The following is a 72,089-nucleotide window of genomic DNA, read 5'->3' on the forward strand; positions in this document are numbered from 1 at the left end:
CTAATCCGAAAACTGGAGTGCTGAGCAGAGGAATCATGTGTGGACACTAGCCAGATGTATGGTGAAATTATCAAAAAGTAGTTGCACATAACTACCAAATGTTGCTAAACATTTGGTAAACACCAACCCGGCAACAAACCCTTCCATCCACAGTGGTGCCCTGCTTGCAAGATAAGCTAAGGCAATGGTGGCACGAGGCTCGTGGAAACAAGCAAACAGTGTCTCGTTGATTTAAGGCCTACTCTGTGAAATGGGACCTATACCTGAAACTCCTTAACCAAGGACCTGAAACTGGACAGCCCAGGGACCTAGAAGAAAATCAAATATTACTGTTCTACAAAAAGAACATAGCATTAAAGACTGAACCCCCAGTAAACTAGACTGGTGGGGGGAGGGGGATGTTTGCCCGGAAACCGGGAAAGGGAATAACACCCGAAATGTATATAAGAAATACTCAAGTTAATAAAAAAAAAAAAAAGAGTCCTAATGACATTCTACTATGCTCCTAGATCCGGCCTTGCTCAGCCGTTATCAAAATAGCTTCCTTCTGCATCAGACAATACACAGAGAATGGGAGACCTTTCCCTTCCCGAAGGGTCCAGGGAACCCTAAAGAGGAGCAGGAAGAGTTAATAGCCAGAGGGGATGGAGGACACCAAGGAAACAAGGCCTTCTAAACACAACAGAACCAAAGCACTTAAGAAGCCACAGAGGCACGTGCACAAGGTCTACACAGATCTGTAACACATGGGTCGTAGAAATGAAAGGACGTGGACACGTGCTCCCGTCCTTACAGAAGCTATCTCCAATTGATGACTACTTGAAAATGGAAAAATTCATTTTCCCCAAGGGAGTCTCCCTGAGGAAGTGAACTACTCTTCAGGGTAGGTCACATGGCCAGGAAACAAACTCAGTGGATCTTCCAAGGTCCCTTCTCTCATGAAGTCAGGTGGGGTGCTTTTCTTTTTTATTTTTCTTACTGAAAAAATTTTTTTTTTCTAATTTGACTCTAAAGTGTATGAATTTAAGTATTTAAAATGAGTACATAAGCAACCTAAGGAGAGCAGAAATGGCAGAATTCTAGCAGGGTAAATGTAAACCCTCCCCATCCACACAGCTACCAGTTTGATAAAAGGATGTGCCCAGTAGACTCCTATACTGGGAAATGGATAAGGGAGCACTGTGCCATCACCAAAATCTGCTGCTTAGATCTTCAAATACACCACATGCAGGAGCTATGGGCTCAATTCTGGCGCTTCTGGGAGTGACAAATGACCAAACCATACCTGACTACAAAGGGGAAGCATACTTCATCCTCTGAGTCTTTTGAAGTAGATTGTCAGATCAAACATGTTAGTTAGAAATATGTGAAAGCAACCGTCACCCACATCCACAGAACTGCACCCAAGTGGATCACACAATGAACTATGCTGACTTCAGTTCTCCCTAAACACTCTTAACACAAAACCCTCAAGTGTGTTAGCAAGAATTAGTAATAACGAGGATCTCTCATTATTCTATTCTTGCCCACTCTTTCAGCTTGTAGTAAATTGTTGCTTACCTCAATTACTTAACACTTTTAAAAACAAACAAACAAACAAACAAACAAACAAATGGACATGAAATTCCTAAAGTTAGTAATACCAAAGGAACTACATAACTTACTATTCTAATGGTTGATTTATAAATGTATGTCTCAGATATTTGTTTAGATGAGATATTTTCCTCCTTGTAAATAATGCGTAGAAGGCAGGAGAGCTTCTGAGTGCACTGAGGCCAAGCACTTCGGCATCAATGAACACATTAGTTTACCTTAAACTCCATTTCCAAACAGCATATTGTTTGGTTCCTGGTAAACTAAGCTTTCAAAGTATATAATTTTAGTTGATTTGTATAGTTTAATCCTGATAGGCATTTAAGAAAAATATGTATGATTGGCAAGGTGAGTTTTGATGAAAGGACACAGTAATGACAATAACATATGCAGAGGGATAATCCAGGTGATCTTTCTCATAATGATGAGCATAAGTCCCCCTTGATTTCAAATTACACATGGAAATAAATTACTACAAAGTTCTTTGTCAAAATGTTATATGAATTCTGACAAAAGTTTTTATTTAATTGTTTTGAAAAGTGAACTCGAGCTTCAGTGTTCATACTCTAATTTTCTAAAAGGAGACGAAGTCTAGAATGAAAACCTTCCATGGTGACCTTCAACTGTAGGCTACGTGGTCTTTGTCATGAATTCATTGCACAGTTCTCTCACTGAAGCCAGCTTCACATCAGAGGAAAAGAAATTAAGGAAGAATGATTTCTTGCCTGGTCCTGAATGCAGCTTAGCATAATAATGTTGAAATTTTTTAAAAAAGATTTTATTGTATGTATGTATGTATGTATGTATGTATGTATGTATGTATGTATGTATGTATGTATGTGAGTATACTGTCACTTCTTCAGACACACCAGAAGAGGGCATCAGATCTCATTACAGGTGGTGGTGAACCATCATGTGGTTGCTGGGAATTGAACTCAGGACCTTGGCAAAAGCAATCAGTGCTCTTAACTACTGAGCCATCTCTCCATCCCAAGTTGAAATTTCTTTTTTTTCCCCCCCAGAGCTGAGGACCAAACCTAGGGCCTTGCGCTTGCTAGGCAAACGCTCTACCACTGAGCTAAATCCCCAACCCCCCAAGTTGAAATTTCTTAAACCTAAATTTTATGAAGTAGATATCAAATGACTAATGAGATTATGTGATAAAATTGTACAACCCCAAAATCTGGATGAAAACTGGTCCATAAACTTTTTCTTAGTTTTTGGCAGAGAATAAGTTTCCCTTTAATAACTTTTAAAGGTTACTAGTAGTTTGTATTAATTACAGAAGTTTATATAGATTTTGGCAGAAAATAGTTTCCTTTTAATAACTTTTAAAGGTTACTAGTAGTTTGTATTAATTACAAAAGTTTATATATTGGACTAAACTGTGTTCTGCTTTAAGCATCAGTTTGCTGATTACTCAGAATTCTTCATACTGCCAAGTTTGATCCCCATCATTGAAGGAAAAAAAATCGCACATTTTGCAAGGGATATAGGGACAGTTGACCAATGGTAACTTCCAGTTGGAAGCTTGTTGTATTCTTGTTGTGTTTTTTTTTTTTTTTCTTTTCTTTTTTTCGGAGCTGGGGACCGAATCTTGTTGTGTTTTATAGAAAGAGAGAGAACCTGAATTCCAGAAGAGGGCAGGGGTGTCAATCCTGATTATCAAAAGCTCGATAACACTTACTTCAGAGAGGATCACACCTCTCCTCTTGTACTTGAACCACCAAAGCATTCAAACCCCAATAAGAAGGAAACACGTCTCTGCGGATTTGAGACTCCGCTGCAAAGAATTAGAAAATTCAGGGCAATTAAATCTGCCCTGAGGAGAGAGAGGAACCGAGCACACCAAGGATCACTTGCTTGAGACTGGAATCCCCTCATTCATCATTTCTGGGACTCAGGATCTTCCTATCCACACTACTGGGTACCAGAGCCCATGAGTCTCCACCAAAGAGCGAAGCCATAGCACGTCGGAGCCCTCTCAGTGGAAGCGGGGCGGAACTGGCTAGGAGCTAGAATACTTCCCAGGCGAAGGGGGATGCCTTCTCTTCCCACCAAATCCTGACGCCCCTCAAATTCAGAACCTGACCTCCAAGATCCAAAAGATAGGAGGGTGGATGCCCTACCTGTCTTGAATGTGGCACGATTGCGTCAACTCTTCCCGGAAGCTAAATAAATGTTTTTTTCACCCTCGACACGGAACCCACGGTCGTCCGAAGAACTTAGCTCAGTCAAGTCTAACTTGGAAGAGTAATTAGTGACTCACAGAAACACGGGAACTTTATGGGCGGCCGCACCACTGAAGGAAAATCAAAAGTCCCAACAGCCTTAACTGTCAGTTTTCTTGGCCCGAGGAGCCTCTCTCTCTGGAGACTGTTAACTGCCCTAGGGAAGGGCGGGATCTTGTAGAATCTATTATCAGGCCACTGACTTCCACCAACCCCAAAGCTCAGATAGCCTCTTGGGCTGTAGAAAAAGAAAAGCTTTATCTCGATGTACCCAATGCACTTTAAACTTGCGTTGATTTATGCCTTTCTTTGCTTGGTGAAACCAGAAAAATTTATGAAACTGCTTCCAGGTCCATTGAAACGCGGACCTTAGGGTAGCCTAAATCTGTTTTCCTGGGCCATGGTCACGCAAAATGACTCCAGAATAAACGATCTCTTATTAAGTTTAAGATGAAAGGTGTGGTTTTTGACAAACGACAGAGTGCAAGTTTATCACGAATAAAGCTCCGGGTTTGTTCCCAGTCACCACAGTAAGTAGGAGTAGCCATAGGCACAGAGCTGTAATCTCAGAAGTTGAAGTCCTGTCTGGGCTCCATAGTGTAATAAAAATTGAGTATGAGCCTGTTCTATCACAGCCAGATCGCATGTGTTTAGGACAAGGAATTAAAATCTTTTTATTTTCCTCACCTTTTAAGACTTGTATGCAAGTGTTTTAACCCTAAATCACATAAAACCTTTGTCTACACAAAGGGACCGTGCTGTGCTAGAGGAGTCTGGTTGCTGGAGCAGTGCCCCTTTTCTGCTTCAAGCAATGACCCCCCTTTCACCACCTTCCTCCTCTTCCTAGCTACCATTTTTTTTTTCGAGACTAGCCAATTAAGATTGTTTGGTCTAACCCCAGCCAATGAGGAGACATAGTTATCACCTGAGTTAGAATAAAACCCAAACAAATAAATAAATAAACCCCTGTGCTTCAGTTGCTCTTCTGAGGGTAGCCTTTGACGAAATAGATCTAATAAAAAATTAAATAAAAAAAGAGTGAAGTCTGCCTTTTCTGGGCACCTTGGTTGGAGTGCTGCTCTCTTCCTTTTAGAACCTCAAAGTTATTTCTGTCAACAGTGAGTACTGGACTAGCCAAAGCCTCGACAAGCAGAACAAAGACCAGTAGCTCAGAGGCTATCAGTCCTCAGTGCAGGCTGAAGATTAAATTCTGAGCGCTCACCCCACTATTAATGGTGAAACCCTCCAAACTCCAGTACCCATGGCTGTTAATTTGACAGTGAACTCAACTGAGGAACTGCCTTATTCGATTGGCCTCTGCCCTTGACTGTGAAGCATTTTCTTTTTTTTTTCTTTCTTTCTTTTTTTTTTTTTTATTAACTTGAGTATTTCTTATATACATTTCGAGTGTTATTCCCTTTCCTGGTTTCCGGGCAAACATCCCCCTCCCCCCTCCCCTTCCTTATGGGTGTTCCCCTCCCAACCCTCCCCCCATTGCCGCCCTCCCCCCAACAGTCTAGTTCACTGGGGGTTCAGTCTTAGCAGGACCCAGGGCTTCCCCTTCCACTGGTGCTCTTACTAGGATATTCATTGCTACCTATGAGGTCAGAGTCCAGGGTCAGTCCATGTATAGTCTTTAGGTAGTGGCTGAGTCCCTGGAAGCTCTGGTTGCTTGGCATTGTTGTTCATAAGGGGTCTCGAGCTCCTTCAAGCTCTTCCAGTTCTTTCTCTGATTCGTGAAGCATTTTCTTGATTGCTGTTAATGGAGGAGGTTCCAGCCTTGTGCAAAGCACTGCCCTTGTGGAGTTGGCCCTTGTATAAGGATGTAGCCGGCCAGAAGTAGGAAGAAAAGTGACGAAAGCGACATTCCTTCATGGTCAGTTCCAGTTCCTATGTCCCCTTCCTAAATGCTGGGATTACAGGATTATAGGTCTGAGATACCATGTCTATTTTTATGCTGTACTGGGGATGGTACCTTTGCATCCCCTGAAAAATTCTCCTCTTTTTCTCCTTCTCTTTCTTCTTCATCTTCTTTTTGGCTGAAAGGGCATAGGAAAAAAAAATAATCTCTTTCTACCAGGTTTGTTTTGTGGGTCTGGGGCTGGTGGGTCTGGACCTATGAAAGAACAAGGGGGGACCAGGAACTGTCTCACAAGCCTGTGAGCTGTGGGTGGGTGCATCAGGAAGCACTGGGAAGAATTTGCCTCTGGTAGTGTGTCACAGTCCCCAGGCAACCAGAGCAGAGAACAGAGCACTCTTCCCATGCACGTTGGCCAGCAGAAGTCAAGTTATACGAGGCAGATGTTGTAAAAGCTTCCTAAGCTTGTGAGGCTTCAAATGAGAAAAGTAGCAGCCTGGAGCTGGTACCTTGGACTTAAGTGCACAGTGGCAGCCTGGTACACATGATTCAAGGCAACACCAATGTTCCCATATTGGTTATGAACCTTGGCCCTCGAAGTTCTCGGCAGAGAGAAGTCTGGACACCCACTCCCAACTGGTGTGGCTGCTCAGAAAGCTCTGAACTCTTTGTTCCCCTTCCCCCATTCCTCTCAGTTTAAGCTCAGCCTGCTTGGCTCCACAGGGAAGGGGAAGAAGTCCAGGGAGACATGGGGAGAGAGTTGCTTCTTCTTTTGCCTACTGGCAACAGAGTGTGGGGACCAAGAACACATACGATAGTTTACATATCTAGTCCAGGCCCACGCTTGATTCTTGAAGGAGAGCCTGAGAGAGGAGCAAAGTAGTCAAAGCAGGAAATCAAAGAGATTATAAAACAGACAGAGGAATAAGGGCTGAGGTGGGATCCCTCAAAACAAATACAAGCTGCTGCCTAGGGCTTGGGCCAACTGGTTTTTGTTGTCGTTGTCTTGTTTTCGTTTATTTTGATTTTTTTTTCAGTTCCTAGTGTGGAGTTTTTACTGTGGTGGTCAGGAAAGCAAACATATAGTTTAGCAACCTGGATTTGGCTTGAGCTAGACAGACATGCCCTTCTCGGGACAAGAGTGAAGGCTTAGCACCTACAGAGCTCACTGCTGCTCGGGACCCAGGCTCAGTTCATTTCCTGGGTGCTAGAATGGTCCTGTGACCAGATACTGTCTCCTCACACCCTGTGGTTAGGGTTTATCCCCCGTGGGTTTTTTTTCCTGTTTTTTAAAGTGACTGGGACACTTTCTTTTTCCTCACATAAGATTTAACCTCAGTATGAATTTTCCATGTCTTCCAATTTTAAGGTTTCTCTCGATTGTGATTTCTTTCATATATTGGGCAAGAACTGGCATGAGTGGAGGCTTTGCCATGGTGGTTGCATATATAAAGTTTCTCCTTCCCATATTACTTATATACATAAAGATTCTCTGCATTGTGAGTCTGGGCATGTCTTCCATAAAAAACAGGACAACAAAATCCTCTCCAACACACACACACACACACACACACACACACACACACACACACACACACACGGGGGAGGGGGTCACTTGTAACATAGTATTTGTGCTCAAGGAATTTACAAGAGAGTTAGATTTTTAGTTTGTGAAATGAGGATACTCAACCCATATGAGGTTCTAAAGAAAATTTCCTGAAAGCTGGAATAATTTATTTAGCTCATTGTTTTAAATATTTCCTCCTACTCCACATTTCCTTAGCAACACTGCTTTCCCTTCGAGTAGAAATTACCTTTGATTTGCCTGGAAGTTTTTCTCCACATTTTTGTTCTAATACAGAGATAGAGAAAAATCACTGAATTAGGAAACACTATAAAAAATTAAGATTTAAATTAAAATCACAACAGTTCCAAATTTATTCATAAACTATCCTAGATATATATTCCAAATCTTTGAATGGCATTGATAAGCAAGAAACCCTTGCTTTGTAACTAAGTTTAGGAATGTGGCAACCTCACATGCAGAAACCAGCTTCTTGTGTCATAGCTTTATAGAGATTTTCGGAGGACGATTTAGTTGAGCCCAGTCCTCTACAGTTAAATTCACCAACACATCCTCAGTGGTTACTGTCTCCTCAAGCATCATTTTAGGAAGCAGAACACCGACAAATATTTAGGAACATAGACTCAGTTCTTAGGAAGAGTCAATGAAGACCTAACTCTTTTTTTTTCTTTTCTTTTCTTTTTTTTTTTTTTCGGAGCTGGGGACCGAACCCAGGGCCTTGTGCTTGCTAGGCAAGCGCTCTACCACTGAGCTAAATCCCCAATCCCCAAGACCTAACTCTGAATCGAATGACTTAGTTACTGAGTTGTTCCTCTCTGTCCACATTCATGCAACTCTCCCAATACTGGATTTGAACACTTTTATGAAATGGTACAGAAGAAAAACACCCGTTTCAATGGTAAATTGATATATACTGCTTTGTCGTACAGTCTGTGGGTGTGTACACACCTCAAAGTCTAACTACCAACTAGTGTTGTGGTGTACCCCTGCAGTTCCACAGCCAGTGCAGGCTACACAGTGAGACTTTGCTGCGGTAATTATTAAAAACTGGAATCTTTTTGTCCTTTGCTACTGCTGGCACCGTAGGGCCACACGGCATCTGCGGGGTATTTTCATCTCAGCGGCCGTCAGTTCTAGTGCACCCTGCCATACTACCTCCAGTTATTCTCTAGCCCCCGCGGTCTCTCACCCCCATTGCTGGCTGGCCAGCTGGGAACTCCCTGGTCCCAGCAACCCGGTAAAATCGGGACTCCAGTAGAAGTCGAACAACGGCTCCCCCCATCCCCCACCTCTCCCCACCCCCCACCGCGACTCTGTGACCGGCTCCAGTCTCAGCGACAGCTACCCTATCTTAACTCTCTGCTGCTGCTCTGTCCACACACCCAGCATCCGTCCCCTAATAATTATGGTATAAACTCCCAGCAACCTGTTATAATCCTGACACAAGAAGCTGCAATTTAGCAGTCAGATTTATGTGTTAAAATTTCAATCAACGATACACCCACAAAATAAACTCACAACCAACTGATAAAGATATAAACCGCTCACCAAGATAGGATAAATTGACCTATAGAAATCCATCCCTTAAGAAATACTCATAACTACCTATGGACATTTAAGGTCACATGGATCTGGGTCGTCCTTCCCTGCTTCGGTCTTGGTTCTCTTTTCCTCTCTTTTCTCTCTCTCCCCTTACCAAAACTCTGTGCCCGCCCCACTTTCTCACTGTCCATCACAGGCCTTGGCTTAACTTGTGCCGGCCCTCACTTGCATATAGACATGAACCTACAGACTCTATTAAAAAGTCTCCTTACCTCGTATATACACCATTATGTAGTTTAATGAAGAGTCTCTATCCTGAGAAAAATACCCATTCATTCGTTCTGCCTCCTTGCTACTGTCTGGAGATTAGTATTGGGAAGAACTTCATCTGTCTGCCTCTCAGGGGCAGATTTGTAACAACAGCTTATATACGTATAAACAGTATACATTTAATTCACTCCTCTTTCCCCCTTGAAAGCTTGTAGTTTTCTTCCTATTGAGCAGGTACATTCTGAGTAGATGTAGACAACTGAAATCTCCCTGTAGGGCCGGAGAGATGGCTCAACCATTAACTGCGTATTTGGCTTGTAGAGGACCTTCGGGTTCAAACCACAGCACCCAGGTTAGGTGCCTCATAATGGTGACTCCAGTTCTTGTGTATTTAATCTTTTCTGGCCTCTATGGACACCTGCACTCACTTACAGAAACTCACACACTTGCATGCATACACAACACATAACTAAAAGTTTCTAAAGTTTCTCTCAATAATTTATTAAGTCTCTAGTGGGCCTACTACTGGATGCACTAGGTGATTTTATTACTTTTAATATAATATAAAATTATAATAGTAGTAAGTATAGTATATAGTTGTCTTAGTTAGGGTTTTATTGCCGTGAAGAGACATCATGACCAAGGCAACTTGTATAAAAGTAAACATTAATTGGAACTGGCTTACAGTTTCAGAGGTTCAGTCCATTATCATCATTATCATCATGGAGGGAAGCATGGCATCATGTAAGCAGACTTGTTTGAGAGCCAAGAGTTCTACGTCTTGACTGGAGGCAAGCAGGAGAGACTCCTTTTTGCAGGCAGCCAAGCAGAGGTCCCTTCCACACTGGGCAGAGCTTGAGCATAGAACCTCAATGCCCATCCCCACAGCGATGCACGTCCTCCATCAAGGCCACACCCACTCTAACAAGGCCACACCTCTTTTTTTTTCCAAATTATTTTTTTTATTTATTTTTTTTTATTAACTTGAGTATTTCTTATATACATTTCGAGTGTTATTCCCTTTCCCGGTTTCCGGGCAAACATCCCCCTCCCCCCTCCCCTTCCTTATGGGTGTTCCCCTCCCAACCCTCCCCCCATTGCCGCCCTCCCCCCCATAGTCTAGTTCACCGGGGGTTCAGTCTTAGCAGGACCCAGGGCTTCCCCTTCCACTGGTGCTCTTACTAGGATATTCATTGCTACCTATGAGGTCAGAGTCCAGGGTCAGTCCATGTATAGTCTTTGGGTAGTGGCTTAGTCCCTGGAAGCTCTGGTTGCTTAAGGCCACACCTCTTAATAGTAGCACTTCCTATGGGCCACGAATATTTAAACCACTACCATAGTATTATAATAATAGTGTAAGTGATCGTATACGGCAATACCTATTCTCTAACAGACTCTAGTTCATGTCTCCACTATTACTGGAGAAATAAATAGACTGAAGCCAGAGAAATAGGCTGCATTGTGTGTCAGGATACAATAGCAAGCCCACCTCCCCCCTTACCCCACCAAGACCTTTCTCTAATCCCGGTGTTTAAAATCTGTACTAAGACACAGTAGAACAAACTCCAGCTCTGCTAAGAAGGAAGAACAACCGGAAGGAATAAAGGAAGGACAAGTGAAAGTTGACGACACTGTGCACCGCATGTGGGACAGTGGCAAACGGTTATCTCTCTAAACCCAGAGATTCATTTATCTTTGCCGAGCATTAGTTACTGCCCGTGAAAATGAGAACTTCACACCGGAAACCTTTGGGAAACCACAATCCAAAGTCTTGTTGAGGCATGCGTAGAATAAATTCTCACAGGAAAGAGTTAGCCTTAGAGAAGTGTTCGGATAAATTAAACATGTCAGGGCCAGGAGGATAGCTCAATTGGTTAAGGCAGCCATCATCAAATCTGAGGACCCAAACTCAATCCCCAGAATGAACATAGGGGAAGGAGAAAGCTGACTCTTGCCAGCTGTCTCCTGACTTCTACGTGTACCTGTGATCCAAGCGTGTAATCTAAATGGTGAGACAGCCAAGGCACGTGGATTTCCATGAGTACCCAGCCTAGCTATAGTGTTAAGTTGGGACTCTAGCTCACTCGGTAGAGTGTGTGTCTGACATGCCCAGCAGGTTGGGCTAGATCCCTCGCACTACATGACACCTGGTATGGTGGTGCACGTTTCCAAGTCTAACACCCTGTTAATGGAGACAGAAAGACCAGAAGTTCATGGTCATCCTTAGCTACCCACTGAAACCAGCCTGTGATACGTGAGACTCTTGTCTGAGGAAATAAGTACCTGGGATTGGAGAGATGGCTCTGAGGTAAGAATACATGCTCTTCTTCCAGAGGACCTGGGTTTGGTTCCTTGAACCTACCTAGCAGCCCACAACCATCCATAAAATTCTAGTTCCAGAGGACCCAGGGACCTCTTTTTTTACCTCCAAGTTCCCAGCATGCATGTGGCACATTGACATACATGCAGGCAAAACATTTAAGAACATAAAAATCTTTTTTTTAAATTTTAATTTTTCTTAGATATTTTATGTATTTACATTTCATCTTTATTAAATTGGGTATTTCTTATTTACATTTCAAATGTTATTCCCCTTCCCAGTTTCCAGGTCAACATCCCCCTAGCCCCTCCTCCTCCCCTTCTATATGTGTATTTACATTTCAAATGTTATCCCTTTCCTCCCCCTCCCTTAACCCCTTCCCTCTCCCCTTGCTTCTATGAGGATGCTCCCTCTCCCACCCACTCCCATCTCCACAACCAAAAACATAAAAATCTTAAAATCTATTTTTTTGAGGCATGTAAATTATAATAAACAGGATTTGAACATGAAACACATTATGCAACAGAAAAAGATATTATTTCGCATAGCATGAAAGACTGAAAAGTATTTGAAGGGCAGTTAAGAGCGTGAGCTTCTTCTCTAGAGGACTGGAGTTCAGGCCCCAGCAGTTACATCAGTGCCTCACACCCCTGTAACCAGCTCCAGACCAGCGCCTCTGCGAGCACCTGCCCTCATGTAATATTCTACGGAAAATTAAAAAGAGTAAAAAGTAAATTTTAAAAAATGTTGAGCGTCTCCAGGGTGCACCGGTGTGGATTTCTACCCTGTAGCACAAGAAGTCCAAGTAGAAACCATTCCCCAAGAAAAACACACCAAGCACACTGGAGACCCAGTTCGCTTGCTCCTTTGGAAGCCGCAAGGAGTTTTGTGAGGTGAAAATGTACCATGTTTACACCTCTCCATACACTTCACTTTGGGACTTCCAGACACTCATCACCAATTACAACCAGGCTCAGTGAGCATAGTCACTGGAGGATGCCTCCGAGGCAGCCAGGGGTTAGCAAGTTGAGGACCCAGGCAATTGGATCCCAATCTACAGACTTGTAAGGCAGGAGGATCTCGAGTGCGAGGCTACAAGGTGAGACTCAACAACACTGTACCTGTATCCCACTTACAAACTGAGTCCACCCTCATGGCCACATCTGCAGTCGTGCGCACTCCCACGCTACGTAAAGGGCTGCTACTGCCCTGGGTAAAAGTGCTTGCTTGCTGCGTATGCTTGATGGACTGAGTTCAATCCCCAGAACCCACAAAAAAGGAGAGAAATGACTCCACAAAAGTGGTCTTCTGACCTCCATGTACACTGTAGTGTGTGTACACACGTACCCAGTAATAATGAATAAAATTAAAAAATTTTATTTGACACCTAGGCCAGTCATCCCAACATCTGGGAGGTTGAGATGGGAGGATTTACAGGAATCAGGGGTCAGCCTTGGCCAGACAGTGAGCCAGTTTTTAAAATAGAAGCCTGGCTGAATAAACTTCTTTTTGTGGTGTTTTCATTTGTTTGTGAGGCAGTATGTGCTTTGTGTGTGTGTGTGTGTGTGTGTGTGTGTGTGTGTGTTTCATTTTGTTAGACAGGGTCTCACCGTGTAGCCCTAGCATGCCTGGAAATGGAAATCATTTAGACTAGACTGGTCTCTAACTCACAGAAATCCAACTGCTTCTGCCTGCCAAATGCTGGGATTAAAGGCATGAGCTGCTGGATGCAGTGTCTTTGGCTTTAACTCACTATATAGCCATGGATGGTATGGCCTTTGACTCCTAATCCTCTGGTGTTAAAATTACGGGGACCAGGCTTGGCAGTTAAGAGCATTTGCTGTCCTTCACATGACCTGGGTTCAATTCCCAGCATCTACATGTTGACTCACAACCATCTATAATTCCAGTCTTAGGGGATCAAATGTCATCTAGTTCTTGTGGACACCAGGCATGAGACACAGACATACATGCAGGCAAATTTTATTATAGGACCACCTACACATAAAAAAATAAAATTTAATTTAACACCTTTCTCTACAAATGTACATCTAGACAGGATATACTACTATGTCTGGCTCCAGAAAACTTTTGCTATGCACCCTGGTATTTTAAGACTGGTTCTTACATAACCTGAATCAGGCAGGAGGCAAGATGAGGATAACTTTGAATGAAATCTCCTGCTGTTTGCTCCACTAGAACATTAGGATGACAGGCCTGTCCATCACCAACCCTGTTTCATGCTCGTGAGTAAGAACCAAGATCCTGGAGTAAACTGGGTCAACGCTCTCCCAAGTGAACTACATTCTCCACACTGCTGAAACCCATCCTTATTGTAATGAGCATAGTAAAACGATGCCTTTTAGACATGCAAAAATAGGATATTCACCTCCAAGGCTGCACCTGATAAGCAGAACCTAGTGACATTACTCACTCCAGATAACCAGACACGGTCCTAGAACTCCATGGCACCCACTCGACAGTACACAAGCAGAGACCAAGAACAGTGCTCTGCACATCTGGAGAGACTCCACCTTCATCTGCCCTTTCAGCTGGAGAGTCTCCCCCAGGATCCTGACCTTCAAATCAGAGACTTCTGCTAGAGACTGGACCTAACCTTCAGCTAAGCTACTTCACTCGGGGGAGACAGGCTTAGGACTGTAGTTAGAAATGTAGGGTGTGAACATTGTGTGATGACCCTCAGCATAATAAAATAGAACTTTTGTTACACACATATATACCCTGGCTGCCCTGGTATTGACGCTGTAACCCAGGCTAACCTCAAACTCTGGCAATTCCTGCCTCAGCCAATTCAAAACGTGTTTGCACTGTACAGTGTCCCCCACTTTGAAAGTACCTGGAGGAGGCGTTGTGTGTTTTGCCTGCACGTCAGTATGTGTATCATGTGTGATTGACAGCCAGCCTTCTGGGATTAGAGGCTCCTCGAACTCACTCAAGGATGATTCTCGTTGATTGTGAGTCACTGACTGGGTGCAGGGAGCCAAACCTCCTCTGCCACAGCAGCACTGGACTCGTGCATGCCTGTGTGTCTGGGTGAGCCTGTGTGATTCCTGGAGCAGGAGTCCAACTAGAGTCCTCTGGAAGCAGCCGGTGCTCTTAAATGCTGAGCCATTTCTCCAGTCCCCAAAAGCAAGTGCTTTTCTCCACACTTAACGCCGCTTTCAAACAAGATCAGGTCCTCCCTCCATCAGCATTTTATTTTTAAAAGCAAAGGTGAGGAACAAAACAAAACAAAAAACAACAAACTGCAGCAGGAGAATAGAGTTGAAATGGTCCCGAAACGGTTGCCAAGACTTCGAAGTAAGCATATGAGAAAGAAGACCGTTAGTGATGAACAGATGCATGCTGGGAAGTAATCCGTGGCTCATTACCATACTCACTCTGAGTATGACTTGTTTTCACTTTTTGTTTGCTTTTAATTGTTTTTGTTTGTTTGTTACTTATTCACTTTACATCCGGCTCACTGCCCCATTTCAGGTTACCTCCTCCCATAATCCTTTCCCTACTCTCCTTCTTCTCCTCTGAGCCAGTAGGGGTGCCCCTAGGTATCCCCTCACCCTGGCACTTAAGTCTCTGCAAGGCTAGGCACATCGTCTCCCACTGAGGCCAGAAAAGGCAGCCCAGTTAGGGGAACGTGATCTACAAGCAGGCAACAGAGTCGGGGACAGCGCCTGCTCCAGTTGTTGAGGGACCCTCATGAAGACCGAGACGCACATCTGCTACATATGGGCTGGGGATAGGGGTGGGAGTGGCCCAGGTCCAGCCTGCATATATTCTTTGGTTGGTTCAGACTCTGAAAGCCCCAAGGATCCAGGTTAGTTGACTCTGTTGGTCTTCCTGTGGACTTCCTATCCCATTCGAGCCCACAACCTTTCCTCCTGTTTTTCCATAAGGGCTCCCAAGCTCCATCCACTGTTTAGCTGTGGGTCTGAGTCAGCTGCTGGGTGGAGCTCTCAAGAGCACAGTCATGCTAGACTCTGGTCTGCAAGCATAACAGAGTATCATTAATAGTGCCAGGGATTGGTGCTTGTTCATGGATGTGTCTCAAGTTGGGGCAGTTACTGGTTGGCCATTCCCTCAGTCTCTGGTCCATGCCCTGTGCAGACAGGATAAATTTTGGGTTCAAAGTTTTGTGGGTGCGTTGCTGTCTTTATTGCTCTACTGGGGTTCCTGCCTGGCTATAAGAGGTGGCCTCCTCAGGTTCCATTGTGTCTGCTCAAAGTGTCTGCTTCAGGGCCTTAAAAATTCAAACTCTAGGGGAAGGAGGAATGCCCACTGATCCAGATGCCAGCTAATGTCTAATAAAGGTCAGTGGCTCAAAAGAAGGTATACAACGTCCCTTCCCCTGGAAATCCAAATAGTTGTTTATTCACAGCTCCAAAAAGTTTAGTGACGTGAAAAAAATCTCCATTTGAGCAGCACTGGCCCAAGCGTCCGGGTCATGGCTGAGGGACTGTTTTCAAATAATTTAGAAATTTGGGGCAATTGAATATGTCTAGAGGGAAGTGAGAAATTGGATACCCTACAGCCCACATCACCTCTAGAGCATAAACCTGATGCTCTACAGTGTGAAATCTCCCCCCAATCTATCCCACCATCGCTAGGCTCATGGATGGGGGTTGGGGGGGGTGAGTTCTGTCTGTAGTCATACACATCCCTCACTCAACAAAGCAGTATTTCAGCCCCATCCTAGTATTACCTTTTATTATTAGTTTGATATTTGGTTTATGGTCAAACACATCCTGGAACTAGAGGTAGTGTGCTTGTCCAGATTAAACTATTATATATATATATATATATATATATATATATATATATATATATACATACATACATACACACACACATATATACATACACACACACATATATACATACATACATACATACATACATACATACATACATACATACATACATGTTGGTTTCTGGAGACAGAGTTTCTCTGTGTATCCCTGGCTGTCCTGGAACTCATTTTGTAGACCAGGCTGGCCCTGAACTCATAGATCTACCTGCCTCTTTCTCCCTAGTGCTGGGATTAAAAGGTGTGTACCACACTGGCCAACCCACTTTCTGTGTGGGTCTCTTGTTACTATTTCTACTATTGTGATGAAACAATGTTAGCAACAAGCAAGTTGGGAAAAAAGGGTTTATTTGGCTTACAGTTCTATATTGTTATTCATAAACTACCCCAGGATGGCTCTCCTGGGACAAGTATGTCCATGGCTTTCCTTTCTCACCATTCTGAGGTCACTGGTTGACACAGCCATGTTACTTTCCTTTGAACACATGGAACACGCACATGTATATTTATATATTTAATTTTTATTTACTATTTTTGCTAGATTATGAATGTGTTACTATCACATATGCATGTATAGTGTGTGTATGCTTGGCGTCTGAGGAGTTCAGAAGAGGGCATTGGGTTTTCTAGAACTGGGATTACAGAGAGTTATGAACCACAACATGGGTGCTAGGAATCAAATTAATGTTCCTTGGAAGAGAAACAAGTGCTCTTAATTGCTGAGCCATCTCTCTAGCTCTTAATTTATTTTTTTCTATTTTAAAATTTTATGTATTTGAGTGTTTTGCCTGCATGTATGTCCATTTACCATGTAGAAGCCTGGTGCCTGCAGAAGCAAGAAGAGGCATTGGATACCCCAGTCCTGGAGTTACAGACAGGAGTAAGACATGATGTGGGCACTGGGAATTGAACCCAGTTCCTCTACAAGAGTAACCAATTCTCTTAATGGCTTGAGCTATCTCTTCAGACCCAGACCTTGTATTTTCAATCTTGTAAAATTTGTATTTTCTAGAATATATGACAGTTTCAAACTAAACTCTTATGACAGGGATTCGAGTCAACTACAGCTATCCAAAGCTTCTTCTCCAGCAGGAAAAGAGACTGCTGTGGTGCCTCTTAGTCCAGGAATATAACATAAAAGAAATCATAGAAGATTTATGTATCTTCAGCCTTCTGCCTACCACAAACATTTCTGAGACCACAACCAGGGGCCTGGGTAGGGGCACTGGGTATAAAGATAGCATATGAGAAGAAGCCACTGCTAGAATAGACTGGAAGCCATTTCCTGTGCATGCAGCATATAACACAGAGAGCTTACCCAATAAGAGCTTATGTGCATGTATGAGAGACAAGCAAATAACCTATAACTGGTCATGGTCCTCATGGCCTAATGGTTTTGAGTGTAGATCTTTCTCTGGTTCTCCTACCAACTTCTATTCTCCAGATTCCCCTTCTTCTTTTAGGTGTGTTTATGTGTATGCATGCAGGATGTTGGGAGGAGGAGTGACACGTGTGGCATGATGAATTAGTGATATCTAGAGGACAACTTGGTGGAGTCAGTTCTCTCCAACCACCTTTATGTGGGTTCCAGGGACTGAACTCAGCTCACCAGGCTTAAATGGCAAGTGTCTTCACTGACTGAGTCATCTCACTGTTCCCCCTTTGTATTTATTTAAAAACCGTTTCTTTTGCTGTTACTGATTCTGTGTTCCTCATGCAGTTCTTTGTCCTGACACAGGAACCTGAATATTTTAGTAAGTGCTCCCCAGACTCAGATCTGTGGCTGCAATACTGTGCCTCATATGCGCCAAGGAAATGCCAATGTTCCCATTTTGGTCAGTAGTCTGTGTCCCATTTGTGTCAGGACAGGAAAAGTGTCTGGATACATTTTACTTTCACATCCAGGCCAATTTTTGCAACTCCTCAACAGAGTCTACCTACTTCATTTTTCCCCTGTTGGGGGTGATGACCTTGAAACCCTCCATTATTGATGTTATTATTAGAGTTAAGTATGACTGGGTTCCTGGAAAATCCCCAGCCAGCTGCAGAAGACTAATACAAATCTGGTGGTCAGGATGCCCAGTGATATGACAAACCTGTGACCTTTCTGAGAAACCAACATCCTGCTGACTAATGATATGACAAACCTGTGACCTTTCGGAGAGCCCAACATCCTGTTGACATCAGCTGACCACAAGAGCTCTGTGTCCTTGGCCTTTATAAATGTTTCCCACTTCCCCCCTCCTTCTGTTACCCCTGCTATGGTATAAATTCAGCCTTGGGAAAAAAATAAATTTGTCGCCTTGATCAGACTCTTGTCTTGGCGTCCTTCGAGTCTCTTGTCCCCCACTCTCTTCCAGCTACCCTCTGCACCCTCGTTGACTGTCCTGCAGGGCAGAACATTCCCCCTCACTTTGAGTCACAGTCTTTTTGGAATAATGAAGAGGAGAGTCAGTCATCAAAGAAGGGTAGGAGGAGTTAAACTGCTTCTTCTCATTGGCAATGGCCACAGGGGTGTGTGGAACAAAAATATAAGAAAGCATTAATGAGAGGCTGGAAAGATGACTCGGTGGTTAGAAATACATTCTACTCTTCCAGAAGATCCAAGTTCAATTTCCAGCACCCATGTCGGGCAACTCACAGCACCTTGTAACTCTAGCCTCAGGGGATCCAATGCATTCTTCCTGATGATACAGGCACCCAGGCACCCAGGCACACACACACGGGGTGGGGGAGGGGGAAGAACCACACAAAAATCCTTAAAAATGTAGTATGGCCCAGAACAAAAACAGAGCACACCATGCCTAGGTGGGATCAACAAAGAGCTGGATTTGGGAAGCAGAACATGTCCATCAGCTCAGGAAAACTCTTCTTTTGGAGAACACCTGAGAAGAGACTGCTTCTGAATGGTATTCTCAAAAAGCCCCATGTGTGCAGTCTCCCTCCTCCTCTTCCGTACCCATCACACACAGCAGAAGCCCAGAACTCAGCAGGCATTTTTAAGCCATGTGTGCATAAGTAAGGAAACACCTATGGATTCTGGGGTCAGGGTCCCTCACCTCATTGCTACATTCCCGTTCTCAAGTCATACTCCCGTCTTTAATAGCTTTGCATAGGAATGAGACAAGTTGAGGGGTTCGAACCATTAGATAAACTCAGCATTTGCCTTTGTTTTGACCCTGATTAGTTGTCTGAGGTTGTGCTTAGGCAAGGAGTGGAAGCCAGATATGCTTCCCAGGCCTTCCCTTCTCACTGCTCCAGAGAAAGGGCGTGTTAGAGCCTTGAGGGGGACTCACAGAGAAAGATATAGACAGGCAGCAGCAATGACTTTCATGGGAGGAAGCCTCACTGAGGTGACCATAAACGGAGCCTCCTCCTCTACAAGGCTCCTTCACAGTTGAAACTTTTCAGGGAAAATCTTGCAGTGCCACCCAGGCCAGTGACTTAGATAGTCAGAGTTGTCTTCTTCTGAATCTAGAGTGTGTATTAGCCTCAGGAAAACAGTCCTTCAACAGGAAATTGAGTAATGCATGAGATGTTAGAACGACAAGAACCGTCCACTCAACAAGCTGTCTGGACCCTGGTAGCTTCCTGGGCAGCCTGCAGACCCTCATACTCCTGATCAAAGAATGGGACATTGGGAGGAGTCTTTCTGCCTTCTTCAATTACCTTAGATCCCACCACCACCAGGTTTGAGCCCCCAGGGCCACACAGGTCTGGGCCCTTTACCACTTCCATACATCAACTATCCCACTGCTGGCCCTCTAGGAGAAAAAAACCATCCTTGCCCAACAGTCTTCCTGACTTCAGAAAGGCTGCTTCCCTTTGTGAGCTGAATGTTTTAGATTTCACAACCAAAAATGTGCAAAGGGTTTTGTCATTTGTTTAGGTCACATAAATGAAGTATGGTCTCTTTAAACAACAAAATAAAACAAAAATGGCAAACATGTGGGAGCAGGAGAAACGATTCCTAAGAGTGATTATTGTTAACACAGAGGACCGAGTTCAGTTTCCTGTACCCACACAAGGTAGCTCAGGACCTCTTATAACTTTAGTTCTTTTCGCCTGTGAGGACAGAGGCACACATACACAAACGAAAAGCAAAATAAATCTTTTTAAACATTTATAAATTCAGGGAGGAAGATTCAAAGAATCAGAGTCTCTTTCCCTCCCAAAACACATGAATGAAGGGCAGGAATGGAGCCTCCCTCCCCAGAGGCCTCTCGGAATTGTGGTGAGGTGGGGTGGGGGGATCTCTCTTGCTGCCTCTCAGTCATCACCGCTGACCAGATTCTCAATGTAGGCATCCAGCTCGTCATCTGCGCTGATGTTTATGTCCTCCTGAGCCTTTTGCAAGAGTGCCCGAATATTGGTCCGCAGCTTCTGGAGTTTCTCCTCTGTTTCCTGGAGTTTTTTCTGGGAGATGCGCAGGCTTTCCTCAGAGGCCTTGGCTTGTGAGTCGGCACAGCTTTCGTAGGAGTGGCAGAGGTTCTGGAGTCCGACTTCATATTGCTTGAAGCACTCTTTCAGAGGGAGAGAGAGTAATTCTTCTGAATTCATAGCACCTAGCTCCTTCTTGGATATGGGGAAACTCAGGGGCATGAAATAACGCAAGCAATTCCAGAGAATTTGGACCAGGAGGTCAATGGTCTTGTGGTTGGCCGTTGGGGCAGTAGTGTCAGGTTCTGTGCAGAAGCATTCAGAGATGGAGGCCCTCTGCAGTGCCAAAGCCTGCTGGACCACAGTGTTCTCTTCCCTACTTATATCCTCTTGCTGTTCGTCAGTACTCTGATACTCTGGAGATGGCTTCATTAGCCATACATTTTCACTGCCTTTTTCCACCCAGCAGTCTCTTGGTGTGCTATCCTTGGGCACATCCTCAAACTTGACCTTCCACCATACCACATTATCACCCACCTCCACAGCTGTGACGTGGCCCTTGTAGCACTCTCCTTTCACACGTACCTCCACGTACAGCCCTTTATCTTTCTGAGCCGTCTTGAGGTCAGCTGAACTCTCCTCCTCGGCACTGTCTGAGAGCTCATTCGCTTGAATCTTTTCTTTTTTCTGGGCAAACCTGCCCCGTTTGCACATCTTCCTCCTGTCCTTATCAGAGACCTCAAGACTCCGCTTACGACTGCACTTTACCAGTGAGGGATTAACAGGTGGATCCGGCATCTCAGCCACTGGAGCGTTCATGGCTTTGGGGGTTCCAACCTTCCAAAGGTTGTTGGAGTTGGGGACTACAGATGGGGACAGGGATTGTAACAGGGGGGTGGGCTCGGGTAGAGTTTTGGCCACTGGGCTCACTGGGCTTTGGGGTGTCTCAGGTGGCTGGAGCAGCATGACTTCTGTTTGGTCTGCCAGAACAGGAGATTTTGGGTTGGTGCAGAAGATAGAAGACCTTTGGAGCTGTCTGAATGGCCTAGGAGCATGCCTGGACTGGAGTCTTCTTCGGGCACTCTTTTTCACAGCACGTGAAGATGGTTGAGGACCCTGAAATCTATGAGCAGGATATTTGGAGGAAGGTCTGGTGGTCACTTCCCAGGGTAATTTTTTCAGGTCACTTTGGGAATGGATAGGCTTGATTTTCTTAAGGGCCTTAAGCTTCCTCTGATGTTGGCGAATTTTCTCTGTCAGCTGCTTCTGCCTTTCTTCTTGTGTCTTTGGGACCTTTTTTAATGTCCCCAGAGGAATCTTCTGCGTCTGTTCAAAAGCCTCGCACTGGTCCTGTTCAGGATCAGGGTTCATGGAACAAACCCAGTTGTCTGGGTAGCCTTCTTCTACAGCACTTAACTGGAAGGGGAGGGTTCTCCACTTTAGACACAAATCACACTGTATGGTGGTTGGGACTTGCATAGCTCTCTTGCGTTTGAAATGCAGCTCCTCAGATGGAGGTCTGTTCCAGTTAGCTGAAAGGTAGCCAAACTCATCCCAGAACTTAATAATTCCGTACTGGGTAATGGCGATGTCCTTCCAGTACTGTGCCAGGTGCTCGCCCATTGCCCGCAGCAGCAGACGGTACTCCTTGGCGTCAGCAAAGTCCTGCTTGCTGTGCGTAGGTTCTAGGACCAAGTAGGGCACATCGATGACTCCAACAACCCCACCGCATGCCATCCCCTTTTCCAGCTGTGGGCCCACTTTCTCATACATCTTGATCAGGCGGCTACAGTTGTAGATGAACATGCCGTCGTGGTCACGGCGTTCAATGTTGACCCCGAAAACGAAATTCAGTTCCTTGGGCTCTTTGAGTGCTCGCTCTTTGGCGTCTCGGATCCTTTTCTTGACGTCAGCTTCTCTTCGGAGGGTGATGGCTGTATTCTGGACCTGGCGCAACATCGCCCTCGAGTCCCGGGTGATGTCTCCGCCTATGTGCACTTCTAAAGTATGAGATTTGCTCTCTGCTTCCCGGGCCTTCTCTTCGGCAAGCCGTGCTACCTGGTCTGCCTTCTTCACCTCTTGTTCCGCCCTGGTCTTAAAACGGCTTGATGTGAATGTGTACTTCCTGGGCTTGTACAAGCAGCAGGAGAGCTTTTTGGTCTGCACCTTGTGCCCTTGAATAAAAATCCTCATCCGAGGATCAATGTAAAGCACAGCCGCGTAGGCGCAGAAGGAGTGCCGCTCTGGCTTCGTGCCTTCCTGGGAGATCTCTGCCATCCGGATATCTTTTGGATTTGAGGTTATGTCTAGTTCGGGTTCCCCATTGTCCATGAGTTTGAGGTTGAAAATGATCACCAGGGTTCCACTGGTCCCAGAAATCTTGGTGAACTGGTTCATCACTTCTTCCTCAGTGTGGAAAGGAGAATACTTGTAGATGAGTTCTGTCTCGATGGCAAACTTCTCCACATTGTCTGTGACAGGTTCTCGTGTATGAGCACTCCAAGTAGGCAAAGGGACTATCACTTCGTCAATGCCTTCTTCCTCATGAAAGGTCCGAGACAGGAAGAGGCAGCTCATGGTGTCTTCCTTCTTCGTGAAGAGGATAAAATCCTTTCCAATACGCATTGAGCCTGATTTTAGCCCATTCCCGTACCGCCCAATCTGTGTGGACTCTGGTGTTCGTTTGGCTGATTTCCCAAATTGGATTACACTGATGGCATCATTTGGATCCATTCCTGCTCCATTATCCAGAAAACAAAGCATGAACCCTCCTTGAAGGTCCTCTCGCCTTTCAGCATAAATATCTATCCGGGTGGCATCAGCATCTCTCGAGTTATCAACCAGTTCAGCAAGAGCACCAAACAAAAATTCATGGGTAGTTGAGTTTGTGTGTAGATATTCAAAGGTTAGTTGAGCCCGGTTGAGGCTGCTGTAATTGGTGAATGCCATAACTCCAGTTTTGCCTACTAACGGAGAAATAAATGTATCGGGGCAGATTTTCTTGGGTTCTGCTCAGTAAATGGTAGTTCCCACTTCTTAGTGACAGGTAAAACAAGTTATTTAGTTACTACCCAAAATGCAGAGATAACTGAAGCTGAGATTAGTTTCTTTCTTCCTTTCTAATTTTCAATGACTATGATGTGATTGTTTGGGGTGGGGGAAGCCTAAATCTGCATTTCTAAAGAACTTTGAGTGCTAAATTTCCTTAGTTCACTTCAGATGACTGGTTTAAAAGTGGGTGGTCCTCATCAGACTTGATTGTTACTGTTTTATCTTGACATTCTTTGAGCTATTTCATGTTCTAAATTTCTAAAGAGAAGACTTACCGGTATGGAAACTTAACCTTCACCTACATCTTCACTAGAGACCAAAGTATCCTTAAAAAGCCGCCACACTAGAAGGTCCTTTCACAGTGTAGACAGTTGTACATCTGGTAAACCCACCTGGCAACTGAAAGAAGGTCTCTGTGGTTCCTTACTAGTCTTTTGATTTCAAACCCAGTTTAATGTAATGCCACAATCACCACAAGGTGCTGTGTGAAACGACCTCACGTTAATTAACAGAAACTCCTCATAACAGACCCACCCAAATCTCATGTGGCTGGCTACGGCCCTACACCATTCCCTGTCAGGCTTGAGTCCTGTAGCCACTTCCTCCCTCCGCTCTGAGAGGAGTGAGTCTCAGCTTTCAAGGCCCAGACCCAGGATGTAGGACAGTTGCAACCGCACCGCTAACCAGGTCGTTCGCACTGCCCGTGCTGCCCACAACTCCCAAAATCCCTCGTCTCTCTCGCTCAGTTTAGAACTGGAATTCAACGGCCGCAGCACGCTTGGAACCTCGGGGTGCCTCCGCCTCCGTGGAGCGCCATCTGTCTGCTGGACTAGGTCACTACAGAGCTAAAGCGCGGAGCGCGACTGAGTTATAATAACGGGTGTTGGACCAAAGGTGACAGGAGCAACAGCACGGATTTAGAGTTTGCTGCTTCTCTGCCGTAGCGAAAACTATTTCATTTTCTGCGTTTGTGTCATCTAGTGATCGCAGGCCTAGGCCGCCTTTTATTAAACACTTTTCATGTTATCTGTGTGACTATATGCCATTTGTGTGACTATATGCCTGTGGAAGTTGGCTGATCCTCTAGAGTCGGAGTTACAGGAAGTTTGTCAGCCTCCAGACTTGGGTGCTGGGAATCGAAGTCGGTTCTCAAGAAAGAGCAGTAAGCCCTTTTAACCCTTGAGCCATTTCCTCGGGCTTCTTAAATTCTTTGAGCAAGATGCCAAGGACCTGGTTAGCTTAGCACAGACACCACCAGTTACAGTGGAACACTAGGGGGGCTATTTTTTGCTGCTTGGGCATTGTAATGCACAATTATTGTTCTAGGGCTAGGAGGGTGGATACAGGAGGATCAGAAGTTGAATATAGATAATAAGAGTCCCTCTTGGGCTATGTGATGCCACAATCAGCACAAGGTGCCCAGACCCAGGATCTCAGACACCATTTCCCCCCGCCCCCACAGACACCATTGTAGAGTAAAGGAGCCAAGGAAAGATCACCCTGATCCTTGACCCCAAGCCCAAGACATAGCTCAAAGGAAAAACATCCTGCCCCTGGCTTGACCTTAGGCTCAGAGCCTTGGAAATCGCTATTACACCCTTGGCTCAAGTTTAATGAACGAATGATGTTTCCATCCTCCCATACTTTCCAACCAAGCTCACTGTACATGCTCCAAAAACCCTATAAAAATCTTCCTTTCTGTCCAGCCCTCTGCTGTCTTCCTGGTTAGTGGCAGACATGGTTTTGTTCCTCTCCCCAGTAAATCTCTTGTGTGAGGTTTAATGGTGTGGTTTCATGGTATTCGTTGCGGAGATGCTCTTGTTGTGGAAAAACCATCCAGATTTAGAATGTCCCCCTCTTCTGGCCAGGTATGGGAGCAAACAGGGTTGTAATGGGCTATGGCTGGAATCTCATTTCAGAAGCATTCAGGCACTTTAAAGATGGCTTTCCCCCCCTCCTCCTCTTCCTCCTTCTTCTCCTCCCCTCCTTCTCCCCCGCTTCCATTTTCTTCTTCCCTATCTCCTCTGCTTTTTTCCTCTTATTCCTCTTCTTCTTTCTCCTCCTCTTTTTTTCAAACTGGTTATTTTATTTATTTACATTTCAAATGTTATCCCCCTTGTTATCCTCCTTCCCTGTTTCCCTTCTGTAAATTCCCTATCCCCCCTTCTCTTTTTCTTCTTCCTCCTACTCTTTTTCTTCTTTGTCTTCCTCCTCCTCTTCATTTTTCGGCAGAGCTTAGCCAGCTAGCTGCTATTTTGGTCCCAGGTTATCAAGGCTCTGGTTCCAGAGAACTGGGCTTTCAGGAGGGTCAGTAGAAATCTTCCAAAACAATCAGAATCACTTCTTTTCCCTGTCATTGTACAGAGGCCCTGAGTTTCTCAGCAGATCTTTGTGTCCTATTGGACTCAGGAGTTGAACTAAGGAAAAGCGAGTTTGAGTGTGGGTCAACCTGACAGAAGGAAGGACTTTGAAGGTTCTCAAAGTTTTCTCATCTCTCCCAGCTTAGGTGTTCTGCCATTTGGAGAGGGTGGAGCCAAGATTTCCAGCCAGTCAGAGCATGAAGTCTGTACAAGGTGTCCAACCAAGGCAAAAGTGAGAAGGTGGCTTATGTTCTGTAACCTGTGGTTGCTGTTCTACGTGTCAGATTGCCTGCTGCTTGTGTCTAAGTTGATCTATGTCTTATAAGATCAAAGAAGAAATGATTCAAAGATAGTTGCATAACCACAGGTCACCAGAGGCCACCACAGTATGGATGAGAACTCACAAAAACTGGGAACCTGGGCACACTATGCAGCCTATGGGCAGCTCACCAGGTTGGAGAACATCCTTGCCTTCCACATGATTCTGTTGGTCTAAATATCCTCCAGGCAGCCCCACTAATTTCTATTCCTTCCTGGTGGCCACCTGGTCTGGTCTCACAGTCTTCATATTTGCTCATCTGGGAGTGATTCTTTGAAGCCTTATTGATTACTCTTGGGAAGTAGGGGCCTAGTGAATTTGAACAGTTTCATGGACTTCCTGAAGCTATTTGAGTTGATTATCTTTGGCTTAAGGAGCTTCCCTGCAGGATGGAAAGTTTCAATCTAGGAGGAAATTGCTACACAACAAGAGGTAGGAGAGTGGTGAATTTGATGCTACCTGGGCCACAAAGTAAGCCCAAGATACCAGCTTCATCTTCATTGAAAAACTATATTGAACAAGACAAAACAAAATGGCTAGGTGTGTTTGCACATGCCTATAACTTCAGCCCCTGGAAGGAGAGGGAGAAAATCAGGGTTTGTGGTTCAGTTTGAGTCCAGTTTGACCCTGGTTCAAAAACCAACCAACCAACAAAAAGGAGTGAGAATAATTTTACCCTAAAGTCCTATTAAAGTTGTGCCCTAGCTAGGCATGAGGTTGTGTGTCTGCAGTCCCAGAAACTCAGGAGACAGAGACAGAAAGATCAACAGAGCCAGGAAATTATAGTCTGGCGTCAGCATCGTAACAGATTCTTCTCAGGAGCTTGATGAGATGACTCAGTGGTTACACAGCCCGAGGTGCTCCAGTGGACTCTATACACTCTGGGAGATGCAGATTTTGGGCATCTGAGAGGCTCGCAGGATGGACTTCAATGGTATCTGTACTTTTGGGCTCCCTATGTGGGGTGCGTAGGCATCTGTGTTGCATATCCCCAGTTAATGTCTACCTGTGTGCTGGCATGACAAGGCTGTGCCATCACAGGCAGTTTTAATATCATTTAAGTGAGTTAGACTCATGGGTGCATGAAATGTGTAAAATATGTAGTTAATCAATGTGTATTTTCAAAACTACTCGTTGATTAGAAGGAAAACTTTGCTGTTTGTTGAGGTCTTGTTACTGGCCTCAGGGGCAGGCTCTGATGTCACGGATGTGTTTACATCTATCTGTGTTTCTAATGGAAAACACTATTCCTTTCACTGTGGCATTGTGCTTATACTTTTTGCTGACTTTTCAGGTGACCTGTGCAAATCTTGTCTACGCGACCTGGATCTAAGGACCTGAAAGAAGGGGGGAAAAGTACAGTTTGATGCTGTAGACAACTTTATTTCAGTTTCAGTCTACTTCTATTCAGAACCGTAACAAAGAAGGTTGTTTGCGTTCAGAAAAACATGATCAGAAAAACAAGTGAATAAACACCAGGAAGCACATACTAAATATTAACAGAGCACCCGTTCCCAGAACTTTCTCAGGGCAGGACAACTCTAACACAATAGTCTGAAACATACTATAGCTTATATCTGGGAAAGCACAAGAGAAAGGCAGAAGCCATATTCAGACTCAGTGCACTGAGGACAGCACTCAGCCCATCCTTTCATCAGACTGGGTTCTGTAGTTATGTACTGACATCTGCCAAGAATGAATATGTCTTATAAATGGAATGTAAATGTCTGTCACAGGAGGCACAAAATCACACCCAAGAACAATCCAGTGAATCAAAACCACACTTGAGGAAAATGGCCCTCTGCCCTTTCTCCTGGAGCCTCTCACAGTTCCCCAAGGCACTGGTCATCATGCTTCATTTCTTTGACAATGGTTTGACCATTTTGCAAGCTAAGATAATAGCAGATACCTTCCATTTGTAAGTCGCTCATGATAGAACGTTTCCTTGTGGACTTTCATCCTTTTCTGCTTGGTGCTCCGGCGTATATACAGTCATGACTTTTGCTGTTGTTTCTTTGCTTACAGCAGAGAGGCGGTTGTTAGATCTGGAAGCACGATACCTGCTGATGGCTGTGTACCTCCTGGCTGTGTCAGTTAATGTTTTCAATTCCTTGGCTTCTCAATCAAAAATATTCCCCCAAACTTCCAACGACTCCTTATCCTCACTTACTCAGAGTTGCACATCTGCTGTCCTGGGCTCGTTTTTTGTTTCTGTAATGAAGACTGGCTAATTTATAAAGTGGGACACTTGCTTTTGTTAAAGTTCCGAGAACTAGAAACTCCAAGATCAAGGTTCTTGGTTCCGGGTTTGGCAGGCAACATCGCTGGCTCCATGACAGCATCCTGCTGTTCTACAGGAGGTGAATGCCGAACCTCACGTGATGTGAGGCTTTAGCAGGATAGCGAAATGTATGTAAGTCTCTCTCGGCTCATTTAATGATTTACTTTTAAAACTTTATGTATGTGGGGAGGGTGATTATGCACTCGTGGATGTGTGCCGATGCCCTCAGGAACCAAAAAGAGGGTGTCTGGCGTCAGATCCCTCGGAGTGGAGTTAGAGGTGGTTCTGACTCACTTGATAATCGTGCTGAGAACTAAACTCAGGTACCTCTCAAAGGGAGCAAAAGCTTTAAACTGCTGTTCCACCTCTCCAGCTATCAGTCCATCTGTGTCCCAATTCCTAATTCCTAAGTGTGAAAACTTACTTTTGTTTACAATTTTATTTATGGATTTATTTTGCGTATGTGGGAGGGGGCAGGCATCAGTTTCTCATTTAGCCTAGGTAAAGCTTTGAACTCTACGGAACCGAGGCTTGGCCTTGAGTTCCTGATTCTATTGCCTCCAACTGCTGGGATTTTCGGTGTGAGCCACCATGCCTGGCTCCAGAGCTGCTTTTGTTTAGGGATTTTAGTTAGGATATGGAGAGACGTCTCAGCAGTTACGAGTGCACTGTATTCTTGCTGAGGACCTGAGTTCTCTTTCCAGCACCCCTGCTGGATGGTTTATAACTTCTTTTAACTATGGCTCTAGACCTGATACCTTCTTCTGGTTCTGCAGACACTTGAACATTCTCACACTCGGACACTCAGATACCTTGCACGTTTCATTTCCTCCCATATGTGTTACCTTTACTTCCCGAGTCTCATGATCCTTGCTCCAGAAGAAAATATTTTAGTCCGAATAAAGTTACAACATCAGATATTGTCTTAAGGAGTCATAGCGTAAGGAATTCCCTGAGCAGATTTCTGACCTATTGCCAGTAGGAAGAGGGAAGGCCGCTAAAGATAGGGAAATCAGCGTCCTCTCTGGAGAGCCACGGGCCTGTTTAAGTTCTATTAATTCTCAGTCCGAGACCGTTCTGCACCAGTTGAAAAGGCCCGAACAGCTTACTAAGGTGCTGATACTGTGAGCTGTTATTTGTGCTGGGATTCCAACTAGTTAAAGGATCCTTTCTGGGTTCACAGGGAGGGTCTTGAATCATTAGCGAATCGGAGGCTCTGGAGCTGTGCAAATCATCCAATCCTGCATCTGTAGGAGGAGGCGCCCCGCCTTAAGCCAAGGTACGCGCCCCCTCCCGCCTTTCTTTACAACGCCATTACCCTGACCCAGTGTACACTCAGAGACTCCAGGCTACAAAACCCCTACCTCGCTGTGACCTGTTTGGGTCACTGATACTCTGGGGAGGATCTGGGACAATTTTGAAGTCGGAAATGGTAGGTGTTAGATGGAGTGCCGGAGGCTGGAAGCATAGTGTGTAGTCAGGTCATGAACATCCTTAGCGCCCCGCCTCCCGGCGGGTGTAGAGTTCTCGGCGTTGTCCCTGGGAGGCGGGTCTGAACTCACCATTGGTCCTTGTCCTGTTCTCTTGGTGGCTGTAAAGGTTTCACCGAGCCAAGCCCCTGCACTCTCTGCGTTCTGCCCTGAGCAGATCTGAATATGCAGAAGTTGTTTAACACGTAAAGCCTCGACTCGTTTTCACAGCGTTGTGTTCTCCGTATGGCTTTCTATAGCTGTACCAGTCTGTTTCCTCCTGTATTGAAGATTGTGGACCAAGATGAGGAGAACCATCGACTTGTGGTTTTCTTGCTGACATTCCTGCGGTGGTACACACCCTAGCACTACCCCACTCCCACTCCTCAAAAAGTGCAGGATGTCCTAGGGAGTTTTCTCAAGAGAATATAGAACAGTCACAGGCGTTACTGTTCTGAGTGTATACATCCTATAGCAGGGTTACTTTCACATCTCTGCTTATTGCTACTTTATTCACAGTAGCTAAGAAATGGAGTCAGCGTATTATCACATTAATTGGGTTAAAAATGAGCCATACATTGCATTGTATAATGTAGTTTTAATCCACCATAAAAAATGAAAACTTGAAATTTGCAGGACAAATGGATGGATCTGGAAATTATGATATCGAGGCATCCCAGACCCTAGCATATATAACATTTTCTCTTTCTTATACAGATTCAAACTTAAGGCTTTTGTAAATGTGTTTGTGTGTTGGAGTCAACCTGGGTTACAGGCCATGAAACTAGAAACCAGAGCGTGGTAGGTTGGGTTGAGGAAGGCAAGCAAAACAGCTCAGAATACAGGAGATGTGAAAGTGAAAGGGGCGATTGGTGCTGATGGTGCTGGAGAGGAAAGTAGGAAGGAGTGTCAACTAAGGCAGAGTGTGTGCGAACATGTCAGAATCCCCATCCCTCCGTGTACCGTTTTAATCACCATAAAAAAAAGGAGTGTGTGCAGTTCAGGAGATGCTTAATTGCTTTAATCTTATGGCAGACCCATTATAGGTCGCTCATGCATGACAGGAATCCAGTGGTCCATTAGTGAGGGCTGAGTAGTTTTCACTCGGCCCCTCCTTTTGAATAAACAGTACTCTTGCATTATTTACTCATTGAGTGTGTGTGTGTGTGTGTGTGTGTGTGTGTGTGTGTGTAGGCAAGTGCATTCCATGAAATGTGACAGGAGGTTGGAGGACAGATTGCAGGAGTTGGTTCTTTTCTTCTATCTTGTGAACCTTAGAGACTGAGCCGACATCCTCAGGTTTGGTCGTAGGTGCTTTATAACCATGGAGCCATCCTCCCTGCTCAGGTCCCAACTCTCAACATTTCCTAGTTGGTGATACATTTCCAGCTTATTTTCACAATGGACTACATATAGTCGAACCATAGCAAGGGCCCTACAAATCCTCAGTTTTCCACTTACCTTTCCACATGCCCAAACACCCTTCCTATTATAATTGAAGTCACTATTATCAGCCATTCGTACAAACACAGCATCTGACTCACACTCCTTTCTATAGCTGTCCTTTCTCCATAGGCTAATAACAAAACATATTTATTTATTTATTTTTTCTCCACCTTTATTAACGTGGGTATTATTTATATTTCGATTGTTATTCCCTTTCCTGGTTTCCGGGCCAACATTCCCCTAAACCCTCCCACTCCCTTTCTCTATGGGTGTTCCCCTCCCCATCTTCCCCCCATTACCCCCCTCCCCCCAAGAATCACATTCACTGGGGGTTCAGTCTTGGCAGGACCAAGGGCTTCCCCTTCCACTGGTGCCCTTACTAGGCTATTCATTGCTAACTATGAGGTTGGAGCCCAGGGTCAGTCCGTGTATAGTCTTTGGGTAGTGGCTTAGTCCCTGGAAGCTCTGGTTGGTTGGCATTGTTGTTCATATGGGGTCTCGAGCCCCTTCAAGCTCTTCCAGTCCTTTCTCTGATTCCTTCAACAGGGGTCCCGTTCTCAGCTCAGTGGTTTGCTGCTGGCATTCGCCTCTGTATTTGCTGTATTCTGGCTGTGTCTCTCAGGAGAGATCTACATCTGGTTCCTGTCAGCCTGCACTTCTTTGCTTCATCCATCTTATCTAGTTTGGTGGCTGTATATGTATGGGCCACATGTGGGGCAGGGTCTGAATGGGTGTTCCTTCTGCCTCTGTTCTACACTTTGCCTCCCTATTCCCTCCCAAGGGTATTCTTGTTCCCCCCCTTTTTTTTATTTATTTTTTTCGGAGCTGGGGACCGAACCCAGGGCCTTGTGCTTGCTAGGCAAGTGCTCTACCACTGAGCTAAACCCCCAACCCCTTGTTCCCCCTTTAAAGAAGGAGCGAAGCATTTGCATTTTGGTCATCCTTGAGTTTCATGTGTTCTGTGGATCTGGGGTAATTCGAGCATTTGGGCTAAAATCCACTTATCAGTGAGTGCATACCATGAGTGTTTTTCTGTGATTGGGTTACCTCACTCAGGATGATATTTTCTAGTTCATTCCATTTGCCTATGAATTTCATAAGGTCATTGTTTTTGATAGCTGAGTAGTATTCCATTGTGTAGATGTACCACATTTTCTGTATCCATTCCTCTGTTGAAGGGCATCTGGGTTCTTTCCAGCTTCTGGCTATTATAAATAAGGCTGCTGTGAACATAGTGGAACATGTGTCTTTGTTATATGTTGGGGCATCTTTTGGGTATATGCCTAAGAGAGGTATAGCTGGGTCCTCAGGTAGTTCATTGTCCAATTTTCTGAGGAACCTCCAGACTGATTTGCTGCAGACCACCCAGGGGAGTGTGTCAGCAGAGGGACCAAGGCTTGGATTTCAGGTAGAGAACGGATTCGGCGCGACAGACAGACACAAACTCGAGGTGTGTGCTGCTGCGAAAAGCTTTACTTCTTGGCATAGATTTCAGCAGTTAGAGCAAGTACATCATAATTGGCAATCATCCAGCTCTTATTCATTACCCCACCAAATGTCCCTTGCAAAGAGGAGAGCTAAACATACAGTCTTGGAAACAATTCTCATCCGCAAACAATAGTTAAAAAAAAAAACTGCAGTTATACTGCCAGATTTGTGGGCACCAGGCATGCATCCATCATTTATCTTTGTCATAATAAAGTTTAAACACTATATTTATGGCCCCTCAGAATAGTAAGGAAACTGTTGTAACCATAATTAACTCTTGATAAGTTTGTTCAACTTGTTGGAACTTATCCACTATCTTTCTAAAAGAATCAGTACTCTTTTGAATCATGCTAAACAAAACTTTTCCAAAAGGGGGGAAAGCTTTTCTGGAACAGTCATGTTGTTAGTAACTGCAATTAATTTCTCTCCTATTTGCTGGGAACTAATGGCTGCAGCAGTTGAATTCATCGCAGCCGTTGAGTTCATCAGGATCACGATGGTGTGAGACGTTTCCTACTCTGAACTTTCAGTTCCAGAGACATCTAAAGGTTCATGACCATCTTCCCACACTGCTATATTCTTAAAATCAGATATTGCTGACAGGCTTAAAGTTGCTAAAATCACCAAGGCTAGAACACAGAAGGCACCTCCACCGCAAGAATAGACCCTGGTCATCATCTTTATGTAGGGAGACTGCCAGGACCTCCAGGAGGCCAAGCCATTCCAGGCACATGCCTCTGTTCTGGATAGAAATGAAGCACAAGAGCTTCATGTCATACAGACTCTACTGGAGTGAGTGTGGCACTGATTTCCTGAATGGTTGTACCAGACTGCAATCCCACCAACAATGGAGGAGTGTTCCTCTTTCTCCACATCCTCGCCAGCATTTGCTGTCACCTGAGTTTTTGATCTTAGCCATTCTCACTGGTGTGAGGTGGAATCTCAGGGTTGTTTTTATTTGCATTTCCCTTATGACTAAAGATGTTGAACATTTCTTTAGGTGTTTCTCAGCCATTCGGCATTCCTCAGCTGTGAATTCCTTGTTTAGCTCTGAACCCCATTTTTTAATAGGGTTATTTGTCTCCCTAAGGTCTAACTTCATGAGTTCTTTGTATATTTTGAATATTAGCCCTCTATCAGTTGTAGGATTGGTAAAGATCTTTTCCCAATCTGTTGGTTGCTGTTTTGTCCTAACAACAGTGTCCTTTGCCTTACAGAAGCTTTGCAGTTTTATGAGATCCTATTTGTCGATTCTTGATCTTAGAGCATAAGCCATTGGTGTTTTGTTCAGGAAATTTTCTCCAGTGCCCATGTGTTCGAGATGCTTCCCCACGTTTTCTTCTATAAGTTTGAGTGTATCTGATTTGATGTGGAGGTCCTTGATCCACCTGGACTTAAGCTTTGTACAGGGTGATAAGCATGGATCGATCTGCATTCTTCTACATGCTGACCTCCAGTTGAACCAGCACCATTTGCTGAAAATGCTATCTTTTTTCCATTGGATGATTTTGGCTCCTTTGTCAAAAATCAAGTGACCATACGTGTGTGGGCTCATTTCTGGGTCTTCAATTCTATTCCACTGGTCAATCTGTCTGTCTCTGTACCAATACCATGCAGTTTTTTATCACTATTACTCTGTAATACTGCTTGAGTTCAGGGATAGTGATTCCCCCAGACGTCCTTTTATTGTTGAGGATACTTTTAGCTATCCTGGGTTATTTGTTATTCCAGATGAATTTGCAAGTTGTTCTGTCTAACTCTCTGAAGAATTGTATTGGTATTTTGATGGGGATTGCATTGAATCTGCAGATCGCTTTTGGTAAAATGGCCGTTTTTACTATGTTAATCCTGCTAATCCATGAGCATGGGAGATCTTTCCATCTTCTGAGACTTTCTTCAATTTCTTTCTTCAGAGGCTTGAAGTTCTTCTCATACAGATCTTTAACTTGCTTGGTTAAAGTCACACTGAGGTATTTTATATTATTTGGGACTATTATGAAGGGTGTCGTTTCCCAATTTCTTTCTCCGCTTGTTTCTCTTTTGTGTAGAGGAAGGCTACTGATTTATTTGAGTTAATTTTATACCCAGCCACTTTGCTGAAGGTGTTTATCAGCTTTAGTAGTTCTCTGGTGGAACTTTTGGGATCACTTAAGTATACAATCATATCGTCTGCAAATAGTGATATTTTGACTTCTTCCTTTCCAATCTGTGTCCCTTTTATCTCCTTTTGTTATCAGATTGCTCTGGCTAGGACTTTGAGAATTATATTGAATAAGTAGGGAGAGAGTGGGCAGCCTTGTCTAGTCCCTGATTTTAGTGGAATTGTTCAATTTTCTCTCCATTTAGCTTAATATTAGCTACTGGTTTGCTGTATATGGCTTTTACTATGTTTAGGTATGGGCCGTGAATTCCTATTCTTTCCAGGACTTTTATCATAAAGGGGTGTTGAATTTTGTCAAATGCTTTCTCAGCATCTAATGAAATGATCATGTGGTTTTGTTCTTTCAGTTTGTTTATATAGTGGATTATGTTGATGGTTTTCCATATATTAAACCATCCCTGCATCCCTGGAATGAAGCCTACTTGATCATGATGGATGATGATTTTGATGTGCTCTTGGATTCGGTTTGCAAGAATTTTATTGAGTGTCTTTGTGTCGATATTCATAAGGGAAATTGGTCTGAAGTTTCTTGTTGTGTCTTTGTGTGGTTTAGGTATAAGAATAATTGTGGTTTCATAGAAGGAATTCAGTAGAGCTCCATCTGTTTCAATTTTGTGGAATAGTTTGGATAGTATAGGTATGAGGTCCTCTATGAAGGTCTGATAGAATTCTGCACTGAACCCATCTGGACCTGGGCTCTTTTTGGTTGGGAGACTTTTAATGATTGCTTCTATTTCTTTAGAAGTTATAAGGTTATTTAAGTGGTTTATCTGTTCCTGGTTTAACTTCAGTACCTGGTATTTGTCTAGGAAATTGTCCATTTCCTCCTGATTTTCAAGTTTTTTTGAATATAGGCTTGTAGTAAGATCTGATGATTTCTTTAATCTCCTCTGATTCTGTTGTTATGTTTCCCTTTTCATTGTTGGTTTTGTTAATTTGAACATACTCTCTGTGTCCTCTCGTTAGTCTGGATAAGGGTTTATCTATCTTGTTGATTTTTTCAAAGAAACAGCTTTTGGTTCTGTTGATTCTTTGTATAGTCCTTTTTGTTTCTACTTGGTTGATTTCAGCTCTGAGTTTGATTATTTCCTGCCTTCTACTCCTCCTGGGTTTATTTGCTTCTTTTTGTTCTAGAGCTTTTAGATGTGCTGTCAAGCTGCTGATGTGTGCTCTCTCCTGTTTCCTTCTGCAGGCACTCAGAGCTATGCGTTTTCCTCTTAGCACAGCTTTCTTGTGTCCCATAAGTTTGGGTATGTTGTACCTTCATTTTCATTAAATTCTAAGAAGTCTTTAATTTCTTTCTTTATTTCTTCCTTGACCAGGTTATCATTGAGTAGAGCATTGTTCAATTTCCCTGTATATGTGGGCGTTCTTCCCTTATTGTTGTTGAAGACCAGCCCATGGTGGTCTGATAGGACACATGGGATTATTTCTATCTTTCCATTAAATGTTGAGGCCTGTTTTATGACCAATTATATGGTCAATTTTGGAGAAAGTACCATTAGGTGGTGAGAAGAATGTATATTCTTTTGTTTTGGGATAGAATGTTCTATAAATATCTGTTATGTTCATTTGGTTCATGATTTCTCTTAGTCTGTCTATGTCTCTGTTTAATTTCTGTTTCCATGACCTGTCCATTGATGAGAGTGGGGTGTTGAAATCTCCTACTATTATTGTGTGAGGTGCAATGTGTGTTTTGAGCTTTAGTAAGGTTTCTTTTATGTATGTAGTTGCCCTTGTATTTGGAACATAAATATTTAGAATTGAGAGTTCATCTTGGTGGATTTTTCCTTTGATGAATATGAAGTGTCCTTTCTTATCTTTTTTGATGACTTTTGGTTGAAAAGTGATTTTATTCAATATTAGAATGGTTACTCCAGCTTCCTTCTTCAGACCATTTGCTTGGAAATTTGTTTTCCAGCCTCTGAGGTAGTGTCTGTCTTTGTCTGTGAGGTGTGTTTCCTGTAGGCAGCAAAATGTTGGGTCCTCATTGCGTATCCAGTTTGTCAATCTGTGTCTTTTTATTGGAGAATTGAGTCTATTGATGTTGAGAGATATTAAGGAATAGTGATTGTTGCTTCCTGTTATATTCGTGTTTGGATGTGAGATTATGTTTGTGCTTGTCTTCTCTTTGTTTTGTTGCAAAACGATTAGTTTCTTTCTTTGTAAGGTGTAGCTTGCCTCCTTGTGTTGGGCTTTACTATTTATTATCCTTTGTAGGGCTGGATTTGTAGAAAGATATTGTGCAAATTTGATTTTGTCATGGAATATCTTGGTTTCTCCATTTATGTTAATTGAGAGCTTTGCTGGATACAGTAACTGGTCTGGCATTTGTGTTCTCTTAGGGTCTGTATGACATCTGTCCAGGATCTTCTGACTTTCATAGTCTCTGGCGAGAAGTCTGGTGTGATTCTGATAAGTCTGTCTTTATATGTTACTTGACCTTTTTCCCTTACTGCTTTTAATATTCTTTACTTTTTGCATTTGGTGTTTTGACTATTATGTGACGGGAGGAGTTTCTTTTCTGGTCCAATCTATTTGGAGTTCTGTAGGCTTCTTGTATGCTTATGGGCATCTCTTTCTTTAGGTTAGGGAAGTTTTCTTCTATGATTTTGTTGAAGGTATTTACTGGTCCTTTGAGTTGGGAGTCTTCACTCTCTTCTATACCTATTATGCTTAGGTTTGATATTCTCATTGAGTCCTGGATTTCCTGTATGTTTTGGACCAGTAGCTTTTTCTGCTTTACATTATCTTTGACAGTTGTGTCGATGATTTCTATAGAATCTTCTGCTCCTGAGATTCTGTCTTCTATCTCTTGCATTCTGTTGGTGATGCTTGTATCTACGGCTCCTTGCCTCTTCCTTTGGTTTTCTATATTCAACGTTGTCTCCCTTTGTGCTTTCTTTATTGCTTCTATTTCCATTTTTAATTCCTTCACCTGTTTCATTGTGTTTTCCTGTAATTCTTTCAGGAATTTTTCCATTTCCTCTTTATAGGCTTCTGCTTGTTTATTTGTGTTTTCCTGCATTTCTCTAAGGGATTTCTTTATGTCTTTCTTTAAGTCCTCCATCATCATGATTAAATGTTATTTTAAATCTAGATCTTGCTTTTCTGGTGTATTTGGATATTCAGTGTTTGCTTTGTTGGGAGAATTGGTCTCCGATAATGCCATGGAGTCTTGGTTTCTGTTGCTTGGGTTCCTGTGCTTGTCTCTTGCCATCACCTTTTCTCTGGTGTCACCTTGTTCTGCTATTTCTGACAGTGGTTACGCTGTCCTATATGACTATGTGTCAGGAGTGCTGTAGACCTGTTTTCCTGTTCTCTTTCAGCCAGTTATGGGAACAGAGTGTTCTACTTTCAGGCTTATGGTCATTCCTGTCTACTGGTCTTCAGGTGTTCCTGTGTGTGTGTGTGTGTGTGTGTACTGAGTCCACCAGGAAGGTTACTTGGAGAAGAAAAGTTGGTCTTGCCTCTGGTCTCAGGCCTGGAGTTGCTTCTCAGATCTGGGTTTCAGCTCTCTGTGAGGGCAGCAACCAGAAGGGCCTGCCCCACTTTCACTTGGGACTCTGTGCACAGGGGGCCCAGATGGCACTAGGCGTTTTCCTCTAGGCTCAGAAATGTGGGAAGAGAGTAGTCTCCTCTGGCTTCCCAGGCATGTCTGCCCCTCTGAAGTTCTAACTCTCCCTGCCACGGGATTTGGGTGCAGGGAACTGTTTGACTTGGTCCCTTCAGATCCCAGCAGTGTCTGGACCGTAGCCATGAAACAGTTTTAAAAAGCCCCCTTTTTCCTCACATGTTTGGAAAGCAGACCTGATGTGCTTATGGAAAACATCCTTGGTATCTTACTTTCTTTAACCACAACCATATTTCTTTACTTTTATTTTTATGTATAGATGTTTTGCCTGCACTTGTGTTGTTTGTATTATGTGACTATGTGGTGCCAGTGGAGGCCAGAGAGGGCATTGGATCCCAGGCAACCAGAGCCATAGATAGCTGTGAGCCACTGTGTAGGTCTTCTGGAAGAACTTCCAGTACCCTTAAATGTTGAGCCATCTCCCCAGCCCCAACTACAGACATCTTATCAAAATGTCTTTGCTTGAGAATTTGTCTTGAAAGTTTTATGGCATATCATAACCTCAATATAAACTTTCTGTTCATTTTTAGCCCTGATTTTTAGAGTTGTCAAACAATGAGGGCCCAGGCTACCCGTAGCAACCAAGTTTTTTTTGGAGTGAATATTGGCCCCTGTGTCGCTTTCTAGAGGAAAGTTGTGCTGAGGTTGGGAGAAATCTTTGCATATATCCTGTGACCTTACTGTTTACTTCTAACAGAAATTATCTTTTTTGGATACTTGTGGGTTATCACTAGTTAGATGCTGGTATTGAGAAGACAGGTAGGAATGGTTCTGCATTCTAAACTCTTACATATTAAGGGAGGCAAACAATCTCAAAGGACAAGAAAAATTGACCACATTAAAAGGAGTACCAGGCCTTGGCCAGCACAGTGTGTTTTGGGCACACAGTGTAACCTTTAAACATTACAACATGATATTGCCATCTCTACAATTCATGTTTTAGAATGGCACAGTCATAGCAACAACAACAACAACAACAACAACAGCAGCAGCAGCAGCAGGCTACTCTTCAACACCTAGAATCTCCAGTTCCACCTCTCTTCATAATGCTCAAGCTGCACCATTTCTCTTTTTCTCCCACATGACCAACACAGATTCACACATTGCGGTGTTTCCTGCTGCAAGCTGTCCATGCAGCTGCCAGGCTCCTGGGTGACCTCGTCCATCCATGTTCCATGGTCACAATCGGGTTCCTGTGGCTTGCCTGTGTGGTGTTCTGGAGGGCAGGTATGTGGGTGGTGTGGCAGTCTGCAGGACTTTTGTCTGTCTTCCTCCTCTTCTGCTTTGCTGCCTGGATATGATTTTATTTTATTTTTTGTGAGTCCTAGGCATATGACAGCTTTGGCCACCAAGCCAGGCTTCAAACTATGATGAACAAAGACAGCCATCTGCTCTGCCTCTGACGGATATAAGAACACCACCACCACCAAGATGTCTCTTTTTCCTGGCCGACTGGTGACTTCAAATGGAATTTTAGGGTTCAGTCTTCAGAATATTACTGGAAACAAGAATCTCAGAAGTAGGGGAAATTAATTCGATTTCTGGATCAATTTACCCTCAATCTTGTGGCAGTTCTCCTGAGTACTAGTGTTATAAGAGTTGGCTACCGTGCTTGGCAGATTTACTTGTTAAGCAGTAATCTCTGTTTGTCTTATGATCTTTCTTCCTCCAATATTTATAAACCCTGAATCTGAGATTCAGTTTTATTGAAATCTTTAAACAATAGATATTTTCTCTTTTTAACCTAAGTGCCTAGGGTGGAGGAGATGGCTCTGTGCATAAGGCACTTGCCATTGTAAGTGTAAGGATCTAAATATGAGTTCCCTGAACTTGTGGAAAAGGCAAGTGTGGTAGTGTACACTTGTAACTCTAGTGTTCCTGTGGAAAGGTGAACGGTGAAGACAGAATACTCTGGAGCTGTTGAGCTAGCTAACCTGGAAACAAGGTAGAAGGTGAATATCTGAAGTCGTTCTTTGACTCTCTCTCTCTCTCTCTCTCTCTCTCTCTCTCTCTCTCTCTCTCTCACACACACACACACACACACACACACACACAGATAGATAGATAGATAGATAGATAGATAGATAGAGAGAGAGTTGGTGGGGACAGTGAGATAGCTAAGTGGGTAAAGGTGCTTACTGACAAGCTTGATGACTTACAAGTTCAGTCCCAGGAATCCATGTGATAAGAGAGAATTGACTTCCCCTCAAAAGTCCTCTGACACGTGCCCCCTCCCCTTCTATATGGGTGTTCCCCTCCCCATCCTGTCAGCCTGCACTTCTTTGCTTCATCCATCTTGTCTAATTGGGTGGCTGTATATGTATGGGCCACATGTGGGGCAGGCAGCAGACAGTATTCTTAATCACTGGAATTCTCTCTCCAGCCCCTACACGTTGCTCTTTAAAAAAAAATACTGACTAAGGTAATGCCCAACTTTGTCTGAACATATTGAAATAGTAGTTCTCAAGGTCTTTAGGCATGGCATGTCAAGAGTTAGGCAGTTAAAGTCTCTACTTTTAGGAAACACCAAAAAAGGGAAGCAAAATTAGACTCTAGTGTTGTCACTGGAGATCAGCTTGTTCTCAGGTTGACAATAAACGAAGGCACTGTGTGCTGGCTCACACAGCAGAGGATGGGTCAATATCACAGTCTTAGAAGCACGGAAACTGCAGGAAAGTCTCCTTAACAAGTTTTCCAAACCTTATGTGTTAGAAAATGCGTGTAATTTGAGGCAGGAGCATTGTCACAAAGTCATCCTGAAGTAGACAGGCCAGTCTGCTTACCTGTCTCACCCCTTGACTCCCTCAAAAAAATATTATTTGGTACTAATCAGTTAAACTATTCATATTTTTAGGCAAAAATTGATAATCTAGAAAATATGTGTGCTGTGGTGTGGATTTAGGTTTGAAAAAGAGACATCATCTAAAAAGGCAGGGTATTTGATTGCACTAGGCTGTTTATGGGAATAGAAATAGATTGGGTGGGTAAGAGTTTAGAAGAATTTTAAGACTATCAGGGTTCAAAATGGACACAAACCCTATGAGTATCAGAAATATGCAAAGCCACTCTATGAATGTAAAGACTGTAGAAACGGCTTGAGTTTTCCCCTTCGGAGGCACATGAAAACCCAAACTGAAGTCCCTCCGATGCCATGAGAAAATTCACAGAGGAGAAAACCGTATGAACGTAAGCAGTGCGGAAAATCCTTCATCTTGTACAGACACCTGCAAAGACATGAACGAGTTCACAGCGGACAGAAGCCTTATGATTGTAAACAATGTGGTAAAGCCTTTTATGTTCACATTGTTCTTCAGTATCATGAAAGGATCCACAGTGGAGAGAAACCCTATGATTGTAAGCACTGTGGGAAAGCCTTCACTCATTCCAATTACTTGAGATGCCATGAAAGGATTCACAGTGAAGAAAAGCCCTATATATGTGAACAATGTGGTAAAGCCTTTACTACATACAATTCCCTTCATCACCATGAAAGAACTCATAATGGAGAGAGACCCTATGTATGTAAGCCATGTGGTAAAGCCTTCAGAACACAGAATTCTCTTTATCACCATCAAAGAACCCACACTGGAGAGAAACCTTATGCATGCAAACTGTGTGGAAAAAGCTTCATGTTGTGCAGATCCTTACAGAGACATGAACAAATTCATAGTAGGGAGAAGTCCTGTGAATGTAAGCATTGTGGGAAACTCTTTTCATGCTCTGGTGAGGTTCAAAGGCATGAACAAACTTATACTGGAATAAAAACTTATGTGTGTAAACAATGTGGGAAAACTTTCTCTAAAAACAGTTACCTTCAGTACCACGAAAAGATTCATAATGGAGAGAAACCTTGTGTGTGTAAGCAATGTGGAAAAGTATTTACTTTTTACAGTTCTCTTCAGCACCATGAAAGAACTCACAATGGAGAGAAACCTTACGTATGTAAGCCATTTGGGCAAGCCTTCACCTTTTCCAGTTCCCTTCAACGTCATGCAAGGATTCACAATGGCGAGAAATGTATGTAGGCAGTGTGGGAAAGGTTTTCCTTCTATGAATCAGGTTCAGAGATATGAGCAAACACATACTACAGTTAAAGCTTTTGTGTGTAGTCAGTGTGGTAAAGCCTTTACTCTCCACAGTTCCCTTCGGGACCATGAGAGGGTTCATAGTGGAGAGAAACCATATGTACGCAAGCAATGTGGCAAGGCCTTTACTTACCACAGTTCACTTTGGTACCACGAAAAGATTCACAGGGGAGAGAAACCGTGTAGATGCGAGCAATGTGGGAAATCCTTCTTGCAGTGCAGTTCCTTGCAAAGACATGAACAAATTCACCCTGTACAAAAGAAGTGTGACTCTGTGAGCTAGAGAAGCCCTACAATGATGTGAACAGCTTAGATGTTAATTTGGTCAGAGTATGGAAGCTCATAGAAATCCATAACATAAAGACTCTGCCTATTAGGTTTCAGAAAGGAATGGGTTATCTATCAGGGACTAGACCAGACTTCTGCTCACGTCCTAAGAATTTGTGTGAGGTTGAATTAAAGGACATATTTTATTGGACCAAGGAAATTTGAATTCAGTGTGTCATGGTCATTGCTCATCACTCTTACCTGGGCTTGCAGAGAGACGGGGGCAGGGGGGAGAGAGAGAGAGAGAGAGAGAGAGAGAGAGAGAGAGAGAGAGAGAGAGAGAGAGAGAGAAACAGAGAGACAGAGACAGACAGAGACAGATAGAAAGAGAGAGAGAGAGAGAAACAGAGAGACAGAGACAGACAGAGACAGATAGAGACAGAGATGAAAAATGTACAGTTTGTGGAGAAAACTATGTAAGCAGGGTTACTGTTGCAGAAACGGAATTCATGGTGGTGGAGGGCACAGTCATTGTTAAAAAGATTAGCATAATTAAGAATAAACCATGAATTTTACATTGGGACAATAGGAAGGATATATGGAGGACACACTGACTCATTGAAGACTCCAAATTGTAAATATAGGAGGTTATGTGAAAAGAGAGACTGAAGTGAAACATTTTTTCTGGTTCAACCACCAAGACACACAGGCTGTTATAGTTCTGCTAGAAGCGGGCCAGCCCACATGTTAAGCTAGCAGCAGAATGTGAAATAATCCTTCATATAGTGTTTTGCATGTATGTAAAATGCAAGTCCTTAGTTGTGGAGGCTTGTTTAAGGTCCACTAAACCCAGCTGATACGCATTACAGTTTGATTCTTTACAAGGAAGGTGATGTATAGCACATTCAAATGACCCAAAATGAGGCCTCATTATCGTTGCTGGGAAGCTGTGACCATGAGCCCTGAGTGGCAGTGAAGACTCTAGGAGTCATCAGGACCATAGCTGGTCTGCCGAGGAGTCAGGAAGTACAACCAGTAACAGAAACGGAGGAGTGGGTGTGTGTGCAAGGCTAATGAATCTCAGATGATATCACCAATAGCCCTAGGTGCTGACACAGATCTTCAGGATTTGGTGATTGTTCTTCTAGGTTTTGGTTTTGCTTTAGGCACAATCTGTCTATGCTGTGTTCCCAGTTTCCCAATTTGGAATGTAAATGTTTAGTTCTTTTTTTTTTTTTTCGGAGCTGGGGACCGAACCCAGGGCCCTGCGCTTCCTAGGCAAGCGCTCTACCACTGAGCTAAACCCCCAACCCCTGGAATGTAAATGTTTACTGTATATCATTGTATCTTAAGTTTTATAACTTCTTTTCCCTAAGGGCTCACAGTTCCAAGATTGCCTTCCATCTCAGAAGAGACTTTGACACTTTAAGTGTTTAAGGTACTAAGACGCTGGGAACTTTTGAAGTTAGAATGGATTATTTTTGCTTTATGAGGTGGCCACAAATCTTTTAGGGCCAGGGATAGAACCTTATAATTAAACAGGGTGCTTCTGAGTGTCAGTTTGACAAGAAGTAGACTTGTTATGAATTTTTATTGTCAGGTTGGCTGGATCTGTAATCACCTAAGAGAATCACTTATTGAAAAGCCTCTGAGGCATATGCAGGGAGGTTTACCTGGTGAAGGAAGATCCATTTTGGATTTCATTGTGCTATCTCAGAGCTGGGGCCCAGACTGAATAAAACTGGAGAAAGGACAAAACTGTCAGATTACCAGCATTTATCCTCAAGCCTTCCCTGCTACGGTGAACTGTTCTCCTTCAAACCAAGAAAAAATGAGCATGCTTGTAAGTTGTCTTTGTCCATATTTTGTTTTAGCATCAGAAACTTTCTATGCCTTGTGAATACCATCAATATGGGCAAACTTACTACTCACAGTTTCCTTTGTCATGAAATGATTTGTCTATGATGGAAACTCCCTCTATGATGCAAACTATGTGAGAAAGCCTTTTATCCATTTTGAGTCTTGACTGACTAAACTTCCACGGAGAAAAATCATATGGGCACAAGCAAGTGTGGCATATCGTCTTGCCGTGATTTCTTTCAAAAATGTATAAGTGTCCACACTTGAAGGTGTCTTTTGGTATAGAGTGTGGGAAGTTTCAGTTATCACAAGTCCATTCTGGCAAACATGCTATTGGGTAATGAGGGAAATGGTGTCATGTGACCTGTGGAGGGACATCTCTAGTTATTTCATTTCAGAAGTTTAAAAGAATGGGGATGATGGGATGAGTCAGTGAGTAAGGTTTTTGCCACCAAGAGTGATGACATGAATTCTTTCCCAGGACCCATACAGGAGAAGGAAAGAACCAACTCTTGCAGGTCGTCTCTGACCTCCACACTTGCACTGTGCAACCCCCCCCCACATATAAATAAAATAATAAATAAATAAATGTAATACATTAAAGAAAACCTTTTTAATCCCACACTATGAATGGAACTGCTGACTACAATAGTGTACAGAAGTCTTCTACTGGACCATACGTTTGAATACACACTGGATCAAAGTCTTTTGGGAATGGGAAAAGACAACTCGGTTATAATAAGTACCTTCAAAATCCTGTGAGGTTTCTTCATGCAGTCCACTTCTAGAAATAAGCAGTTTTAAAAATGTGATATAATTTGCACAGAATTCTCTAGAAATTGTAAAACCCGATGGAAATGTTCTGAGAATTATAAATGTGTTTATCACTCCCATTTATTTATTGTTTCTCTTCTAAAACAACTCAAATATTATGTGTATGGGAGTTTTGCTATGTGTATATTTGTGCACCATATGCATACAATACCTGTGGAGGCCAAAAGTGTGCATCGGATCTTCTGCAACTGGTCACAGATGGTTTTAAGTCACTATGTGGGTGCTAGGAATTGAGCTCTGGCTCTTCGGAAAAGAAACAAATACTGTTAAGCATTGAGTCATCTCTCCAGCCCCTAAAAATGAAAGCATCTTAAGACTGATGAGGTGGCTTAGTGGGGAAAGGCACTTGTTGGTGAACTGAGTCCTGTGATGAAAGGAAGAACCAATTCCTGAAAGTTGTCTTCTGCTAATGTCATAGCACCAGAATACATACATATATACACAAGAAATAAAAGTAATTTTGAAAATTTAAAAGCACATGCTTTTATTAATGCAATTCCCATCAAAATTCCAACTCAATTCTTCACAGAGATTAGAAGAGTAATTTTCAAATTCATTTGGAATAACAAAAAACCCAGGAGAGTGAAAACTATTCTCAAGAGTAGGAGAATTTCTGGGAGAAGTTCACCATCCCTGACCTCAAGCTGTACTACAGAGCAATAGTGATATTAAAAAAAAGCATGGTATTGGTACAAAGACAGGCTGGTAGATCAATGGAGTAGAAATGAAGATCCAGAACTAAACCTGCACACCTAATCTTTGACAAAGAAGCCAAAACCATCCAGTGGGAAAAGGATAGCATATTTAACAAATGGTGCTGTTCCAACTGGAGGTCAGTATGCAGAAGAATGCAAATCAATTCATTATTACCTTCTTGTACAAAGCTCATGTCCAAGTGGATCAAGAACCTCCACATAAAACCAGATACACTGAATCTAATAGAAGAGAAAGTGGGAAAGAGCCTCAAACACATTGGCACAGGGGGAAATTTCCTGAAGAGAACACCAATAGCATATGCTCTATGATCAAGAATTGACAAATGGTAGCTCTTAAAATTGAAAACCTTCTGTGAGGGAAAGGACACTCACTGTCAATAAGATAAAACAGTAACCAACAGATTGAGAAAAGATCTTTACCAACCTTACACCTAATAGAGGGCTATTATCCAATATGTACAAAGAACTCAAGAAGTTAGACTTCAGAGAAACAACCCTATTAAAAACAGGGTACAGAGCTAAACAGAGAGTTCTCAACTAAGGAATCTCAAGCAGCAGAGAAGCACCTAAAGAAATGTTCAACATCTTTAGTCATCAGGGAAATGCAAATCAAAACAACCCTGAGATTCCACCTCATACCAGTCAGAATGGCTAAGATCAAAAACTTAGGTGACAGTAGATGTTGGCAAGGATGTGGAGAAAGAGGATCACTCCTCCATTTTCGGTGGGATTGCAATATCTCTGGAAATCAGTTTGGAGATTCTTCAGAAAATTGGACATAGTACTAACTTAGGATCCAGTATACCTCTTCTGGGCAAATACTCAACAGATGCTCCAACATATGACAAGGACACTTGCTCCACTATGTTCATAGCAGCCTTATTTATAATAGTCAGAACCTGGAAAAGACCCAGATGTCCCTCAATAGAGGAAAGGATACAGAAAATGTGGTACATTTACACAATGAAGTACTACTCAGCTATTAAAAACAATGACTACTTGAAATTCTTAGGCAAATGGATGGAACTAGAAAAATATCATCCTGAGTGAGGTAACCCATTCACAAAAGAACACACATGGTATGTACTCACTAATAAGTGGATTTTAGGCAAAAAGCTTGAAATATCCAGGATACAACTCCCAGACAATATGAAGCTCAAGAAGAAGGAAGACCAAAATGTGGATGCTTCAGTCCTACTTAGGAGGAACAAAATAATCACAGCAGGTAGAGGGAGGGAAGGACCTGGGAGGGAGAGAGGAGGTCAAGGGAAAAAGGATGTCAGGATCAGATATGGGAGAAGGGGAGAGTTACAGAGGGTCAGGAAGTTGAATGGAGGTGTGTAACAGCGAAGATGGGGAACTGGAGGTAGTCACTAGAAAGTCCCAGATGCCAGGAGAGCAAGAGACTCCAGGGACCCAATGGGGATGACATTAGCTGAACATTAGTAGGGAGAGAATCTGTATAGACCATATCCAGGGGCTAGACAAGGCCCATGGTTGAAGGATGGAGCCACCCACCCATCTCCTGACTAAAGGAAACACAGGGACAAAGAGTGGAGTAGAGACTGAAGGAAAGGCCATCTAAAGATTGCCCTACCTAGGGATATATCCCATCTGCAGACACCAAACCCGGTCACTATTACTGATGCCAAGAAACAGTTGCTGACAGGAGCCTGGTATAGTGGTCCCTTGAGAGGCTCTGCTTGAAGCCAACCATCAGACTGAGCACGGGGACACCAATGGAGGAGTTGAGGCACAGACTGAAGGTGCTGAAGGGTTTTGCAACCCCATAAGAAGAACAACTATATCAACCAACCAGACCCCACCCCCACCCCAAAGCTCCCAGGGACTAGACCATCAACTAAAGAATACCCATGGCTCCAGCTGCGTATGTAGTAGAGGATGGCTTTGTTGGACATTAGTCGGGGGAGAGGCCCCTGGTCCTGTGTAGTCTTGATGCCCCAATGTGGGCGAATGCTAGGGTAGTGAATCAGGAATGGGTGGGTGGGTGGGGAGCACCTTCATATAAGCAGGGGGTGGGGAGATGGGGTAGGGGGTTGGTGGAGGGGAAACTGGGAAGGGAGATAACATTTGAAATATAAACAAATACAATAACCAATAAATAGTTGTTTTTGTGAGGAATAACTGGAATCTGTTCAGTTTATTCTCCAAAATTATAGAAATCTTGGGGGAAAATGTAATAAGTCCCTCATGACGTAACATGTCATCTCATAACATGAACAGGTATTTTTTACTTTAAACATCATAAAAGTATACTGAAGGAGAATAAATACTAGTTTCATCATTAGTTCCACCCCGTGAAGATCTCATTCTTACCAAGAGCAGCCACGTTACTGAAGTTTTTCTGTACCACATCACTATGGAGCTTCTCTTGGGAAGGATTTAGCAGTGCCCACTCTCTCAGTCTGAGGTTTGCAGCCACATCCTCAACATAGTTCACATTTGAAATATGTTGCATGTTCCTAAAGCATATTTCCGGAAGGAGTTAGATCAGCCTTGGTGACCTATTATCAATTAAGAAGAAGTTAACATCATGTTGCGTTCTCAAGGTCTTCACTTTATGACTTGCCAACTACACACTTTCCGTCCTTACTGGTAACCCCACTGAACCCTGCCAAAATTCTTACACTAAGCTTCAATTATCTGAGAAGAAACAATAAAATGGAACCACACATTAGTCTGCAGAGTCACCCCAATATAAAGTGGATTTATTGAGTTTTTTAACAGACATATTGTTACAATTTAGGACACGGAATAGCATTGATAGCAGCTATCCTGACACATCTGTGATTATAAATTCTTAGGAATTAATTTCAGGAGACTAGAGAGGTGGCTCAAACGTTGAGAAAACTTCCTGTTCTTAAAGAAGACCTGAGTTTAATTCTCAGAACTTACATTAGGTGGCCCAGAGTCAACAGCAATTCTAGATCCAGGGTATCTGATATCCTTTTCTGGCCTTTCGAGCACCTGTATGCGCATAGTATGTACAGAAACAGGCACATGCATATGCATAAATTAAATATTAGAAAATGTTAATCTTTATCAGTATGTGGGGATTATTATTGGGACAGACAATATAGCCATGCATGAAGAGGAAGCACAGTAATCACAATAATATACTTTTATTTAACTCATAATTTCTCTGAATATTTTAAAATTTCTGACATGTTCACCAGAGGAAGCCTACCTGATCAAACCCCAAATGAACTCTGGATGATTAATTCAGATAATATTTAACTTCTCTTGAGACAATTGATATGTGAAATAGCAAGCGTATCATGTGAGACTGTATAAAGAGGCAACTTTTGGAAGCCTTTACGTCAAGTGTTTTAGCAAAGCTTACCTTACACATTTAAAAGATATGAAAGATCATTTGTAGGCTAATAGGAAAGCATTAAAGGTTTTAAAATGTCAAATTCCAAATTAGAAGAAAGAGCTCAATGGCTGGGCAGTGGTGGTACACATCTTTAATCTCAGCACTCAGGAGATAAAAACAGGAGGATCTTTTAGTTTGGAGCCAGTCTTGTCTACAGAGAGAGTTCCAAGATAACCAGTGCTACACTGTCTATCCTCAGGACAGCCAGAGGAACCCTGTCTCCAAAAAACCAGAAGAAGATGAGGAGGAGGAGGAAGGACAGGAGGAGGAGGAACAGGAGGAGGAGGAGGAGGAAAAAAGAAGTCTGTTTTCCCAATATATTGTCTCTGTTCTAGGGTTACTATCACTGCAGTGAAACATCATGACCAAAAAGGAAGTTGGGGAAGAGTTTGTAGGGTTTGTTTAGCCTATACTTTCATATTACTCTTGGACATCATTGAAGGAAGTCAGGACAGGAACTCAAGCAGGGCTGATTCCTGGAGGATGGAGCTGATGCAGAGACTATGGAGGAGTGCTTCTTACTGGCTTGCTCAGCTTATTTTCTTACAGAACCCAGGACCATAAGCCCAGTGATGGCATCACCCATAATAGGCTGGACCTTCCTTATCAATTAATAATTAAGAAAATGCTGAATGAGCCTGCCTACAAGTCAGTCTTATGGAAGCATTTTCTTAATTGAGATTCCCTTCTCTCGGATGATGATACCTTGTATCAAGTTGACATTGAACTCTCTAACACAGCTCCCTTCATATATTTATATAATTCTATCATTCTCCAAAAATACCTTTGCTGGCTGGGAGGTGATGGTGCATGCCTTAGATGCCATCACTCAGGAGGCAGAGGTAGGCAGATTTCTGTGAGTTCAAGGCCAGCCTGCTCTACAGAGTGAGTTCTGTTTTTTTTTTTTTTAATTTTTTTTCAGAGCTGGGGACCGAACCCAGGGCCTTGCGCTTGCTAGGCAAGCACTCTACCACTGAGCTAAATCCCCAACCCAGAGTGAGTTCTAGAACAGCCAGCACTACACAGAGAAATCCTGTCTTGAAAGTCAAGTAGGGGAGTGGGATGAGAAAAAACACATCTGGCTGGTCTAACAAAACACATCTTTGGGTTTCAGCATGCAGCTGGGTAAAGCACTTATTCACATATAGAGAGTTGGGTTCAACCGCTAATAAAAAAGGAAAGAATGAATAAAGGAAATATATATAAAATGTAATATTATTTGGACATCAAGATGAAATGTTAAAAATGAATTAAAGTCTATTATATGAAGTGAAATAAGTGAGCCTCAAACAGCTTTCTACCTCATTTGTATCATTTGCAGACTCCACATTAAAAAAATATGAAAATAGAAGAGGAAGGTGAACGTTACAATGAGAGAAACCAGGAAAGAAGACTGTGGGACTGAATAGGGTATACACATCATTATGAAACCTATTATTGGTATTACTAGTATATACTAATATAAAACATGAAAACTTTATCAAATCTATTATGTATAATAAATGTCGAAAATATTTACTGTATTTGGAAAAAACTATTAGATTGTCTATTATAATAAAGAAATTGCAAATCTTCTGGTTAAGACATTTCTGGGTCTTCAGACCCAGAAATGAACCCACACACCTATGGTCACTTGATTTTTGACAAAGGAGCCAAAACCATCCAATGGAAAAAAGATAGCATTTTCAGCAAATGGTGCTAGTTCAACTGGAAGTCAGCATGTAGAAGAATGCAGATTGATCCATGCTTATCACCCTGTACAAAGCTTAAGTCCAAGTGGATCAAGGACCTCCACATCAAACCAGATACACTCAAACTAATAGAAGAAAAGGTGGGGAAGAATCTCAAACACATGGGCACTGGAGAAAATTTCCTGAACAGAACACCAATGGTTTATGCTCTAAGATCAAGAATCGACAAATGGGATCTCATAAAACTGCAAAGCTTCTGTATGGCAAAGGACACTGTTGTTAGGACAAAACGGCAACCAACAGATTGGGAAAAGATCTTTACCAATCCTACACCAGATAGAGGGCTTATATCCAAAATATACAAAGAACTCAAGAAGTTAGACCTTAGGGAGACAAATAACCCTATTAAAAATGGGGCTCAGAGCCACACAAAGAATTCACAGCTGAGGAATGCCAAATGGCTGAGAAACACCTAAAGAAATGTTCAACATCTTTAGTCATAAGGGAAATGCAAATAAAAACAACCCTGGGATTCCACCTCACACCAGTGAAAATGGCTAAGATCAAAAACTCTGGTGCCAGCAGATGGTGGTGAGGATGTGCAGAAAGGGGAACACTCCCCCATTTTTGGTGGGAGTGCAGACTGATTCTGGAAATCAGTCTGGAGGTTCCTCATAAAATTGGACATTGAACTACCTGAGGATCCAGCTATTCCTCTCTTGGGCATATACCCAAAAGATGCCCCAACATATAACAAAGACACGTGCTCCACTATGTTCATAACAACCTTATTTACAATAGCCAGAAGCCGGAAAGAACCCAGATGCCCTTCAACAGAGGAATGGATACAGAAAATGTAGTACATCTACACAATGGAATACTACTCAGCTATCAAAAACAATGACTTTATGAAATTCATAGGCAAATGGATGGAACTGGAAAATATCATCCGGAGTGAGGTAACCCAATCACAGAAAAACACACATGGTATGCACGCATTGGTAAGTGGATATTAGCCCAAATGCTTGAATTACCTTAAATGTACAGAAACTCAAATGTGCATGAAACTCAAGAAGGATGACCAAAATGTGAATGCTTCACTCCTTCTTTAAAAGGGGATCAAGAATACACGTGGGAGGGGTTAGGGAGGCAAAGTTTAGAACAGACACTGAAGGAACACCCATTCAGAGCCTGCCCCACATGTGGCCCATACATATACAGCCACCAAACTAGATAAGATGGTGAAGCAAAGAAGTGCAGGCCAACAGGAAGCAGATGTAGATCGCTCCTGAGAGACACAGCCAGAATACAGCAAATACAGAGGCGAATGCCAGCAGCAAACCACTGAACTGAGAACGGGACCCCTGTTGAAGGAATCAGAGAAAGGACTGGAAGAGTTTGAAGGGGCTTGAGACACCATATGAACAACAATGCCAAGCAACCAGAGCTTCCAGGGACTAAGCCACTACCCAAAGACTATACATGGACTGACCCTGGGCTCCAACCTCATAGGTAGCAATGAATAGCCTAGTAAGGGCACTAGTGGAAGGGGAAGCCCTTGGTCCTGCCAAGACTGAACCCCCAGTGAATGTGATTCTTGGGGGGAGGGCAGTAATGGGGGAAGGATGGGGAGGAGAACACCCATATAGAAGGGGAGAGGGAGGGGTTGGGGGATGTTGGCCTGGAAACCAGGAAAGGGAATAACAATTGGTAAGTAAATAAGAAATACCCAATTTAATAAAAATGGAGAAAAAGGAAAAAAATTACAAAAAAAAGACATTATCCTTGGGCAAGGGAGATAGGTCAGTGGGTAACATGCTTGCTATGCAAGCCTGAGGACTTGAGGGCAGACTCCTGCAGCACCCATGAAGAAGCTGAGTATTACTGTAGATGTTTGTAATGTCTAGGATGGGGGAGGTGTAGATATAGGTGGATAACGGGCTTGCTCGACAGACAGTAGAACTTGAGGATCAGTGAAGAGACCTTGTCTCAAGACAATGAGGTGGAAAAGTAATTGGCAGGCATTTGAATGACAATCTTTGATCAGTGGACTCCATGTATTGTATGCAATGGGACACACAGAGACACACCCTCACACACTCTTATAGTATTGACAGATAGCTGAAAAAGAACAACCGAATAAGACAGGTAGACTAATACCAACAGGAAGCCACAGGAAAGGAAAACAGTATATCCCTATGTAAACAAGAAATTCATTCACAACAGAGGAGGTATTTAACAGTGGTAGGAATCACAATCTATCTTAACACATGGCTCATAGACAAACTAGTATTTACCTAGAAATGTGCACATGCCACTGTTTTCCATGTAATGTATAGTAATCAGGCTATACATTAAAAGATGAAACACAAAACATGAGCGCTTTAAAAAGTCACAGCCAAACATATCTTACGGTGTGAGAATAGAGTTTTCTCATAAGAAAAAGAAAATGGGGGGTGGAAAGATAGTTTTTAAATGTGTATTAGTATTTTGCCTGCCTGTGTGTGTACATATGTATCACATGCATACCTTGTGCTCACTGAGGTTAGAAGAGGATCTACTGGGATTGGAGTTTGACTGGTAGGAGACACCATGTGGGTGCTAGAAACTGAACCTAGGACCTCTGCAAAAGTTACAAACACTCTTAGCCTCTGAACCAACTCTCCAGCCCCAGATGGTTCAGCTGGACGAGTGTTGCTGTTCTTGCAGAAAACCAGTTTGGTTCTTGCATCCATGCTTACAGCTCCTGTAACTCCAGCACCAGGGGAGCTGGCGCCCTCTTCTGGCCTACAAAGGCACCTGCACCTACACGCACATACACACGTGCATACACATGAGTAAACAATAACTCTTTTAGAGGAAATAAACACAAGGGTCACAAATGGACAGAGAAATGTACACCAATAAATATAAGGAAGATGCTTCAGGGTGGTAGAAAAGACATTCATCCCTAGTTTAGTCCTCCACTGGATACATATAAATTAACCTTTGTATAATGTGCTCATGGAAAAAAAAGTCATTAGTAAATTAACAAAAAACAAAGAAAGCATAGGCAGTGTGGCAGCACATGCCTTTTACACCAGCACTTGGGAGGCAGAGGCTGGCAGATTTCTGTGAATTTAGGCCAGCCTAGTCTACAAAGCAAGTTCCAGGACAGCCAGGGTTCTGTTATACAGAGGAAATTTATCTCAAAAATCCAAAATAAATAAATAGATAAATAGATAGATAGACAAAGAGATAGATAGATAGATAGATAGATAGAAAAAGGACCTAAATACATACATACATACATACATACATACATACATACATACATACATACATAAAAAAAACACGGGGCTGGGGATTTAGCTCAGTGGTAGAGCGCTTACCTAGGAAGCACAAGGCCCTGGGTTCGGTCCCCAGCTCCGAAAAAAAGAACCAAAAAAAAAAAAACACAGCCAGGGCTCTCTCACACAGAGGAACTTTGTCTCAAAACTCAAAATAAATAAACAGATAGAGAAAAGGGTCTACATACATACAAACATACATACATACATACATACATACATACATACATACATACATAAGAAAACAAAGACTGATAGCACATACAGTGAGGAATAGCAAAGCCAAAGACTTTTTTCTACCTCTAAAAAATATTTTTAATTATGTGTATATTTCTCTCTCTCCCTCCCTCTGTCCCTCCATTCCTCCCTCCATCCCTATGTCTCTCTCTCTCTCTCTCTCTCTCTCTCTCTCTCTCTCCCTCTCTCCATCCCTCCATTCCTCCCTCCATCCCTATGTCTGTCTGTCTGTCTGTCTGTCTGTCTGTCTGTCTGTCTCTCTCTCTCTCTCTCTCTCTCTCTCTCTCTCTCTCTCTGTGTGTGTGTGTGTGTGTGTGTGTGTAAATGAGACAGTTGTGGATTAGGGTAGTGATTCTGGCACAAATTTGCTGAGAGATTTTACTTTGAGCCATGTGGGTGGAAATAGTGTGAATGGAGGAGAAAGTGGATTAGTGGTCCTATCTTGTGGTAGTTTGAATAAAGATGGTACCAATAGGCTCATAGGGAATGACTCTATTGAGAGGTGTGGCCTTGTTGAGGGAAGTATGCCACTGGGGTTTCAAGCCAGACCAGTGCCATTCTCTCTTCCTGCTGTCTGTGGATTGAGATAAAGAACTCTCAGCTCCTCTCCAGCACCATGTCTTCTTGCACAGTGCCATGCTTCCCATGATTTTAATAAACAAAACCTATGAACTGAAAGCCTGCTCCAATTAAATGTTTTGTTTTATAAATCGTCATGGTGTCTCTTCACAACAATAAAATCATATCTAAGACACAGAGGGACCCAGGACTCTGCAGCCCTGGGCAGGTGGGTTGTCAAGGAAGCTCAAAATGATAATCTTTGGTACCTCCCATCGCTGACATCCAACCTGAACACCTACTATTTCCTGTTTATGGGTGGCCCCCTTGTTCTCTTCAGCACTCCATGACCTGTGCGAGGTCATAGACGCAGGGTTAGTTACACTCAGTAGCACTCATAGGATCCCAGTAACAACTAGGGTGAAGCTTCTGTAGAGGTCCACTTGAACAATCTGCCAGCCCCAGCACCTCTGGTCTGGTGACTCAGGACCTGTTATCTGAAATTGGAGCAGAAGGGGTACTGACTTGTAAGGGTATAAGTGCAAATATCATATTGAAATCTGAATGGTTTTCTATGTGCATCAGATTACTTACACTGAGGTTATATCAGGTACAATATACTAGCTTTATGCTGTGCACTAAATATCTCTTAATTCATAGGTTATATTAAACTATAACGATTTTGGTTTTTTCCTTAGCAGAGGCCTGATTGCAGTCCAGGTTGGCCATGTATTCCTGATCTTCCTGCTTTGGCTTCCTGATAGCTGCGACTGTACACGTGTGCTCCAACACGTGGTTTGAAATCAGTTTCTACATTTCTGAATAGATGCTTGGCAGTTGAGGTCACTGGTACTGTATACAATAAAAGAGAATTTCTCCCAAGCATTCATTCTTTCCCATCACTTAAGCATTGAAAAATCATAAATTGGTACTTCATAAGTTGATGGTCATCCTAACCTCAGTTAAATTATGTAAATTCAACTCTTCTCTAGCATGGCTTTATTGTTCTTCAAATTTCATCTGTGAGTCGACAGAGAGCAATGCGTTTAGAAATGCTGGAACACGCGCCAAAAGAACATCCTGGAACAAGCGTCAGTTTGCAACAAAGCTTTTGCTGTGCAAACCCGTGCTTTAAAAAATTTTAGATTATGGTACTAGAGAGATGGCTCAGCAACTCAGAGTACTCCCTGCTTTCTAGAGGACGCAGCTTCAATTTTCAGCACCCAGACAGTAGCTCACAGTTGCGAGCAACTCCAGTTCCAGGAGTTTGACACTCTCACAGACATAACACCCGGGCTAAATGGCAATGCACATAAAATGACAATATATCATTAAAAATTTAAATTGCATTTTTATTTTATATGTTTCCAAGTGGCTGGTTCAGGGTTACTCCAGGAGGAAAACTGTTGTTAGGAAAGGCAATTGTTTGAAGCCTGGTGTTCCAGTTATATTTAAGGATGAGGGCAGCTTGTTCTATTCGGTTGAGGTGGAGGATAGACCTCATCTGGTATTATTAGCCTAAAAATGCTGTTTCCAGGTTGAATGAGCTGTCCGGTGAGGAATCTCTGTAGCAGGTGTGCCAAGGACTGACCTCAGCTTGGAGAAGGGTCCTGAGAGAAGGGGCATGAGTCCAAGTTGATGGCTATGTTCTACTCAAGATGGTTCCCTAGACAGCTCTCTGTAGATAGCTCTTGACTTAACAGTCTGCTCTGAGAGCTTTCGGCTTTTCAGAGTCCTCCACTCCTCTCTCTCCACCCCCACCTCTCTCTTATTTTTTTTCCTATTCTAAACTCTGGTTGAGACAGCTAGCTTTCTGCTCAGTACAGCTCTCTCTGCTAGTAAAAATTCTCAAAGCTCTCCGGATAGCACATGGGTTTTCTGACTAAAGTCAGAAAAGCGACTATAAAAAAATTCTTGCATCTTCTGACTCAATGCAGAAATCCCGTTAGAAAAATTCTAAAAGTAATTCTTGAATTTTTCCAATCAAAATCAGAAGGCCAAAAAAAAAAAAAAAAGGAAAAATCTAAAAGATCTGTGTTTGCTCTTCAGATAGCCACTAGGAAACATTCTAAAAGAACTGTGACAGCTCTCTAAGGGATTTCTGAAGGTCAGATATCGTACTAGAAAAAAATTCTAAAGGAGAGATGAAAAATTCTTAAAAGAACTGTGTTTGCACTCCATAGATCTCCAGATGGTGCAGCTTTCACTAGAAAAATTCTAAAAAAAAAATGGAATTGCTATTGCCTCTGCCAGCTCATCTCATGTTAACCAAAAGCCCAATTTTGTTTTCTTTTTAATTTTTTGTTAGATATATTTCTTTACTTACATTTCAAACATTATTCCCCTTCCCAGTTTCCTGTCCATAAGCCCCCATTCTCTCCCCTCCCTCTCCCCCATATGGGTATTCCCCCTATACATTCTCCTTATTCCACACCCCCCCCACATTCCCCTGCACTGGGGGTCCAACCTTGGCAGGACCAAGGGCTTCCCCTTCCACTGGTGCCCCAACAAGGCTATTTTCTGCTACCTATGAGGTTGGAGCCCTGGGTCAGTCCACGTATAGTCTTTCAGTAGTGGTTTAGTCCCTGGAAGCTCTGGCTGGTTGGCATTGTTGTTCTTATGGGGTTGCAAGCTCATTCACCGTTTTTAATACTTCTGCTAATTCCCCATTCTCAGTTCAGTGGTTTGCTGCTAGCATTGACTTCTGTATTGGACATGCGCTGGATGTGTCTCTCAGGAGAAATCTATATCCAGTCCCTTTCAGCCTGCATTTTTTAGCTTCATCAATCTTATCTAGTTTTGGTGGCTGTATATATGGGCCACATGTGATACAGGCTCTGAATGGCCATTCCTTGAGTCGTTGCTCTAAACTTTGCTTCCATATCCCCTCCTATGGATTTTTTTCCCCTTTCAAGAAGGAGTGGGAGCATCCACATTTTGGTCATCCTTCTTGAGCTTTCTGTGGTCTGTGAATTGCATCTTGGGTAATTTGATATTTTTGGCTAATATTCACCTATCAATGAGTACATACAGACTGTGTTTTTCTGTGATTGAGTTACCTTACTCAGGATATTTTCTAGTTCATTCCATTTGCCTATGAATTTCATGAAGTCATTGTTTTTGATATCTGAGTAGTACTCCATTGTGTAGATGTACCACATTTTTTGAATTCATTCCCCTGTTGAAGGGCATCTGGGTTCTTTCCAGCTTCTGGCTATTATAAATAAGGCTGCTATGAACTTAGTGGAGCGTGTGTCTTTTTTATATGTTGGGGCATCTTTTGGGTATATGCCCAAGAGAGGTATAGCTGGATCCTCAGGTAGTGAAATGTCCAATTTTGTGAGGAACCTCCAGACTGATTTCCAGAATGGTTTTACCAGTCTGCAACCCCACCAACAATGGAGGAGTGTTCCTCTTTCTCCACATCCTCGCCAGCATCTGCTGTCACCTGAGTTTTTGATCTTAGCCATTCTCACTGGTGTGAGGTGGAATCTCAGGGTTGTTTTGATTTGCATTTCCCTGATGATTAAGGATGTTGAACATTTCTTTAGGTGCTTTTTGGCCATTTGATAATCCTCAGCTGAGAATGATTTTTTGGCTTTATACCCCATTTTTAATAGGGTTATTTGGCTCTCTGAAGTCTAACTTCTTGAGATCTTTGTATATTTTGGATATTAGCCCTCTATCAGATGTAGGATTGGTAAAGATATTTTCCCAATCTGTTGGTTGCTGTTTTGTCCTAATGACCATCGTGTCTTTTGCCTTACAGAAGCTTTGCAGTTTTATGAGGTTCCATTTGTCGATTCTTGATCTTAGAGCATGAGCCATTGATGTTATGTTCAGGAAAATTTCCCCATGTGCACTGGTCCTTTGCAAGGAGTTTTCTGTCTCTCTTTGTTTGGAGTCTCTCTTCTATGCTTTCCCTAACTACTGTAGCTAAGATTCTCTGTAAATTCCTTCTCTGTTGGTTTACTTTTTTCATCTCCCTTTCATCTTCTTCCTTTCTCTTTCTGTTCCTTCTCCTCCTCTGTCTCCCTGTTATGGTAGACTTTTTCAGCAATCTGCACTAAATCTCTCAATGACTTATCTTGTAGTCCCTCTAGCCTCTGAAGCTTTTTCCTGATAGCTCTACTAGCCTGGTCTATAAAAGCCATAATCACATAGCTTTGTGCTCCTCACTGATGGGGTCATAGGCTGTATGTTGGCGGAATGCCTCTATGAGCCACTCTAGAAAGGCAGCAGGCAACTCATCTGATACCTGTCTAACCTCACATAACTTGGTAAAATTTATGAGCCCCTGGGCTGCCTTGAGACCTGTCAACAGAGCCTGGTGCAGACCTTAAAGTGCTCCTTTCCTTCGGCTGAATCAAAATTCCAATCAGGTTGGGTTAAAGGGAATCCTTCGTCAATCACTGCTGGGTTTTTGTAGGGAGCCCCCATGTTCAAGGGTACATTTTTTGGCCTCCTTGAGAATCTTTTCTCTCTCCTCAGTGGTAAAGATGACCCTCATAAGCTGTTGTATGTCATCCCTGATGGGTTGATGGGTAAACAGGATAGTTTCGAACAGATTAATCAAACTCTTGGGATTATCTGAGAAAGGGAGATGCTGAGACTTCTAATCATATAGGCCAGCAGATGAGAATGGCCAGTATTGCATAGCCTGATTGCCCTCATCATTTAGAGGCCCATATGCTCTCAGCAGCAGAGCCACCATGGTATCAGGGGAGGTGGGTCTCTGACTCTGGGTCCCCATGGTGGAACCGGGAAGTTGGGGATCTCCTCCCACTCTTCCCTCCAATAAAGGTGGCTACAATGGGCCCAGTTTCATATGGGCTGAGGATCTTGGAGCTGGGCCTGGCACTGGTGGGGCTGTGGGGGCAAGGGTAGGGAGATATGGAGAAGGAGGTTTCTTGGAGCAACAGGTCCGCTGTTGAAGGGTCTTAGAGGATCGATTTCTTCTCAGGTCCCGATTCCTCCTCCCGTGTTTCATTTTTCCTGATGGCTAGAACCTGCGTGGTAGGTCTTGGGAAAAGAAAGGCTTTTATCCGTGGGGATGGGGAAAGTCCTCCACTAGATTCATCCAAGTTATTATATGGGGTACCTAGTCAGGGTGACCATGTGGTCCCTTCAACTGCCCCGATGACAGGCAAGTCAACGGTCCCGGGAGAGGGGTGGGTGGTGGGATACAGGTATTTCTATACCAAAGGCAGGCCTGAGGAACCCAGGGTAACTTATTTGCTCTTTTTTTTATTACCATAGACTGGTTCTCTCCTCTTTCCTTAACTTCCTTCCAATGTGTCACTAGGATATTCAGCAGGGTAGATTCAGTCTGTCCCATGTCCATAAATAACCACAGTCCAAGTTCAAGAACACAGAAAAAGACAATCAACACAAAGACAGTTCACCCCCTCCACAGGCACAGTAACCAGGTTATATAACGAGACTCAGATTTTGTGGATACTGTGTCTTGACACTTCCAAGAGGGGCAGGGTCATCTCAACTCCCTCCGGGGGCCTGAAGCTTCTTCCAGGAATTAAGGCATGTTGCCCACCACAGGCTTTCCAGCTGACAGGGTGCTTGCAAGTCAAAAGTTAAAGCAAAGGGGTTGGGGATTTAGCTCAGTGGCAGAGCACTTGCCTAGCAATCGCAAGGCCCTGGGTTCGGTCCTCAGCTCAGAAAACAAACAAACAGACAAACAAACAAAAAACAACAAAAGTTAAAGCAAAAGACAGAGAGACAAACACTTATGAGTAGGTGCCTGTTGTTGAGCTCCCTCTTTTTCCCTCCAATCAGTCTAGTCAGTGGTGGCTCCGGGTTGGGGCATCTTTTCGAATCCCAAATGAAACCCCAAATGTAAGAACTCTCCCTCACCCTTACCTTAGGTTAGGGGTACTTCTTTGAGACACCCCTGAGTGAGACAGCAAGATGCAGATTGATACAAAAGCAAGAGGTTTATTTTTCCAGTACGCCGGATCCACTTTCAGCAGTCTCTCATGCAAGAGACTGGAGGCCATTCAGATTCTAATTTACAAGCACCTTTTGTACACTTTTTAGAGTGCACATTACGTTAATAGCAATCATCCTGGGAGGGTACCTTCGTTCCCCAGAGGGCGCAGGTGGCCTGCAGCCAGTACATTTTACATTTACATTTACATTTGCATTTTACTCTTACTGAGAAGTGTTCTGTCAGAGACGTTTCTGGGAAACAGTCCTGGGGCTGGGAGCATGAAACTCTCCCTTGGGGCCTAGCACCCTTTCCTGGAGCCATCTGAGGGTTGAGTCAGAGTTGCGGAAATCTTATCACAATAAGTACAGCTACGCTCAGAATTTATGGAGATGCTAGTGATGTAACTCAGGTCCTCATGCTTGTACAGTGAACACCAACTGAGCCATCTCGCCAGCCCAATTATTAACCTTTATCTGTTCGTATGTTTAGTTTTCACAAGTTGAGCCAGAGCACCTAGCCAGTGAGCACCGGGGAGCTTCCTGTCCCTGCCCCTCTCTGTGAGTGCTGCAGTTTAGACTTGTACCGTGCCACACCTGCCCTTTTTTAAAAAATGTGGATATTAGGATCCAAAATTGAGGTCCTGTACCTGCATATAGCAAGCACTTTACCCACTGAGTCATTTTCCCAGCACTTGCTTATTGTTCTGTCTAACTTTTATTGCACACATCTTGGCAACTCTAAAACATAGGGTGTTTTGCCTTCTCCTGTTATAATCAAAGGGTTCTCTTGGGTAAACTTTTTTGTTTTTGAGACAGGGTTTTTCTGCGTATTCCTGGTTGTCCTGGAACTTGCTCTGTAGGCTAGGTTGACCTTGAACACATAAGTTCACCTGCCTCTGCCTGGGATTAAAAGCATGCATGACCACTGAGTGGATCATCTTTAGTTGCCAAGGAGGGTTTTGAGGAAAGGATATCTGGGAGCAGCAAAATAAACTACTCAAAATCAAATCATGGGTCCATGCTGGCAGCCTATGCTCTGCTCAAGACAGCTTTCTAGCCTGCTTTCTCTCTGTTCTGCTTTCTTTCTCTCTGATCTGTTTTCTCTGGAAATATATATTGAGACAGTTCTTTAAGCAGTTCTCCCTTGCTATTTTAAAAAATTGGATAGTTGCATAGCTCATCTCTTGCAGATCATTATTTTATATATCAATCTAGTTATTCACTTCTGGTTTCCTTTTGGTTTTCCTATGAATTAGTATCCAATGACTCTAGTCCCTTAATTCTTGGGAAACAGCAAGCACAGGCTTTGTTTTAACATTGCAAAAAGAATTGAGAGAGCTACCTGTTTCTGTTAAGTACAAATGCTAAGCTAGTTGGGTGGGTTCTGTCCTGAAATTATCATTTCTACCACATTTGGGTCTAAATTTACCTCTATCCCATGCTTATCCTAAGCCCAGGGAATTGTCTGCCTTTGTAAGCATAAACAAAAAACTTAGGTGGGTGCCATTTCCTGTAATCACCACTCCTTAAATCTCTATCTCCTTCCTTAATATCTTTCTGACAAGTTGGCTCATAGTGTAGATGGCTCTGCACCTTTAGATTCATGAAACCTCACATAAAATTTATATTTCATCCTTATCTTTTGCATAGTTGAGAAACTGTATATTTTTGAACTTACAGTTTTGGAGTTCTTTTTCACAGCATTAAGGACTGTCCTGAAGGTCCCAGCAGTTACCATTTCACAAAAACAGTAGCCACACCTTCATCTCCTGGACTCCTGTTGTCTGATCATCATGGAGTCATTAACATTAGCAGAGAGGACATTTCAAAATGGATGAATGCAAAATATGTACATTATTATACAAAGAAGCCTTATGCCCATGGCAACCATCAACAATCGTAGAGGCCCATGTCCCTGACCATGACCCCACGGCAGGAACCACATTATTCTGTCCTCACTAAAGCCATGCTGGACCCGACATTTAGAAAACTTGGACATTATGACTACCTAGTACTAACAAGCAAAAATATATCATGAAATCTTCCATTTCTTGTTGGACTGTGGGTATTTGTTGTTGTGGATAGTAGATGACTGGATTTTTTGAGGCAGGGGGCAAAAAGTGTTCTCACAATAAATACCTAAACCACCATTATGGTTCATTTGTAAAACCCTTGCTCTAGTCTCAGGATGGCGCACCCCAGGTAACACGAGAGACCAGTCTTGATGTAAAAAACAAGAGGTCGTTTAATAATAACGAAGCTCCGGGCCAACACGTGTCTCACGCAGGAGACAGAGGAGTTGACCCCGAAACTCAAAAGTTAGAGGGTTATATAGAGAAAGCTAGGGGGTTTTGACGCGGTTACATACAATTGGCTCATTCAAACATAGCAGTGAGAACAAAGCAGAAAGGGTACGTGCTAGAAGTCAGGGGCTTACCAGGGGCCGGAGGACACCTAGTTGAAATATGGCCCTGAGTGTGCTAGGGGGAGGTGGACACCTAGTTGAGATATGGCCCTGAGTGTGCTAGGGGGAGGTGGACACCTAGTTGAGATATGGCCCTAAGTGAGCTAGGGGGAGATGTCTTCCTGCCAGATGTCCCATGAATCAGTCCCATTAACTCAGGCTGGTTCCTGCATTCCTTTTCCTTATCTTTATGGCTTGCCAGTCCTGGCTGCAAGGCTTAGCCCTGGGTCTGTGACCTTTTGGGGTTTATTCTTTTATGGCCTACTAGTGCTGCCTGGGCAGTGCTTCTTGCATTCCTCTATCTTTATGGCCTGCTAGTTTTGGCTGCAGGGGCTTACTCTTTTAATTTTGTATCTCAAAACCTAGAATTCGTATAATTCTCCTTTCACATTCAACATTGAGAAGCTTGAGTTCCACCTAAGAAATACTTAAGATAAGTTGAGTACTACATAACATTTCCTGTAGCATGTTGGAATAATCAAATATGATTTTCTCAGTATGGTCTTACATTTATTTCCATCTGCAAATAAATCCCAGATAGTAATGCTTTCATGTATACTTGTGCATGATTACAAATTTTTGTCAACATGAAAGTATCATAAATAAGCAGATAGTGAAGCAAGGTCTAATATAGTCAAATTTAGTAAACCAATTTAGTTATTCTTTTGTTTTTATGATGTGGACCTCACAATTTAGTTATTCTTAACAATTTTCTTATAAGTCATTAAATTTTCTCTGGATAGAGTTTACTTAGGAAGGCCTTCTTCATGGCATTCTTTAGCTCCTTGTTCCTGAGGCTGAAGATGATAGGACTAAGGAAAGGGGTGAGGACTGTATAGGTGATACCCATCAGAGTATCTCCTTCCAGAGACTTGGGACCCTTAGGCTTGAGGTAGATGACAGAGGCAAAGCCATAATGTACAACCACTACTGTGAGATGGGACGCACATGTGGAGAAAGCTTTGTGCCGACCCTCAGATGATGGTATCTTCAAGATGGTAGCCACAATGAAGGCATAGGAGAGGAGGATGAGGAGAAAGCACCCCAGGAGGGCTGTGATGCACACCGTCTCCACACCCTTCGCTACCTCCAGCACATTCTCTCCACATGCCAACTTCAGTAGAGGTGGGACATGACAAGTAAAATGATGGATCTCATTGGGTCCACAGAATGTGAGGTTGAAAACGGCTGTTGTCACCACTGTCCCCATGACTGAGCCACCAACCCAGGACCAGGCAACCAAGCAGGCACAGCCACGGGGGCTCATGAGCACATTGTATCTCAGTGGGTGACAGATAGCCACATAGCGGTCATAGCCCATGACGGTGAGTAGAAAGGAGTGGGTGAAGCCAAATGTGAAGGAGAAGAACATCTGGCTGGCACAGGCCAGAAGGGCGATGGAGTGTAGTGCAGAGAGCAGGTCGGCCAACATGCGTGGGATGATGGCGAAGGTGTAGAAAATCTCAGAGATGGAGAGGGCGCACAGGAAGAGGTACATGGGTGTGTGGAGACTGTGTTCACTCCAGATGGTGACCATGATGAGCAGGTTGCCTAGCAGTGTGACGAGGTACATGAGCAGGAACAGCAGGAAGAACATTAGTTGAAGATGAGGGAAGGTAGAAAAGCCAATGAGGATGAACTCTGACACAAAGGTGTAATTTCTCCCCAACGTGACAGCCATAACTGAAAGGGATGAAGGAATATCACTAAGATCATGGTGTGCTAATACTTGAGAGTGTGTGTGTGTGTGTGTGTGTGTGTGTGTGTGTGTGTGTGTGTGTGGTATATCTGCAAATGTTGCGGATGAGCTCCATTGCCTATTGCTCATGCAGGGTAGCCAGAAGAAGGCACAATGTATCCTCTATTAACATCTTTGAGTCAGAACCTTGCTCTGATCCTGGAGCTCAAGCTTTATTGACTAGACCGGGAGACAGGATGTTACAAGATTCTCCTGTCTCTGTTCTTGTGCTATAGCTACAGAGGTACACAGGATCCCTGACGTGTTATGTAGGGCTGGGATCTAAACACTTGTTTCTGTGCTTACAAATAATTGTTCTTAACTACTGAGCTGTCTCTCCAGGTCCATGGCTTCATTTTTTACAGCTATACAATACTTACATTTGAATACAGTTCCCCAGTTAGTGGGTATTAGAGAATTTTCTTTTTGGTCTGTCTTGTTTCTATGAATAAATAGTATATCAAGGTACATAACTCATCAAAATCTAAAGTGATAAAAAGTTGCAAGGATCTGGGGCAAAAGTCATGGCTGATAATCGGTACAGAATTTATTTCAGAGATATAGAAAATGTTTGTCAGTAAACATAGAGTTCTATGACATCACAATTAGGATTACTACCATTGAATTTCACACTGTTCTTATATTTCTAATGACTTGTTTTAAAATGAATAATTATTGCACTTTAAAAATTTTATACAAAGTAGCCAGCTTCCTGATGACATTTTCATACACACTTGGGTTTGGGTGTCCTTCCACCATTTCCCTGCCCCAGATCACCACTGAACCCTTCCAACTCAAATATCCCCACTTTCACTTTAATATAAGCCCTTCATGTTCTATTATCTTCCCTGCCCATTTCCCTTAAAGCCTCCTTTCCCCTTCTCATGATTCCTTCCTGTTTTCTCAAATCCATCAACACTCACACCCATTTAAAGATACATTTTCATACATTTTCCTGAAACTTTCATAACTTTATTTTTTATGACTGAATCAAATTCCATTGTCTACATGTCTATCTTCATATTATCCATTGGTCTGTTGATGAGCATCTGAGCTAATTCCATTTCCTTGCTATAGTTAATACGGCAGCAATAATCAGACTTATTAATATTCTTGGTTGCATAATCATAGTTGCATAATCTATGGGACACCTGATGTATACATGTTCATGAATGTGTATGTGTATAATAAAATATGATTAAATTAGCCCCTGGTCATACCTTTACCTCTATAATTTATCATTTATGTGAGTATGTATTTGTGTAGGATGGTACTTTGTATGGTGTACACATGTGTGCATAAGTGTGTATCAGTGTATGTGTCCATGCACATGTGTGGAGCCCAAAGAAATATATCAGTTGTCCTTCTCTATTATGTACTGTTCAATTCCCCTGAAATAGGGTTTCACTGAATCTGAAGGATTTTAGTAGAATTTAGCAATGCAAGCCACCTTCCTGTCTCTACTCCCACCCCCAGAAATGAGTCATACCTGTGTATAGACTGGCTTTTTAGATTGCCACTGAGGATTCAAATTCAAGTCCACTGCTCAGCCTACTCCACAATTCTTTAACTTGTTTTAATTTTTTTCAGTGTCAGAGATAAATCCAGAACCTTTTACATGCTGACTAAGGACTGTATTACTAGGCAACACTCTATTTTATGGAGAGACTTAAAAAATTTGCCTTTTAGTGATTTTGAACTTATAGCACATTATTGTTTTAATATAGTCACCTTGTTCTGCAAAAGGTCTTTTTTTTCTGATTCAGGCACTTTCAAGATCATAGTTTATTTATTACTCCATATAAAGAGATAGTATACATATTAGGACTCCCTTACCTAATTTTGACTATAGCAAAAACCTTTGTACCCGATGACCAACAATTCTCTATTCCCTCATAACTTCCCCATTTAAATGGCAGATTTTGTTACATTTAATTTTATCACAATAAGAAATCCAGTCTAAGGTCAACAATTGACACATGGGATCTCATGAAACTGCAAAGTTTCTGTAAAGCAAAGGACACTGTCAATAGGACAAAATGACAGACTACGGATCGGAAAAAGATCTTCACCAACTCTACATCTGACAGAGGGCTAATATCCAAAATATGTAAAGAACTCAAGAGGTGAGACACAAACAACCCAAATAACTCAATTATAAAATGAGATATGGAGCTAAAAAGAGAATTCTCAACAGACGAATCTCAAATGACTGAGAAGCATGTAAGGAAATGTCCAGCATCCTTAGTCAGCGGGGGAAATGCAAATCAAAACAACCCTGAGATTCCACCTTACACGTGTCAGAATGGCTAACACCAAAAACTCAAGTGATACCCTGTGCTGATGAGGATGTGGAGCAAGGGGAACACTCCTACATGGCTGTTGGGAGTGCAAACTTGTACAACAACTTTGGGAATCAAATTGATGGGCTCTCAGAAAACTGGCGATAGTTTTACCTCAAGACTCAGATAGACCAATCCTGGGTATATACGCTACTATATCACAGGGACACTCGTTCAACTATGTTATAACAGCTTTTTTTTGTAATAGTAGTAGTAGCCTGAAACTGGAAACAAACTAGATATCTTTTTTTTTTTTGGTTCTTTTTTTCGGAGCTGGGGATCGAACCCAGGGCCTTGCGCTTCCTAGGCAAGCGCTCTACCACTGAGCTAAATCCCCAACCCCAAACTAGATATCTTTGAACTGAAGAATGGATACAGAAAATGTAGTTCATCTACACAATGGAATACTATTCAGCTACTACAAAAAGGTATCATGAATTTTGTAGGCAAATGAATAGAACTTGAGAATATCATCCTCAATAAGGTAACCCAGAGCCAGAAGGACAGACACGATATGTAGTAACTTATATGTGGACATTAGCCATAAAGTACAGGATAACCATGTTATAATTGACTGACTCAAAGAAACTGGGCAACAAAGAAGTCCCAAGGGAGCATGTGCAAATCTCACTCAGAATGGGAAACTGAATATTCATTGGAGGTGGATAGAGAGGTGGAACTGAGTGGGGGATGGGATAAGGAGGAGAATGAGGTGATCGGGTGTGGGGGAAGGGAGAGCAAGAGAGGGCTGGAAGTGAAAAGAGAAATCAGTGGGGGGCATCTCTGGCACTAGCTGGAGGCCTGGAATGGGGGAAGATAACAGGGGTGTATGGGGGTGAGCCTAACTGAGATTCCTACCAGAGGGGAATAAAGAAACTGAAGTGGCCACCTCTTATAGCCAGGCAGGACTTCCAGAGGAAGGAGGGGGACATTAGTCCAGCCACAAAACCTTCAACCCAAAATTTGTCTTGCCTTCAAGATATGTAGGGATAAAGATAGGGCAAAAACTGAGGTAATGCCGAACCAATGACTGCCCCAAGTTGAGACCGATCCCATATGAAAGAGCCAACCCCTGGCCCTATTGATGATTCTCTGCCATCTTGCAGACAGGAACCTAGCATATATGTCTCCTGAGAGGCTTTATCCAGCAGCAGATGGAGACAGATGAAAAGATCCACAGACAAAAATCAGGCAGAGCTTGGGGAGTCTTGGTCAAGAGTGGAGGACAGAATTAAGTAAGCCAGAGGGGGCAAGGAAACCACAAGAAGACCTACAGAGTCAACTAACCTGGGCCCATGGAAGTTCACAGAGCCTGGGTCACCAACCAGGAAACATGCAGGACCTGGACTTTAACCCCCTACACATTTGAAACAAATGTGCAGCTTGGTCTTCATGTGGGACCCTTAACATGTAGAGTATTGCTGTCTCTGTTTCTTTTTTTCTGTCACTGGGTCCCTCTCCCCCTGTCTGGCTGGGCCTCAGTGTGAGAGGAGGGCCCCTAGTCTTGCTGGGACTAGATATCCCAGGATGTGGTGGTACCCAAAAGTGGGACTGGGAAGAAAGGAGGTTTGGTTCTCAACACTTATATGGTAGCTCAAAACTTTGTATAACACCAGTTACAGGGATATAATGCCCTCCTCTACCTTTATGAGCACCAACCACACATATGATATACACACACACACATACAAGCAAAACACTCATACACATAAAATAAAAATAAATCTTTTTAAAATACGACAAAAAAAACCTTAATGAGAAGGAGGGTTTTGTTTGTTTGTTTGTTTGCTTTATGTGTTTCAGTTTGTTTTCCATGGCTTTAGGCCTTTGACAGCATATTATGGCAAAAGGAGAAAAAGGAAGTTCAGGGGCTGCCTGCATATGTGTAAAAGAGAATGACATGCAGAGACAAAGGTCCCACAATTCCCTGCAAGGATACCCTTCTCTAATGTCCTAAAACTTCTGCTAGGCCTCACATCTGCAATAGAGTCCTGCACTGGTAACCATATCTTCACTAAGTGGGTTTTTGAAGACTATTCCAAAGGTAAACTATAACACAAGTGAATTATCCTTTTCTATTATTGTTGTTGTTGTTATTATTTACTTTGTGTGTGTGTGTGTGTGTGTGTGTGTGTGTGTGTGTGTGTGTGTGTGTGTGATGTATTCAGGTGCAGGAAAAGACCAGAAGAACTGGTCAGTTTTCCCATAGGTTTTGAGAATCAAACTAGAATCTCTTGGAAGAGTAGGAAACATTGTTCACTACTGAGCCATCTCTCCAGTCCCTGGGGAATGACTTCTTCAATCAGTTAAGGTCTTCGGTCAAATGTACAAGTTTATCATCAGCAATCCATGAACAACTTTGAATACTTTGGTGAATGATGGCTGTGTTCTCCAAATACCAGCACTTTTTAATTTATTGGCTTCAAGTCCGGGCATCACTGAAATATTTCCCCAATTTCAGAATTGGCACCTTCCTATCACTCAAAAGAGGGTAGTTCCAACAGCCTCACACATTCTTACTACTCTGAGATCATGCAAGAGAATGGATTTTGGAAATAATAGCTTCTAAAAGACGAAATTGAATAGATGACACAAGGACACGTGTCCTCGGCCCTCATACAGTGCATAAAGCAAGGGTTTTTACACAACACTTTTGAATTTAGAACTACATAATTTATTTTTGGTGGGCCCTTCCGTGCCTTATGTGGTGTTTGGCAACATCCCTGGTCTCTACCACACAGAAGTCAAAAGCTGCTGACCAACTCTGACCAGAAAACTTCTCCAGACAGAGAAACATTTTTTTCCTAGTTAAAATATCTGACCTCAGTTTCTAGCTGGTGCTGATCCTGGCCCACAGCTCCCTGTTCCCAAACCCTGAGGAAGAGAGAGCTGAATGTCAAGAAGTGTGGGCAATCCTGAGACTGCAAGGCAGGAGAGACCACCACTTCTGCCAACCTTTTGCCCACATCCTTGGCCCAAGAGGAAACTGTATAGTGCCTCTGGGCATCGGAAGATTGGAACAGTCAAGCTGCAGGAGCCCTGTGGTCCAGACCGCTCCTGGATCTGAGTGGACACAGTCAAACAACTCCCCGTACCCAGATCCCGTGGGAGGGAGAGCTAGACTTTCAGAGGGTCAGACACACCTGGGAAATGAGAGGTGACTACTGTCTGCCCACATTTCTGACTCAAGAGGAAAACACCTAGTGCCACCAGGGCCCACTGCACCCAGGGACTTAGGAGAAGTAGTGGTAGGCACTTCTCTTTCCCACTCAAAGGGACAGCTGTAAGCCAGTGAACAGGAATGACTACAGGCCTGAGAGCAGAACACTCTGTTCCAATAACTGGCTGAAAGAAAGCAGGAAAACAGGTCTGCAGCACTCTTGACACATAGTCCTATAGGAAGGTCAAGCCACTGTCAGAAGTTGCAAAACAAGGTAACACCAGAGACAACCTGATGGTGAGAAGCAAGCGCAGAAGCCCAAGCAACAGAAACGAAGACTACATGGCATCATCAGAGCCCAATTCTACCAACAAAGCAAATACTGAATATCCAAACACACTGGAAAAGCAAGATCTAGATTTAAAATCACATTTGATCATGATGATAGAGGGCTTTAAGAAAGACATAAAGAGGGGCTGGGGATTTAGCTCAGTGGTAGAGTGCTTACCTAGGAAGCGCAAGGCCCTGGGTTCGGTCCCCAGCTCCGAAAAAAAAGAACCAAAAAAAAAAAAAAAAAAAAAAAAAAAAGAAAGAAAGACATAAAGAACTCCCTTAGAGAAATGCAGGAAAACACAAGTAAACAAGTAGAAGC

At 43.0% G+C, this 72,089-nt stretch overlaps 3 protein-coding genes across 3 annotated transcripts; 1 reads left to right on the forward strand and 2 right to left on the reverse strand.

The window, feature by feature from the left end:
- Nucleotides 1-20,333: 20,333 nt before the first annotated feature.
- Nucleotides 20,334-24,410, reverse strand: Morc2b (microrchidia 2B). The gene is given in 2 exon segments (NM_001106764.1): nucleotides 20,334-23,567; nucleotides 23,931-24,410. A coding segment is annotated over 1 exon segment (3,060 nt). The 5' UTR covers nucleotides 23,554-23,567; nucleotides 23,931-24,410; the 3' UTR covers nucleotides 20,334-20,493.
- A 9,053-nt stretch (nucleotides 24,411-33,463) lies between these two features.
- LOC148004477 (uncharacterized) lies at nucleotides 33,464-43,181 on the forward strand. The gene is made up of 3 exons (XM_087559907.1): nucleotides 33,464-33,517; nucleotides 41,981-42,830; nucleotides 42,910-43,181. The coding sequence occupies exons 1-3, from the start codon at nucleotides 33,464-33,466 to the stop codon at nucleotides 43,179-43,181; spliced, it is 1,176 nt and encodes a 391-aa protein (XP_087416033.1).
- A 21,740-nt stretch (nucleotides 43,182-64,921) lies between these two features.
- Nucleotides 64,922-65,878, reverse strand: Olr1090 (olfactory receptor 1090). The gene has a single exon (NM_001001379.1). It carries the CDS (start codon nucleotides 65,876-65,878, stop codon nucleotides 64,922-64,924), a length of 957 nt encoding a protein of 318 aa, NP_001001379.1.
- Between the last annotated feature and the right edge of the window lie 6,211 nt (nucleotides 65,879-72,089).

The sequence above is a fragment of the Rattus norvegicus genome, chromosome 7 (assembly GCF_021556685.1).
Source record: "Rattus norvegicus strain SHRSP/BbbUtx chromosome 7, alternate assembly SHRSP_T2T, whole genome shotgun sequence".
NCBI lineage: Eukaryota > Metazoa > Chordata > Mammalia > Rodentia > Muridae > Rattus > Rattus norvegicus.

Excerpts from the sequence above, each read along its gene's own strand:
- LOC148004477 (XM_087559907.1), top strand. The coding sequence starts at position 33,464 with ATGGCTGCAGCAGTTGAATTCATCGCAGCCGTTGAGTTCATCAGGATC. Across the intron at positions 33,518-41,980 it reads AGTTCATCAGGATCACGATG|AGGAGAAAACCGTATGAACG; the intron begins GTGTGAGACGTT and ends GAAAATTCACAG. Across the intron at positions 42,831-42,909 it reads GATTCACAATGGCGAGAAAT|CTTTTGTGTGTAGTCAGTGT; the intron begins GTATGTAGGCAG and ends CTACAGTTAAAG.
- Olr1090 (NM_001001379.1), bottom strand. The coding sequence starts at position 65,878 with ATGGCTGTCACGTTGGGGAGAAATTACACCTTTGTGTCAGAGTTCATC.